This window comes from Bombina bombina, chromosome 6 (assembly GCF_027579735.1).
Source record: "Bombina bombina isolate aBomBom1 chromosome 6, aBomBom1.pri, whole genome shotgun sequence".
In the NCBI taxonomy this organism is placed as follows: Eukaryota; Metazoa; Chordata; class Amphibia; order Anura; family Bombinatoridae; genus Bombina; species Bombina bombina.
Window position 1 is genome coordinate 260,264,576 of NC_069504.1, and position 72,089 is coordinate 260,336,664.

The 72,089-nt window shown below is 38.9% G+C and overlaps 1 protein-coding gene across 1 annotated transcript; it reads right to left on the minus strand.

Moving 5' to 3' along the window:
• Nucleotides 1-2,106: 2,106 nt before the first annotated feature.
• Nucleotides 2,107-52,473, minus strand: CCT2 (chaperonin containing TCP1 subunit 2). The gene is made up of 16 exons (XM_053716807.1): nt 52,333-52,473; nt 50,829-50,903; nt 50,357-50,422; nt 49,300-49,411; nt 49,112-49,188; nt 39,909-40,021; nt 36,548-36,750; nt 35,952-36,052; nt 35,696-35,823; nt 33,938-34,041; nt 30,804-30,923; nt 29,748-29,876; nt 29,554-29,657; nt 28,704-28,803; nt 10,624-10,765; nt 2,107-2,398 (listed from the first exon to the last, which is right to left on the minus strand). The coding sequence occupies exons 1-16, from the start codon at nt 52,333-52,335 to the stop codon at nt 2,368-2,370; spliced, it is 1,608 nt and encodes a 535-aa protein (XP_053572782.1). The 5' UTR covers nt 52,336-52,473; the 3' UTR covers nt 2,107-2,367.
• Between the last annotated feature and the right edge of the window lie 19,616 nt (nt 52,474-72,089).

The window sequence follows — 72,089 nt, forward strand, 5'->3', positions numbered from 1 at the left end:
AAATGGTGGCATGAAATATACCAAAATGGGCCTAGATCAATACTTGGGATTGTCTACTACACTAAAGCTAAAATTACCCCAAAAAGCTCCCTAATTAACCCCTTCACTGCTGGGCATAATACACGTGTGGTGCACAGTGGCATTTAGCGGCCTTCTAATTACCAAAAAGCAACGCCAAAGCCATATATGTCTGCCATTTCTGAACAAAGGGGATCCCAGAGAAAAATTTACAACCATTTATGCCATAATTGCACAAGGTGTTTGTAAATAATTTCAGTGAGAGACCGAAAGTTTGTGAAAAAAATTGTGAAAAAGTGAACTATTTTTTGTATTTGATCGCATTTGGCGATGAAATGGTGGCATGAAATATACCAAAATTGGCCTAGATCAATACTTTGGGATGTCTACTAAAAAAAAAAAATATATTCATGTCAATGGATATTCAGGGATTCCTGAAAGATATTAGTGTTCTAATGTAACTAGCGCTAATTTTGAAAAAAAAAAAAAATGGTTTGGAAATAGCAAAGTGCTACTTGTATTTATGGCCCTATAACTTGCAAAAAAAGCAAAGAACATGTAAACATTGGGTATTTCTAAACTCAGGACAAAATTTAGATACTATTTAGCATGGGTGTTTTTTGGTTGTTGTAGATGTGTAACAGATTTTGGGGGTCAAAGTTAGAAAAAGTGTGTTTTTTTCCCATTTTTTTCTCATATTTTATATATTTTTTTTATAGTAAATTATAAGATATGATGAAAATAATGGTATCTTTAGAAAGTCAATTTAATGGCGAGAAAAACGGTATATAATATATGTGGGTACAGTAAATGAGTAAAAGGAAAATTACAGCTAAACCCAAACATTGCAAAAATGTAAAAATAGCCTTGGTCCCAAACGGACAGAAAATGGAAAAGTGCTGTGGTCATTAAGGGGTTAAGCAACTTTCTAATTTACTCATATTATCAATTTCTTTGTTCTCTTGCTATCTTTATTTGAAAAAGGCATCTAAGTTTTTTTGGTTTAGTACACTGGACAGCACTTTTTTATTGATAGATGAATTTATCCACCAATCAGCAAGAACAACCCAGGTTGTTCACCAAAAATGGTCTGGCATCTAAACTTACATTCTTGCATTTCAAATAAAGATACCAAGAGAATAAAGAAAATTTGATAAAATAAGGCATTTCCTTATTTTTCGTTTCTCCTATATATATTTTCACACATGGGCATTTAAATCAAATGACAAATCTTGATTCATAGGTATATAAAAAAAATAAAAATCTTATCTTCATTTTTTGACCATTCCATGGGTGCAAAAAATAATGACCTTTTATAACTGAACTGCAATTTGTACATCCTAAACAAGGGAAACTACCACAATTCTTCTCAGTAATATATCTAGTACTATCCTTGTAATTGGACCCCACATCTGTCCTGACTAGCATGTTCTTTAAAAGGGACATAAAACCCAATTTTTTCTTTCATGATTTAGAAAGAGCATGCAATTTTAAACAACTTTCTAATTTGCTTCATTCTCTTGATATACTTTGCTGAAAAGCATATCTAGATAGGCTCAGTAGCTGCCGATTGGTTGCTGCACAAGACTCCTAGTGGGATTGGCTCAACCATGTGCTATTTCTTCAACAAAGGATATCTAAAGATTGAAGCAAATTAGAATGTTTAAAATTGTATTCTCTACTTGATTCACAAAAAAAAAATAAAAAAAAAAATAAAAAAAAAAAAATATTGGTTTAGTGTCCCTTACTATATTTTTTCATGTGTGTAATTTGAAATATGTCCACTACGTGGTGGTATATTATGCAACATGAATGTATGTCTAGTAATGAACTATTAGTGGATTTGTTCCAAAAAGGTTACACAGGAGTATCTATGAAATATGCATGATTAAGGGGGTGTGTGCCTGAAACATCGCACATTTACCCATCTGTATGTTACAATAAATATTTGCATATATTATAGTGCTGTGAACTTTGCACTTTTTTTTTATTAACAATTTATTCACTATTTGCATCATGGATATTTAATTTTGACTTGAGTGCCCCTTTAAGTGCCAGCATTTCCACCAATGCAAACACCAGACAATGTCAAACCTAGGACAAAACTTTATTTCAGTGCTCAATTTAAGTATACAAATACAGATTCAAACAAACAAGAACATCTGCAAAATAATAAGTTAAACCCAAATATAGTATGGGTGTAATTTGCAAGTGCATTGTTGGTAACATTATAGCTTTCCTTTTTTTTTTTTTTCAAATACTCTTCTCTAAAGGAATCCCTCGGGGTCAGGTCATCATCAGCACACAGCTGTAGTCTGGTCCACAAACATTTGGGCTCAAGAATGATGATTAACATGGATGATGATCTGGAACACGTTTCCTACAGAGGAAAACAAAAGGAAGAAAATAACTGGCTTGTTTTATCTTACACCAATAAAAAATGCCATGTGAAAGGATCTGCAATTACACCTGAAATCCAAAATATACACATTTTTGAGCACAATACCACAGAACTGTCATTCCTATGATTTTTTTTGTGTTTAGATTTGTGTAACACTAGAACAAAGCACATTAAAAGGGACATGAAACCCACCAAATGTTCCTTTCATGATTTGGATAGAACATACAATTTTAAACAACTTTCCAGTTTACTTCTGTTATCAAATATGCTTCATTCTCTTGTTATCCTTTGCTGAAGGAACAGCATTGCACTACAGGCAGTTAGATAAACATATCTAGGTAGCCAATCAGAAGAGACAAATGTGTGCAGGCACCGATCAGCAGCTAGCTCCCACTAGTGTAGAATATGTGCGTATTCTTTTTCAATAACTGATACCAAAAGAACAAAGCACATTTGAAAATAGATGTTAATTTTAAAGTGTCTTAAAATGACATGCTCTGATTCTTGCAAGATTAATTTTGACTTTCCTATGCCTTTGAAGTTTAAATTTTAAAGTAAAACATTTAATAAGGATTTTGATTATGAAAATAGTGGTTGGGCTAAATGAAACAATAGTAAAATTGCCATCTAACAGAAAAAATTATGCTTACCTGATAAATGTATTTCTTTTTTGACACGATGAGTCCACGGATCATCTTAATTACTAATGGAATATTCACCTCCTGGTCAGCAGGAGGCGGCAAAGAGAACCATAGCAGATCTGTTAAATAGCTCCTCCCATCCCTCCCACTCCAGTCATTCGACCGAAGTTAGGAAGAGAAAGGAAAAAGCCAAGGTGCAGAGGTGTCTGAAGTTTACAGAACCCACAACCCGTCTACAAAAACAGGGCGGGCCGTGGACTCATCCTGTCAAAAAAGAAATACATTTATCAGGTAAGCATACATTTTTATTTTCTTTATGACATGATGAGTCCATGGATCATCTTAATTACTAATGGGATTCAATACCCAAGCTAGAGAACACAGATGATACGGGAGGGACAAGACAGGGAACCTAAACGAAAGGCACCACTGCTTGAAGAACCTTTCTCCCAAAAAAAAAAAAAAAAACTACCTCAGCCGAAGCAAAAAAAAGTGACAAATTCATAGAACCGTGAAAAAGTGTGAAGAGAGGACCAAGTTGCAGAAAACCACAAACAAAGAAGAAGACTGACTACCTTAGTCGCCTGCAGGTAAAACTAAAGCACAGACCACGTCCAAATTGTGCAGAAGTCTTTCCTTCTGAGAAGAAGGATTAGTACACAAGGAAGGAACAACAATCTCCTGAATAATGTTCCGATCCGAACATCCTTAGGAAAAATCCAAATTTAGTATGTAAAAACTACCTTATCTGAATGGAAAGAAGATAAGGAGACTCAAACGATAATTTTGAGAGCTCTCCGAGCAGAAGAAAAAGCAACAAGAAATAAAACTTTCCAAGATAACGACTTAATATCTAAGGAAAGCATAGGCTCAAACGGAGCCCCTTGAGAACTAAATTGAGACTCCATGGAGGAGTAACTGGTATGAACACAGGCCTGATCCTGCCCAAGGCCTGACAACATGATTGTACATCTGGCACATCTGCCAGATGTTAGTGTAACAAAATAGACCGACAAATTTGACCCTTTAGGGAACTGGACGATAAACCTTTCTCCAAACCCTCTTGGAGAAAAAACAAAATTCTAGGAATCCCAACTCTACTCCACGAGTAGTCCATTGATTCACGTGTGATAAAGTAATGAACGTGACAAGTGATAAAGTATACTTAAAATAAACTAAATGCTTATAAAAGTTCATATAAGGATATGTATGTTCTTCCACAATCTTCACGCTTCTATTTTCTTTTGATCCTCATATGAAAAGAAAGAAAGAAATGCCACATAGCGTAATTCTGTAACCTTTTCAAATGTAGAATGCGTGTGTACAAGTGCTTACTCACATGGGATGGAGCTATAGCCAAGCTCAGGTTTATGCGCACACCCAATGTTATACTGTTGGGTAAACAGTTGCTTGAACCGGATATTTGAATAAAATGGATTTATTAAAATATAAGTATAAAAAGCGCCACAAGAGCTGCAGAGACCACCAAATACAATCGGATTGGCAATACAATCAAGTAATTGCTCAAATTGAGCTTATACACAATGCTAGAGACCGTGGTAAGGAGTGCAGAAACTTAACCACACAACCTCCCCCTTAAGAGTCCAGCATATGTTGCTCTCCTCACTGGTGTGCAGATTCTTGGAAGGACGCCAAAGAACAAGAAACAATGTATCCCATAGGATACATTGTTTCTTGTTCTTTGGCGTCCTTCCAAGAATCTGCACACCAGTGAGGAGAGCAACATATGCTGGACTCTTAAGGGGGAGGTTGTGTGGTTAAGTTTCTGCACTCCTTACCACGGTCTCTAGCATTGTGTATAAGCTCAATTTGAGCAATTACTTGATTGTATTGCCAATCCGATTGTATTTGGTGGTCTCTGCAGCTCTTGTGGCGCTTTTTATACTTATATTTTAATAAATCCATTTTATTCAAATATCCGGTTCAAGCAACTGTTTACCCAACAGTATAACATTGGGTGTGCGCATAAACCTGAGCTTGGCTATAGCTCCATCCCATGTGAGTAAGCACTTGTACACACGCATTCTACATTTGAAAAGGTTACAGAATTACGCTATGTGGCATTTCTTTCTTTCTTTTCATATGAGGATCAAAAGAAAATAGAAGCGTGAAGATTGTGGAAGAACATACATATCCTTATATGAACTTTTATAAGCATTTAGTTTATTTTAAGTATACTTTATCACTTGTCACGTTCATTACTTTATCACATTTATGTCACATTTCTTTGGTTTTTGTGATATCCTGGTATTTGCTATCACAGTCCATTGATTCACACCAATAGAGATATTTATGATAAATTTTTCTAGTGAAAGGCTTACGTGCCTTAATCATGGTTTCAATGACTGAGTAAGAAAAAAACCCTGCTTGGATAATATTAAGCGTTCAATCTCCAAGCAGACAGTTTCAAAGAAACCAGATCTGGGAGGAGGGGCCCTTGGTTAGAAGGTCCTTCCTCAACAGAAGTCTTCAAGATAGCAGAAATGACATGTCCACCTGATTTGTATACCAAATCCTGCGAGGCTAAGCCGGTGCTATGAGGATCACCGATGCCCTCTCCTGCTTGATTCGTGCAATGACCCAAGGAAAAAAAGCCAACTGAGGAAAAAAAAAAAACTGGATAACACTTCCGGATGGAGTTCCCACTCCCCCGGATGAAAAGTCTGCCTACTCAAAAAAATATGTCTCCCAGTTTTCCACCCCTGGGATGTGGATCGCCGACAGACAGCAAGAATGGGACACCACCCACTAAAATATTTTTGACCCCTCTATTATCACTAAGGAACTCCTCATTCCTCCCTGACGATTGATGAAAGTCACTAACTTTATTTTGTTCAACTAGAACCTGAGAAACTGGACCAAGGCTGAGGCCAGAAGAACATTGTAGATCGCTCTCAGTTCCAGAATGTTTATAAGAAGAACAGACTCTGGCTGAGTCCAAACCTCCTGAGCCCTTAGAGAGCCCCAGACTGCTCCCCACCCTAGAAGGTTGGCGTCGGTAGTCACAATCACCCAAGATGGTCTGCGAAAGCAGGTTCCCTGGAATAGATGATCCAGAGACACCATTGAAGAGAATCCCTTGTCTCCTGCTCCAGTAGTATTCAAGGAGACAAATCTGTATAATCTCTGATCCATTGCCAGAGCATGCTTAAATGCAGAGGTCTGAAATGAAACCGAGCAAACAGGATGATGTCCATTGCCGCCACCATCAGCCAGAATACCTCCCATGCACTGAGCCACTGAAAGCCGAGGAATGGATGAATGACTAGACAAGTATCGATACTCTGATTTTCTGACATTGTCAGAAAAATCTTCATTGATATGGAATCTATTATGGTTCCTTAGAAAGGTACCCTTGTGAATGGGACTGAGGAACTCTTTTCCTAATTTACCTTCCACCCGTGAGAGAGGGAAGGAGAACACCATGTCTATGTGACATCTGACTTGCTGTAAGGATGGCGCCTGGACCAGGATGTCGTCGGGACCAGGATGTCGTCCAGATAGAGCGCCACTGCAATGCCCCAAAACTGAAGCACTGCCAACAGTGATCCCAGAGCCCTTGTGAAAATTCTAAGAGCTGTGGCAAGACCGAAAGGAAGAGCCACGAACTGGAAGCATTTGTCCAGAAAGGCAAACCTTAGAATCTTGAGAATGGCACATAAAAAAGGTACGCGTCCTCTGTCATAAATTGACCCTCTTGGATCAAGGGAAGAATGGAACTAATAGTTTCCATCTTGAAGGACAGTACACTAAGAAATTTGTTTAGACTCTTGAGATCTAAAAGTGGTCTGAAGGTTCCCTCTTCTTTGGGAACCACAAACCGATTGGGACAAAAAAACCAGACCCTGTACCCGTAGTGGAACCGGAACAATCACTCCCAGGTCTGAGAGGTCTCCTACGCAATGTAAGAACGCATCTCCTTTTATCTGATCTGCAGATAATCTTGAAAACAGAAACCTGCCTCTGGGAAGAAAAAAAACTCTGAACTCCGATTTGTGTCCCTGGGACACTATTTTCTATTGCACAGGGATCCTGAACATCTCGAACCAAAGCCTGAGTGAAGACGGAAATTCTGCCCTCTACAAGATCCGGTCCCGGATCAGGCGCATGTCCTTCACGCTGTGTTTGATTCAACAGCAGGCTATTTGACTTTTTTTTGATGAAATTCTTTAAACTCCAAAAGATATTACTTTCGTCAAGCCAGATCCCAACAAGGTCTTCCCCTTGTAATGAATCGCTGTAAGTTAGAGCATTCCGCCGTAGAACAAGGTTCTAACCATAAGACCCTGTGAGCTGGAACAGAGAACTCCAATTTTTATAACTTGAAGGGAAGAATTTGAAATAAAGGAATTAGCCAACTCGAAAGCTTTTATCCTATCCTGGATCTTTATAGCATCAGACAACGCATCAGACCAACATGCCGTCACACAGCTAGTTGCCATCGTAAGCCCTGGTGTACATCCCTTTTCTAATTCTTGTCCATAGGACCTTTGAACCCAACTATCCTCTAAGGGTATCGTAGTTCTCATAGCTTAAGCTGGAAACTACTCCTTCCACCCTAGTGAATGTTTGCCCAGCCTCCTTAGCTAAGCCGGCTATGGAAAACATCTAATTAAATATAGGGAATGCGGTTCCTTCCATTCCTAATAACTTACTGGACGCACTAGGATACATAACACTGGTAGTGTCGGGGTCGCCCAGGGTAGCTAAAACCTCCTAAAGTAACAAATGGAGGTGATCAAGCTAAACAACTGAGAGAAAAACAACCTCAGGATCAAATAAACACATTATTCATCTGAGTCTGAGAATTCTCTCAGATAATCCCGAAGTAACTTCCTCTTTCAGGTAACAGGGAAGAACCATTCGTAATAGCAACTACTGAATCAATCACCCTAAATGATTGAAAATAATTCCTCTAGTAATGTTGTCTACCATGTGGTTAAAACATATAATGCATGAGATGCAGAGCAACTCCAGGTGGAGTGTGAGAGGAAGCGCAGGGTACTGCATGTGAGCTAGAAAATCTTGTGGGACACTATAGGAGAAAATAGTGGCATAGCTGGACCATTGTCCACAGACTCCTAAAACAGCAAACGTCTTAGGAGTAAGTTCAGAAAAAAAGTGACATTTTTTATTAAAAATTGACACACAAAAAACGTTACTGTCTCTTTAAATTTTAAAAGTAACCTTTTTATTTCTGTGTGCAGAAGCAAGCTAAATTAGCATGCCAATATAGCTGTTCATAGACAATGCCATGACATTAAAGCAGCAATTCCAGATAGAAATTGCAAGGAACCGCAGGGCACTGCATGTGAGATAGGAAAATTAATGTACACTTCTTTAATTAACCTGCCTCACATATAGTAGACCCAACTACTGTAAGCAGTTCTTGCTACCATGTGAAAAACCTCTCTGCTGCATAACATAGCACAGAAGAGAAGGCGTCCAGAACTTTTCAAAGGTTTATTTAAAACTTTAAATGATAAAAGTAATGTGTAACTCTGCTATCCCATTTATTACATAGAAATTGGATATGTGAATTAACACCTCATACAGCCACTTGAACCATGCGTATCACCATATGATTAACTGACAAACATATACTGATACTGCGACTTTAAATGCAAAAGTGAACAGTTTTATTTTGTTTTACAAAAAATCTGTCTAACATCGTCACACCTCAGCCAAGTCTTGCCGAGACATCTATCTACCACCGGATGGGAGCTAAATATTAGGCATCCGGTCCTTAGCACAGAACGGGAAGCCTCTCTGCCGTGTGTACACAATGCACTTTTACCGGAATAGTACACATGCGCGCAACAATGGCGCGTAGGAAAGCTCCGCCCATCGTGGGTGTATACAATAAACCTCCCGGGCAGCAAAGATATCCAATAAACATAAAAGTCAACAGGGGCAGAAAAATGATGCGCTACAAAGAGAAACCCTTCTCAGTTAAATAGCACTGTTAAAATAAAGCCGTTGAAATAAAAGGCTGTATGTTCCAGTAGAAGCATAATAAACCTCCCGGTCGGCTGTTAAAATTAAAGCTGTTAGGAACTGAAGTATAGTACTAAACCTCCCGATCAGCTGAAGTTGTAAAATAAAGCCATTGGGAGCTGAAACATAGCGCTGAACCTGCCTATCGGCTGATGCTGAAAGATAAAACCGTTGGGAGCTGAAACATGGCGCTAAAGAGCTGTAACATCTGATGGAAGCTGTAAAGCGGCGTTAAACCTCCCAGTCGGCCGATACACTAAAAGTAAGACCGTTGGGGGCTGTAATATGGCGTTTGAAAACACCTAACATATGAGTCACTTCTTCCCCAGCGCCTGTTGTAACTGCCAGTAAAAGTAACCCCACTCTAAAGGATAATGTTACCTAGTGTAGTATAAAGTGCCAATATTTCTGTGTATATATTCCCAGAAATCAAACTTAGCACTTACCTTAGAATCTGCCTGGCAGTAAGGCAGCTCACCTGGCTTGCGAGGTCCTCTTCCTCACATTGGCCTGTGGAACAAAAAAAAAAAGTACTGAGTATATTCTCTTCCCTCAGATTTTGACAAACTGGGCAGCATAAGAATATGGGAGGCACAGTCAGAATTATGTCCTACAAGTTCCCATTGCTCTAAAGCCACCAAAAGCTCTACTGTAGAGACTGATATGACTACGGCTACACCCTAGGACAAAGCAGCACACTCTGGCACTACTTTAAAAATAATAAACTCTTGATTGAAGAATCTAACACCTCACTTTACCTCTTCCTATCACTAAACGTAGGCAAAGAGAATGACTGGAGTGGGAGGGATGGGAGGAGCTATTTAACAGCTCTGTTGTGCTCTTTGCCTCCTCCTGCTGACCAGGAGGTGAATATCCCATTAGTAATTAAGATGATCCGTGGACTCATCGTGTCTTATGATTGAGTGTTCAGGTGGTTAGTATCTCATATAGGACTGCGGTGTTATGGCAAATCCTACAATTCCATGCAAGTGTCAGATGGTGAAATTCCACATGTTCATACTAGAGACCTGATAATCAAATCCTTGCAACTCAGGCAAAGTCAGTAGGGTGAACGCCATAAGATAAAATTTGTGTTTCTAAATTATTATTTTTGAGACACGTTGCTACGTATTGTTCTTTTTGTGAAAGAGAGACTCCTACATTAAAATAAAAGGTCTACAAAATAATCCTAAATATTTTGTGTGATTTCTCTCCATGCCAGCGAGGTTTTAATATCAGGCCCTAGGTACCAACATTTTGGCATTGTTTTTTTTTTACAGCTTTATCATGTGCAAAAGGTTAGCATACATAAGTGTGGAAGCTTTACATTGTTTTTTTAGGTTTTTAACCCTTTAAAAGTTACATATTTTAAAAGTCCTCGGGAATAATACGGAGCAATGCAGCTACTGCAAACATGTCAATGCCTCACACTGTACTGTGCACACTAACCTGAATACCACCATACAAAATGTGCAAAAGCCGTCAATGTCAGAGTGAGTTCGTCCATTTCCTTTTTGTTCCACACACAAAAGAGAATAGCATTACCTTGGTGCTGCTTTGATGATATTATCCACACGCAGAATCATTTCAGCAGCTTCAGATGCACTCAGTAACACTTGTCTTTTCACTTGGAAACATTCTGTAATTCCAAGCTCTGCCATGTCTCCAATAATGCCATTTCTCATGTCTGAAAAACAAAACATATCAGAACATTCATTGCAAGTCTATAGTTTAACAGCACTCCACAAAACCCAGAAGCCAAATAGTCATTAGCTAGAAAAAATTTTATAGGATGCAACAGCCTCAATTGCAGAAATAAGCCTTTTTATAGAGATGAAAATCTCAGAAAGGTTCTTAAAGGACCAAAAGATTTAATTAATGAAAGTAGAACATTATTGCAATATACATTCATAATTGTGCTGCTGTGAAGAAAAAAAAAAATGTAAAAAAAATTGTACTCATTCTACTTTCTCCCAGGAAGACTTGGGTTAATATTTTTATCTTCCATCTCATTGTTTCTCTAGTCATTTGCTCTCTTAAAGAGACATTAAATAACTTCTAGTCAAAAGGTATTTTCTGCTGTCTTGATACAGAACATAAAAAATAAAATCATTTATTTGTTCAGTATAAAAAACATAATATACAAGGAATTCTTCATGTTACAAAAAGGTATCAGATGACAATGAACAAATCTCATCAGCAGTGTAAAAATCGAATCAAATATATTCACAAAGAGTGAGTGAGTGACTAAATTGCAATTTATTGTACCAAAAGTGAAATAAGAGAAGTATTCCTTATTGCTATATGAGACAAATCTAAACATTTCCTTATTTGGAGGAACCAATCTGGGCTTGAGTCTGCATATAACAAGGCTAGCTACAGTCATGTTTGTACAAAGTGCCTTGTTTGCAGTCTGTTATCTGCTTAAAGGAACATTAAACATTTTGAGATGGTAGTTTAAAATGATAAATTGTATATAAAAAATGTCTGCAATATATTATTTAATTTTGTCCCCTTTTCCTGTAATTCCATTCTGAAATTGTGAGCTTTTCACTTCCTGTTAGGAATGGAAGTGCAGAACACTGTTATATTCAACACAGCCATTGGTTGCTCACTCTAGTGACCTATCTATAACTGTCTCTAATTGGCCACAGCAGAGAAGGTAACCTAAGTTACAACATGGCAGCTCCCACTGTTTTATAGACACTAAAACTTTACACTTATTTTGTCAATACTTAAACTTTTTTTTTTTTTATAAAAATACATCATCATCATGTATTTGTAGAGCGCCAACAGGTTCCGCAGCGCTATGAACATGGGTGATATATAAAAACAATTACAGGGATCAAATCGGTGAAGGGCCCTGCCGAGAGTTGCACTGTTGTAGTCGACTCTTATGAAGGTGAACTACAAACAGCTGGGCTTATAGGCTTACATGCTAAGGGGTTTTAGGGGATAGCAGTGGAGATAAGAAGGTTAGTGTAGGTTGTAAGCGTCCCTGAATAGTAGAGTCTTCAGGGAGCACTTGAAGCTTTTAAAACAGGGGAGATCCTTGTGGAGCGATGCAGAGAGTTCCATAAGATGGCAGCCACTCTTGAGAAATCTTGTAGACGGTAATGTGAGGAGTTAACAAGAGGAGGAGGAGAGTAGGCGATCATGAGCGGAGTGAAGGGGACGGGAGGGAGAGTATCTGGAGACAAGGTCTGAGATGTAGGGGGGAGCAATGCAATTGAGGGCTTTGTGTGTCAGAGTGAGAATTTTGTGTTTAATCCCGGAGGCAAGAGGAAGCCAGTGAAGGGATTGGCAGAGAGGTGCGGCAGATGAAGAGCGACATGCAAGGAAGATGAGCCTGGCTGAGGCATTCATTATGGATTGTAAAGGAACTAGGTGGCAGCTAGGGAGACCAGAGGATAGAGTTGCAGTAGTCGAGGCGGGAAAGGATGAGAGAGTGAATTAAAATCTTTGTTGTGTCTTGTGTAAGGAGATGTCTAATTTTAGCAATGTTTTTAAAGGGACATTATACACTCAAAAAAATATGGGGTATTTAAATAAAGAATTCAAAGAAGATAAAGTTTGTAATTGACATGCATTAGCAATTTTTCTGCTAAAGCTTCTAAAATTGATTATAAAGTTTCACTACATAAGAATACGTTCGTAGGACACTAGCTACAAAGCAAGGAGTTTTTCCTCGCTCCCTAGCTAGTGTCCTTATAGCCAGCCCCCATGCTGGAGCTGCTAATACATGTCAATTACAATCCCCTCCCTGACTGTTCCACTGTGCAGGGGAATAGGGAATCTCAGTCACTGGACCCGTGCCCAGCACCCTGTTCCCCCTTCTAATTGGTTGCTTGCCTGCCAGCTGTCCCCCTTCGTTTCAAGACTGAGCCCCGCAAGAGTAAAGTTCTGCAGGAGTGAGAAGGACAGTGGGAGTGTTACATTGAATACCTTGGGGGACAAGTGGAGTGGAACATCAGGCATCGAGTGGGTGCAGCTGGGGTGTTTCTTCATGATCAGATCTTCACCAGTTCCCCCCTTACACCACATGCTTTTGTACACTGACACCTGTGTGTACAGAGACGTAATGTCACCAGTATACAGGAAGCGGAACATCTTATCAGGCATGGTCACTCATGGTCCGCACGGTGTTCAGTACCCACTGCCTGTGGCTCCTTGTGCACAACTCCTAGAGACAACAGGATCCGCTATGTCACACACCGGCAGCACTCACAAGGCTTTAAAGGCTGTTATGTGTTGCAGCATTGTGGGCTGGGCGTGAATATCAGTTACACAACCTGTAACAGCTGTGCCACCTTTTTGTTTTCTAGTTTGTGTGTTAATAAGATTATACAGGCTTATATATATTTACATAAGTATAGGCTACACTATTAGACAGTAGGACATTTAATCTGGGGTCTGTTCTCCAGGTCATGGATAATCAGTGATCGAATTGTGCACAGTTGTACGATAATTCATCAACAAGTTCATGTTTCAGTAGACAGATCTTAAAGGGATGTTAATGCAGATCTGGGAACAGTTAAACCTATTAATCATATATATTTATAATGTGTGTGGTGTAGATTCTCTGCGGTGGCATCTGAGGACTGTCCGTTATATATTGAATATGGGCATTCTTACACAATTCAGAAATGTCAACACACGGCTTCTATTTAGGGACCATAGGAGAACAGACAGTCCTCAGATGCCACCGCATAGAATCTACACCACACGCATTATAATAAATATGCATCAGGATGTGCTATTTCCAGAAGCGCTATCATTACAAGCCATTCCGTGTTATTACTTTGTAGCAATGTACAGGCTGTTATGTGTTGCAGCATTGTGGGCTGTGCATGAGTATGAGCATTGAATATGGGCATTACAGCTATGTTAGAAAGCATGATCATACTCACGCACAGCCCACAATGCTGCAACACATAACAGCCTGTACATTGCTACAAAGTAATAACACGGAATGGTTTGTAATGATAGCGCTTCTGGAATTCGACAATTTGATCACCGATTATCCATGACCTGGAGAACAGACCCCAGATTGCGTGTCATACTGTCTAATAGTGTAGCCTATACTTATGTAAATATATATAAGCCTGTATAATCTTATTAACACAGACACTAGAAAACAAAAAGATGGCACAACTGTTACAGGTTATTGTGTAACTGATAATCACACACAGCCCACAATGCTGCAATACATAACAGCCTGTAAAGCCTTGTGAGTGCTGCCGGTGTGTGACATAGCGGAGCCTGTTGTTGTCTCTGGGAGTTGTGAAAAAAGGAGCCACAGGCAGTGGGTACTGAACACCGTGCGGACCATGAGTGACCATGCCTGATAAGATGTTCCGCTTCCTGTATACTGGTGACATTACGTCTCTGTACACACAGGTGTCAGTGTACTTAATCTGCACATGTGGGACATCTGGACAAAAGCGTGTGGTGTAAGGGGGGAACTGGTGAAGATCTGATCATGAAGAAACACCTCAGCTGCACCCACTCGATGCCTGATGTCCCACTCTACTTGTACCCCAAGGTATTCAATGCAACACTCCCACTTGTCCTTCTCACTCCTGCGGGGCTCAGTCTGGAAACGGAGGGGGACAGCTGGCAGGCAAGCAACCAATTAGAAGGGGGAACAGGGTGCTGGGCACGGGGTCCAGTGAGTGAGATTCCCTATTCCCTTGCACAGTGGAACAGTCAGGGAGGGGATTGTAATTGACATGTATTAGCAGCTCCAGCATGGGGCTGGCTATAAGGACACTAGCTAGGGAGCGAGGAAAAACTCCTTGCTTTGTAGCTAGTATCCTACGAACGTATTCTTATGTAGTGAAACTTTATCATCAATTTTAGAAGCTTTAGCAGAAAAATTGCTAATGCATGTCAATTACAAACTTTATCTTCTTTGAATTCTTTATTTAAATACCCCATATTTGTTTGAGTGTATAATGTCCCTTTAAGGTGGAAGGGGCAGGATTTAGCCAAGGACTGAATGTGAGGAGTGAAAGATCTGAGTCAAGTGTGACCCCAAGACATCGGGCATGTGAGGTTGGGGTAATGATGGAGTTGTCAACAGTTAGAGACATGGGGGGTGGAGATTTTTTAAGAAGGGGGGAAAAACATAATTTATGCTTACCTGATAAATTCCTTTCTTCTGTAGTGTGATCAGTCCACGGGTCATCATTACTTCTGGGATATTACTCCTCCCCAACAGGAAGTGCAAGAGGATTCACCCAGCAGAGCTGCATATAGCTCCTCCCCTCTACGTCACTCCCAGTCATTCGACCAAGGACCAACGAGAAAGGAAAAGCCAAGGGTGAAGTGGTGACTGGAGTATAAATTAAAAAATATTTACCTGCCTTAAAAACAGGGCGGGCCGTGGACTGATCACACTACAGAAGAAAGGAATTTATCAGGTAAGCATAAATTATGTTTTCTTCTGTTAAGTGTGATCAGTCCACGGGTCATCATTACTTCTGGGATACCAATACCAAAGCAAAAGTACACGGATGACGGGAGGGATAGGCAGGCTCTTTATACAGAAGGAACCACTGCCTGAAGAACCTTTCTCCCAAAAATAGCCTCCGATGAAGCAAAAGTGTCAAATTTGTAAAATTTGGAAAAAGTATGAAGCGAAGACCAAGTTGCAGCCTTGCAAATCTGTTCAACAGAGGCCTCATTCTTGAAGGCCCAAGTGGAAGCCACAGCTCTAGTAGAATGAGCTGTAATTCTTTCAGGAGGCTGCTGTCCAGCAGTCTCATAAGCTAAACGAATTATGCTACGAAGCCAAAAAGAAAGAGAGGTAGCGGAAGCTTTTTGACCTCTCCTCTGCCCAGAGTAAATGACAAACAGAGAAGACGTTTGTCGAAATTCCTTAGTTGCCTGTAAGTAAAATTTTAGAGCACGGACTACATCCAGGTTGTGCAGTAGACGTTCCTTCTTTGAAGAAGGATTTGGGCATAAAGAAGGAACAACAATCTCTTGATTGATATTCCTGTTAGTAACTACCTTAGGTAAGAACCCAGGTTTAGTACGCAGGACTACCTTATCCGAATGAAAAATCAAATAAGGAGAATCACAATGTAAGGCTGATAATTCAGAGACTCTTCGAGCCGAGGAAATAGCCATTAAAAATAGAACTTTCCAAGATAACAACTTTATATCAATGGAATGAAGGGGTTCAAACGGAACGCCCTGTAAAACATTAAGAACAAGGTTTAAACTCCATGGTGGAGCAACAGTTTTAAACACAGGCTTAATCCTGGCCAAAGCCTGACAAAAAGCCTGGACGTCAGGAACTTCTGACAGACGTTTGTGTAACAGAATGGACAGAGCTGAGATCTGTCCCTTTAATGAACTAGCAGATAAACCCTTTTCTAAACCTTCTTGTAGAAAAGACAATATCCTAGGAATCCTAACCTTACTCCAAGAGTAACCTTTGGATTCACACCAATATAGGTATTTACGCCATATCTTATGGTAAATCTTTCTGGTAACAGGTTTCCTAGCCTGTATTAAGGTATCAATAACTGACTCAGAAAATCCACGTCTTGATAAAATCAAGCGTTCAATTTCCAAGCAGTCAGCTTCAGAGAAGTTAGATTTTGATGTTTGAAGGGACCCTGTATCAGAAGGTCCTGTTTCAGAGGTAGAGACCAAGGTGGACAGGATGACATGTCCACCAGGTCTGCATACCAAGTCCTGCGTGGCCACGCAGGTGCTATTTAGAATCACTGATGCTCTCTCTTGTTTGATTCTGGCAATCAATCGAGGAAGCAACGGGAAGGGTGGAAACACGTAAGCCATCCTGAAGTCCCAAGGTGCTGTCAGAGCATCTATCAGGACTGCTCCTGGATCCCTGGATCTGGACCCGTAACGAGGAAGCTTGGCGTTCTGTCGAGACGCCATGAGATCTATCTCTGGTTTGCCCCAACGTCGAAGTATTTGGGCAAAGACCTCCGGATGAAGTTTCCACTCCCCCGGATGAAAAGTCTGACGACTTAAGAAATCCGCCTCCCAGTTCTCCACTCCCGGGATGTGGATTGCTGACAGGTGGCAAGAGTGAGACTCTGCCCAGCAAATTATCTTTGATACTTCCATCATAGCTAGGGAGCTTCTTGTCCCTCCCTGATGGTTGATGTAAGCTACAGTCGTGATGTTGTCCGACTGAAACCTGATGAACCCCCGAGTTGTCAACTGGGGCCAAGCCAGGAGGGCATTGAGAACTGCTCTCAATTCCAGAATGTTTATTGGCAGGAGACTCTCCTCCTGACTCCATTGTCCCTGAGCCTTCAGAGAATTCCAGACGGCACCCCAACCTAGAAGGCTGGCGTCTGTTGTTACAATTGTCCAGTCTGGTCTGCTGAATGGCATCCCCCTGGACAGATGTGGCCGAGAAAGCCACCATAGAAGAGAATTTCTGGTCTCTTGATCCAGATTCAGAGAAGGGGATAAGTCTGAGTAATCCCCATTCCACTGACTTAGCATGCACAGTTGCAGTGGTCTGAGGTGTAAGCGTGCAAAGGGTACTATGTCCATTGCCGCTACCATTAAGCCGATTACCTCCATGCATTGAGCCACTGACGGGTGTTGAATGGAATGAAGGGTGCGGCAAGCACTTTGAAGTCTTGTTAGCCTGTCCTCTGTCAGGTAAATCTTCATTTCTACAGAATCTATAAGAGTCCCCAGGAAGGGAACTCTTGTGAGTGGAACGAGTGAACTTTTCTTTTACCTTCCATCCATGTGACCTTAGAAATGCCAGCACTAACTCTGTATGAGACTTGGCAGTTTGAAAGCTTGAAGCTTGTATCAGAATGTCGTCTAGGTATGGAGCTACCGAGATTCCCCGCGGTCTTAGTACCGCCAGAAGAGCACCCAGAACCTTTGTGAAGATTCTTGGAGCTGTAGCCAATCCGAATGGAAGAGCCACAAACTGGTAATGCCTGTCTAGGAAGGCAAACCTTAGGTACCGATAATGATCTTTGTGAATCGGTATGTGAAGGTAAGCATCTTTTAAATCTACAGTGGTCATGTATTGACCCTCTTGGATCATAGGTAAAATTGTCCGAATAGTCTCCATCTTGAACGATGGAACTCTTAGGAATTTGTTTAGGATCTTTAAGTCCAGGATTGGTCTGAAAGTTCCCTCTTTTTTGGGAACCACAAACAGATTTGAGTAAAACCCCTGTCCCTGTTCCGATCGTGGAACTGGATGGATTACTCCCATTAACAAGAGCTCTTGTACGCAGCGTAGAAACGCCTCTTTCTTTGTCTGGATTGTTGACAATCTTGACAGATGAAATCTCTCTCTTGGAGGAGAGTATTTGAAGTCCAGAAGGTATCCCTGAGATATTATCTCTAGCGCCCAGGGATCCTGAACATCTCTTGCCCAAGCCTGGGCGAAGAGAGAAAGTCTGCCCCCCACTAGATCCGATCCCGGATCGGGGGCCCTCAATTCATGCTGTTTTAGGGGCAGCAGCAGGTTTCCTAGTCTGCTTGCCCTTGTTCCAGGACTGGTTAGGTTTCCAGCCTTGTCTGTAGCGAGCAACAGCTCCTTCCTGTTTTGGTGCAGAGGAAGTTGATGCTGCTCCTGCTTTGAAATTACGAAAGGAACGAAAATTAGACTGTCTAGTCTTGTCTTTGGCTTTGTCCTGAGGCAGGGCATGGCCTTTACCTCCTGTAATGTCAGCGATAATCTCTTTCAACCCGGGCCCGAATAAGGTCTGCCCTTTGAAAGGTATATTAAGCAATTTAGACTTAGAAGTAACATCAGCTGACCAGGATTTTAGCCACAGCGCCCTGCGTGCCGGAATGGCGAATCCTGAATTCTTCGCCGTAAGTTTAGTAAGATGTACTACGGCCTCCGAAATGAATGAATTAGCTAGTTTAAGGACTCTAAGCCTGTCCGTAATGTCGTCCAGAGTAGCTGAACCAATGTTCTCTTCCAGAGACTCAATCCAGAATGCCGCTGCAGCCGTGATCGGCGCAATGCATGCAAGGGGTTGCAATATAAAACCTTGTTGAACAAACATTTTCTTAAGGTAACCCTCTAACTTTTTATCCATTGGATCTGAAAAAGCACAGCTATCCTCCACCGGGATAGTGGTACGCTTAGCTAAGGTAGAAACTGCTCCCTCCACCTTAGGGACCGTTTGCCATAAGTCCCTTGTGGTGGCGTCTATTGGAAACATTTTTCTAAATATCGGAGGGGGTGAGAACGGCACACCGGGTCTATCCCACTCCTTAGTAACAATTTCAGTAAGTCTCTTAGGTATAGGAAAAACCTCAGTACTCGTCGGTACCGCAAAATATTTATCCAACCTACACATTTTCTCTGGTATTGCAACTGTGTTACAATCATTCAGAGCCGCTAACACCTCCCCTAGTAATACACGGAGGTTTTCCAGTTTAAATTTAAAATTTGAAATATCTGAAACCAGTCTGTTTGGATCAGAACCGTCACCCACAGAATGAAGTTCTCCGTCCTCATGTTCTGCCACCTGTGACGCAGTGTCTGACATGGCCCTAATATTATCAGCGCACTCTGTTCTCACCCCAGAGTGATCACGCTTACCTCTTAGTTCTGGTAATTTAGCCAAAACCTCAGTCATAACAGTAGCCATATCCTGTAATGTGATTTGTAATGGCCGCCCAGATGTACTCGGCGCTACAATATCACGCACCTCCCTCTGAGCGGGAGATGTAGGTACTGACACGTGAGGCGAGTTAGTCGGCATAACTCTCCCCTCGTTGTTTGGTGAAATTTGTTCAATTTGAACAGATTGACTTTTATTTAAAGTAGCATCAATACAGTTAGTACATAAATTTCTATTGGGCTCCACTTTGGCATTGCAACAAATGACACAGGTATCATCCTCTGAATCAGACATGTTTAACACACTAGCAAATAAACTTGCAACTTGGAAATACAATTCAATTAGAATATTAAAATGTACTGTGCCTTTAAGAAGCACAGAAGATCTATGACAGTTGAAAATTAATAAATTGAAACAGTTATAGCCTCAATCCTTGTAAACAACACAACTTTAGCAAAGGTTTAATCCCATTAGCAAAGATAACAAATTCTGAAAGCAGGAAACAAATTACAGAATAAACGTTTTTTATCTCAGTCAAACTATAATTCTCACAGCTCTGCTGAGAGAAATTACCTCCCTCAAAATAAGTTTTGAAGACCCCTGAGCTCTGTAGAGATGAACCGGATCATGCAGGGAATACAATGAGTTGCTGACTGAAATATTTGATGCATAGAAAAAGCGCCAAAAAACGGCCCCTCCCCCTCACACACAGCAGTGAGGGAGAACAGAAACTGTCAGAAAAACAGATTAAGCAACTGCCAAGTGGAAAAATAGTGCCCAAACATTTATTCACACAGTACCTCAGCAAATGAAAACGATTTTACATTCCAGCAAAAACGTTAAACATAATCTCTAGTTATTAAACAGCTTTATGTATTTCTTACAGTGTAATTCTAGTGAAGTACCATTCCCCAGAATACTGAAGTGTAAAGTATACATACATGACATTATATCGGTATGGCAGGATTTTCTCATCAATTCCATTGTCAGAAAATAAAAACTGCTACATACCTCTATGCAGATTCATCTGCCCGCTGTCCCCTGATCTGAAGTTTACCTCTCTTCAGATGGCCGAGAAACAGCAATATGATCTTAACTACTCCGGCTAAAATCATAGCAAAACTCTGGTAGATTCTTCTTCAAACTCTGCCAGAGAGGTAATAACACACTCCGGTGCTATTTTAAAATAACAAACTTTTGATTGAAGATATAAAACTAAGTATAATCACCATAGTCCTCTTACACATCCTATCTAGTCGTTGGGTGCAAGAGAATGACTGGGAGTGACGTAGAGGGGAGGAGCTATATGCAGCTCTGCTGGGTGAATCCTCTTGCACTTCCTGTTGGGGAGGAGTAATATCCCAGAAGTAATGATGACCCGTGGACTGATCACACTTAACAGAAGAAATAAGGAGCTCAGTTTTGGAGAGATTTAGCTTGAGGTAGTGAGAGGACATCCAAGATAAGATATGAGAGCGACAGTAACACGGGTTAGCAAGGAAGGAGATAATTCTGGTGCAGAGAGGTAGATTTGGGCATCGTCGGCATACAAGTGATAATGAAACCCGTGGGACGTGTAGATTAAGAAGAGAAGGGGACAGAGCCTTGCGGTACCCCAGCAGAAAGAGGTAACGGGGCAGAGGATACCTCAGAGAAGGCTACACTAAAGGTACGGTTAGACAGATAGGAAGAGAACCAAGAGAGCTAAAGAGGGTGGTCAACAGTATCAAAGGCTGCAGACAGATCAAGGAGAATAAGTAGAGAGAAGTGGCTTTTTGATTTTGCTGTAAGTAGGTTGTTGGTAAACTTAACAATTGCAGTCTCTTTTGAGTGAAGGGGGCATATTATTCGCAGACTAATCATTGCTTTGAAGCATTTAGTGTTTAATGTCCCTTTAAGCCAATAAGGGAAATACAAATAGTAGGAATAGCCTTGAGAAGTCTGCAGCGTACATTTCCATCTCAGAGAATTAGAAAAACAGAATTTATGTTTACCTGATAAATTTCTTTCTCCTACGGTGTATCCGGTCCACGGCTTCATCCTTACTTGTGGGATATTCTCAATCCCTACAGGAAGTGGCAAAGAGAGCACACAGCAAAGCTGTCCATATAGCTCCCCTCAGGCTCCGCCCCCCCCAGTCATTCGACCGACGGTTAGGAGAAAAAGGAGAACCATAGGGTGCAGTGGTGACTGTAGTTTATAAAAATAAATTTAAACCCGACTAAAATGCCATTTCCTGGTTAATATTCTTATTGGAAACCACTTTTGGAAGAAAACCATGTTTGGTACGTAAAACGACCTTATCTGTATGAAACACCAGATAGGGTGAATTACACTGCAAAGCAGACAATTCAGAAACTCTTCTAGCGGAAGAGATAGCAACCAAAAACCAAACTTTCCAAGATAGTAACTTAATATCTATGGAATGTAGAGGTTCAAACGGAACCCCCTGAAGAACTGAAAGAACTAGATTTAGACTCCATGGAGGAGCCACAGGTCTGTAGACAGGCTTGATTCTGACTAAAGCCTGCACAAACTCCTGAACATCTGGCATTGCTGCCAGACGTTTGTGTAACAAAACAGACAGAGCCGATATCTGTCCTTTTAAGGAACTAGCTGACAAACCTTTCTCCAATCCTTCTTGGAGAAAAGCTAAAATCCTTGGAATCCTAATCTTACTCCATGAGTAACCCTTGGATTTGCACCAACAAAGATATTTCCGCCATATCTTATGGTAAATTTTCCTTGTGACAGGCTTTCTAGCCTGAATCAGGGTATCTATAACTGAATCCGAAAACCCACGCTTAGCTAGAATCAAGCGTTCAATCTCCAAGCAGTCAGTTGCAGAGAGACTAGGTTTGGATGTACGAATGGACCTTGAATTAGAAGGTCCTGCCTCAAAGGTAGCTTCCATGGTGGAACCGATGACATATTCACCAGGTCTGCATACCAGGTCCTGCGTGGCCACGCAGGAGCTATCAGAATTACCGAAGGCCTCTCCTGTTTGATCCTGGCTACTAGCCGTGGGAGAAGAGGAAACGGTGGAAAGACATAAGCTAGATTGAACGACCAAGGCGCTGCTAAGGCATCTACCAGTGTCGCCTTGGGATCCCTGGACCTGGACCCGTAACATGGAACTTTTGAGTTCTGACGTGACGCCATCAGATCCAGATCCGGAATGCCCCATAGTTGAGTAAACTGGGCAAAAACCTCCGGGTGAAGTTCCCACTCCCCCGGATGGAAAGTCTGACGACTCAGATAATCCGCTTCCCAGTTGTCCACTCCTGGGATGTGAATTGCTGATAGATGGCAGGAGCGATCCTCTGCCCATTTGATGATCTTGGATATCTCTCTCATCGCCAGGGAACTCTTCGTTCCCCCCTGATGATTGATGTACGCTACAGTCGTCATCTTGTCCGACTGAAATCTGATGAATCTGGCCTCCGCTAGTTGAGGCCATGCCTGGAGCGCATTGAATATCGCTATCAATTCCAATATGTTTATCGGGAGAAGAGATACTTCCCGAGACCATAGACCCTGAGCCTTCAGGGACTCCCAGACCGCGCCCCAGCCCAAAAGACTGGCGTCGGTCGTGACGATGATCCACTCCGGTCTGCGAAAACTCATTCCCTGAGACAGGTGATCTAGAGACAGCCACCAGAGGAGTGAGTCTCTGGTTTTCTGGTCCATTTGAATCTGGGGAGACAAGTCTGCATAATCCCCATTCCACTGTTTGAGCATGCACAGTTGCAATGGTCTTAAATGAATTCGAGCAAAAGGAACCATGTCCATTGCCGAAACCATTAGTCCTATTACCTCCATGCACTGAGCTATGGAGGGCTGAGGAATGGATTGAAGAACTTGACAAGCGTTCAAAAGCTTTAACTTCCTGACCTCTGTCAGAAAGATCTTCATTTCTACGGAGTCTATTAATGTTCCCAGAAAGGGAACCCTTGTGGACGGAGACAGGGAACTTTTTTCTAAGTTCACCTTCCACCCGTGAGATCTGAGAAAGGCTAAAACAATGTCTGTATGAGCCCTTGCTTTGGGAAGGGACGACACTTGTATTAGAATGTCGTCTAGGTAAGGTGCTACTGCAATGCCCCTCGGCCTTAGCACCGCTAGAAGGGACCCTAGCACCTTTGTGAAAATTCTGGGAGCAGTGGCTAAACAGAACGGAAGAGCCACAAACTGGTAATGTTTGTCCAGAAAGGCGAACCTCAGGAACTGATGGTGATCTTTGTGGATAGGAATATGCAGGTAGGCATCCTTTAAAGAGACAGTCTAGGCCAAAATAAACTTTTATGATTCAGATAGAGCATGTAATTTTAAACAATTTTCCAATTTACTTTTATCACCAATTTTGCTTTGTTCTCTTGGTATTCTTAGTTGAAAGCTTAACCTAGGAGGTTCATATGCTAATTTCTTAGACCTTGAAGCCCACCTCTTTCAGATTGCATTTTAACAGTTTTTCACCACTAGAGGGTGTTAGTTCACGTATTTCATATAGATAACACCGTGCTCGTGCACGAGAAGTTATCTGGGAGCAGGCACTGATTGGCTAGACTGCAAGTCTATCAAAAAACTGAAAAAAGGGGCAGTTTGCAGAGGCTTAGATACAAGATAATCACATAGGTAAAAAGTATAGTAATGTAACAGTATTGGTTATGCAAAACTGGGAAATGGGTAATAAAGGGATCATCTATCTTTTAAAACAATAAAAATTCTGGTGTAGACTGTCCCTTTAAGTCCACGGTAGTCATGTATTGACCCTCCTGGATCGTTGGTAAAATTGTCCGAATGGTTTCCATTTTGAATGATGGAACTCTGAGGAATTTGTTTAGAATTTTTAAGTCCAGAATTGGCCTGAAAGTTCCTTCTTTTTTGGGAACTACAAACAGGTTTGAGTAAAAACCCAGTCCTTGTTCTGCTGTTGGAACTGGGTGTATCACTCCCTTCTTTAATAGGTCTTCTACGCAACGTAAGAATGCCTGTCTCTTTATCTGGTCTAAAGATAAGCGAGATATGTGGAACCTTCCCCTTGGAGGAAGGTCCTTGAACTCTAGAAGATACCCCTGAGAAACAATTTCTAGTGCCCAGGGGTCCGGAACATCTCTTGCCCAAGCCTGAGCAAAGAGAGAAAGTCTGCCCCCTACTAGATCCAGTCCCGGATCGGGGGCTACCCCTTCATGCTGTCTTGGTAGCAGCAACAGGCTTCTTGGCCTGTTTGCCCTTGTTCCAGCCTTGCAATGGCTTCCATGCTGGTTTGGGCTGGGATGCGTTACCCTCTTGCCTAGTGGCTGTAGAGGTGGAAGTCGGTCCGTTCCTGAAATTGCGAAAGGAACGAAAATTAGACTTATTTTTAGCCTTGAAAGGTCTATCCTGTGGAAGGGCATTGCCCTTTCCCCCAGTGATATCTGAAATTTCCTTCAACTCTGGCCCAAATAGGGTCTTACCCTTGAAAGGAATTAGACTTTAACCAAAGCGCTCTGCGCGCCACCATTGCAAAACCAGAATTTTTCGCCGCTAATTTAGCTAACTGGAAAGCGGCGTCTGTAATGAAAGAATTAGCCAACTTCAGGGCGTGAATTATGTCCATGACTTCATCATAAGAAGTCTCCTTTTGGAGCGAGTTTTCTAGTTCCACAAACCAAAAAGCCGCTGCAGTGGTTACAGGAATAATGCAAGAAATTGGTTGAAGAAGAAAACCCTGTTGAACAAAGATTTTCTTAAGTAAACTTTTTAATTTTTTATCCATAGGATCTTTGAAAGCGCAACTGTCTTCTATTGGTATAGTCGTGCGCTTAGCTAGCGTTGAAACTGCCCCCTCTACCTTAGGGACCGTCTGCCATGCGTCCCTTCTAGGGTCAACAATTGGCAACATTTTATTAAATATAGGAGGGGGAACAAAGGGTACACCTGGTTTCTCCCACTCCTTAGTCACGATATCCGCCACCCTCTTAGGTATTGGAAATGCATCAGTGTGTACTGGGACCTCTAAGAATTTGTCCATTTTACACAATTTTTCAGGGATCACCAAAGGATCACAATCATCAAGTGTAGCTAGGACCTCCTTAAGTAGGGCGCGGAGGTGTTCTAGCTTAAATTTAAATGCTATGGCATCAGGCTCTGCCTGCTGAGAAACTTTCCCTGTGTCAGAAATTTCTCCCTCAGACAGGCCCTCCCTCACCGCCAAGTCAGATTGATGTGAGGGCACTACAGATAAATTATCCTCTGCGTCTGCTTGCTCATTTTCTGTGTTTAAAACAGAGCAATCACGCTTCCTAGGAAAAGATGGCAGTTTGGATAAAAATGCTGAGAGAGAATTATCCATTACTGCCACTAACTGTTGAATAGTAATCACAATTGGTGCGTTAGATGTACTGGGCATCGCTTGCGCGGGCATAGCTGGTGTTGACACAGAAGGGGAGGATAGCGAGCTATCTTCACACCCTTCAGCTAAAGAATCATCTTGGGCTATATCTTTAAGTGTAATTGTACGGTCCTTAAGCTGTTTGGACGCTATAGCACATTTCACACATAAATTTAATGGGGGAACCACCTTGGCCTTTGAACATAGACTATCTGAAGGTTCAGACATGTTTAACAGACTTAAAAGTAACCTCAATGCAATAAAATTTATTTTTGACAAAAACGTTACTGTCTCTTTAAATAATAAAAGTGCACACTTTATTACTGAAACATCAAAAAACCATCAAAAACACATCCGATTTTTATGAAATTTTCGCCACAGTGTTATAATGCTTTGAAAAGGTTGCACACAAATTTTCAGACCAATTAACCCCTTAATGCCCAAACCGGAGCTAATAACAGCAGTTAACCGGTTAACACACTACAGTACTCTGCCACAGCTTGCCCTGTGGCTTTTACCTTCCTTAGGATTACTTTGGTAAGAATATAAGCCTCCCTGGAGCCCTTACTGATGCCTCCGGACTCCCCACGTGAAGCTGCATGAACTGGCTAGTCAAAACAAGTGCGCAATTGAGGCGCGAAAATGAGGCTTCCTTCCTCTGCATACCAGAGTGGAGGGGCCTTTCTGACTAAATTAGGTGTCCAACTAAGTGCCAGGCGCAAATTAATCCCCAAAAGTGTTTTAAGTTGATAAAAAAAAAACACCTATTTAAGTTGAAAACTTGCTAAAAAGCAATCGATTAGCCCACGATAGTGTCAACCAGCATAAGCCCTTAAAATAAGCCATCCTTTTATTGCTGAATCTAATAACAATGGCTTACCAATCCCAGAGGGAATTTCTGACAGTCTTCTAGCATTACTGGGTCTTGTTAGAAAAATGACTGATCATACCCGAAGCAGTTAAGCCTGCAAACTGTTCCCCCCAACTGATGTTATCTGGTTTCAACAGTCCTGCGTGGGAACAGCAATGGATTTTAGTTACTGGTGCTAAAATCATAGTCCTCTTAGCAGAAATCTTCTTCACTTTCTGCGGCAACGTAAATAGTACAAGCCGGCACTATTTTAAAATAAACTCTTGATAGAAGAAATAAAAAACTACAACTAACACCACATACTCTTTTACCACCCCCGGGGAGATGCTACTAGTTAGAGCGGCAAAGAGAATGACTGGGGGGCGGAGCCTGGGGGGAGCTATATGGACAGCTTTGCTGTGTGCTCTTTGCCACTTCCTGTAGGGATTGAGTATATCCCACAAGTAAGGATGAAGCTGTGGACACCAATATAGGAGAAATCCAGAATTTTGAAAGCTAAAGTGCAAAGAAAAGGAGTCAAAATAATGAAAACATAACTAAACATTTTCTATTAAAATATCAAGGTGTGTCCTAGGGAAAGCATTCTTTACAATAGCAGTGGACATGCTAGGTATATTAGGTGTGAATACTGTGTATATACAGTATAAATATATTTTTATTTAGCTAATTAGATAGAGATTAGAAAGGAATAAAATATCTATTTGTTTAAATACTGGTTTGTAAACTTAACTAAGATGAGTTAGTGCTAAACCACCTTACTGGGAAGAGAAGCGAGCAGGGTTACTTGCTTAACAAGGGTAATTTTGTTATGGGGGGGATAGAAATAAAATAAATTTAAAAAAACACACACACACACACGTTTGGCAAAATAATTGAAATATATGAAAGCCCAGAAGCAGAACTTTTTCCATTTTCTGCAATGAGATTTTTTTTTTATAGTGAAAACTTTTCTGCAGTGTCTGAGGTGCCAGTGTTGCTGCGTTTTTGCCCTTACTCAATGTGCATGAAGACAGGTTCATGTACAGCTTTGCTGATGTCTGCTGTATGTTCCCACAGTGTCAGTCTGCCGTAGTAAATATTTACACTGAGATAGAATGAACAGTGACACCTGCAGGTAGAAATTAAAAGTGCAGTCTTTTTTTTTTTTTTTTTTTTAACTGTCACGGCCGGTCTTTCTGCAGACATACTACAGTTTCTGCGTTGAGCTTGCACAGTGTTCTGCTTTGGGGTATGAACGTACATTATTATGCAGCTTACAATTAACTAAGCAGTGACATACTTAACTGAAATAATTGAAATATTCAATTTCATTTTAAATAGATTTAACTTTTTATGTCTTTTTTTTTTTAAACTTAATTTAAGTGTCCATTGCTTCATATCACAGCCCAAGGAGGTTGTGTTCTCTACAGGAAGGTTTATCTAGCTAGATGTGATAAAACTTCTAGAGTAACATGAGCTGGTTTACTATTAAACAGACTAGATACAGAGTCAGATCTGCCCATGCTCAGAACAGGCAGACTGCAACCTAAGTTGTCAAGATGTCAGCTCTGTTGTTATCACCCTGAGGGCAGTGGCTACACTGATAATTTCTAAGTGCTCATTTTGCAAGAAAACTAGTTTTTGCTGGGTTTTTGTTCACAATCCGTTTCTTTTTTAATAACCTTTTAAAAATGTAATATCCACAGTGACCTGAGACCATATTCACACTCTAAAAAAATGCTTTACACTTTATTTTTTATTTAAATACACAAAACAATATCTCTAAAAAGTTTCTTACCCAGTCCATAAGTTGATTTTCCCTCACTATGAGCAGCTCGAAGTTGAGAAACCAGGAGGGCACTATCATATCCAGCATTGTCTGCTATAATAGTTGGTAGCTATGAAAAATAAATACAATTATAATTAAATTTTCTACTTAATACTTGGACATAAATATATTAGCAGGTAGTGAAACTCATATGTGACTATTTTAAAGCATCCAGTCGAGGGGCCAAACCAGCAGAGTTAATGAGTTTTGGACCCAATTAATGCCAACTGCTAGAACTCAGTAGATTGAAAGTGGAATTTAAAAAAGGGACATGAAACTCAAAATTTTTCTTTCATGATTCAGATAGATCATACATTTTTTAAACAACTTTCCAATTTACTTCTGTTATTTTTGCTTCATCTTAGTATATTTTATTGAAGAAGCAGCAATGCACTACTGGGAACCAGCTAAACATATTTGCAAGCCAATGAAAAGGAGCATACAAATTCAGCAACCAATCAGAAGCTAGCTCCAAGCTCCTATCTAGATATTCTTTGATACCAAGAGAATGAAGCAAATTAGATAACAGAAATTGGAAAGTTATTTATAAAAATGGTATGAACAAATAGTATGTTCTGAATCATGAATAAAAAAAATGTGGGTTTCATGTCCCTTTAACTTGAGTTTTAGGATTTTCAAGATTACATTTCCCTCAAAGCTTATACATTGTTTTCTTTCTACAGAAGAAAAACTTAAAATGACAAAAAACGTAGGCTTACCACATCATGTTTAGGGTGTGCGTCACTTAAGGAAATACGGGTAAATTCATAACGGCTGAAAATTAGACATCAAAACACTTCATGGGCGATATCCTACTTACCATTTGCAGAGCCTTGGCAAAGGATTCCATTGCAACAGATTCCTTTCCAGGTGTTCTATTAGCAAGCTCTGCCACAGCATTAGCCATCAGCATCTCTGAGCATCCTAGAAAAAGAATAGTACAAAATGGTAAAAAATATAATCAGCCATAATATCTTTCACAACTGCCTACTATGGAATGAAAAATATATATACCTCCTCCATAGACTGTCCTTGTATCTTTTACAGTCTGAGCGAGCACGCACAAAGCATCATGTAAGGATCGTTCCGCTTCATCCAAAATTTGCTGTGTTGCACCACGCAGTACTATAGTGCAGGCCTCTCCTGTTAGTGATAAAAAAATAAATTCTACTTTATTTCAAATTCTGAAAATTTTAAAACTAAGGCTAGTACAACCCCCCCCTTCATGTTTTCAAAAATTATTTCAAGCAATGCATTCTACTTTTTTAATAAGATGCAAATGTAGGGAAAGTAAAATAAGTATTATGATTCAGATTAAATCCTATCTGGTACACAAAAAAAAATCCTAATTTAATGACTAGATCAAATTATTCAACCTTAAAAGTCAAAGAAAGTTTCAGCGTGGAAAAAAAAAAAAAAAAGGTAATTCTTACACTCTTGTTGATATGAATGGGAATTTCAAATCTCCCTATTTGTCCACAAATACCCAATAACGGTAGACACTTAAAGGGACACTGTAGCCAAAAAAATTCTTTCGTGATTCAGATTGAGCATGAAATTTTAAGCAACTTTCTAATTTACTCCTATTATCACATTTTATTCATTCTCTTGGTATCTTTATTTGAAATGCAAGAATGTAAGTTTAGATGCCGGCCCATTTTTGGTGAACAACCTGGGTTGTCCTTCCTGATTGGTGGATAAATTCATCCACCAATAAAAAAGTGCTGTCCAGAGTACTGAAACCAAAAAAAAGCTTAGATGCCTTCTTTTTCAAATAATGATAGCAAGAGAACGAAGAAAAATTGATAATAGGAGTAAATTAGAAAGTTGCTTAAAATTGCATGCTCTTTCTGAATTACAAAAGAAAAAATTTGGGTACAGTGTCCCTTTAAGGGCATTTCTGCTGATCTTATGCATTTGACAAAAACTTATAATAGATTAAAAGCTTTTATAAAATTAAAAGGTTAATACATGTAAATATAGTACTGTATTCGACAAATTAGAACGGAATAGAGAGGGGGAAAAAAAAAAACACAACTAAAACAAAGAAAACAAAAGCTGTTATCTTACCTAGTGCAACACCTGAAAAGTGGATGAGCTTATCCTCTCCAATCATAACTTCTTCAATCAGTTTACAGCTTCCAAGCTTCACCAATTCTGGGTGGTCAAAGGTTGAAGCGATTTCACCACCTATTAAAATAAACGTTTCCTTTTGATACTTTAGCCAAGTTTTTTTTCAATCATATTAGGTTTTTAACTGAACAGAAAAATGATACAAACAACCATATCTTCAATACTATTTTTTCTGTAGTTTTTATTCTGAAGAAGAGGGGAACCACTTTTTTGACAACTGTATCGGAATTAAGGAGCTGAGAAAGAAATGTATATACACATGTATACTCATCAACTTGAGACTTAAAAGTAAGTCTAGGAATTAAGGCATTCTGACTCCCAAGATGGAATGATTCGTCTCCCACAAAGTATAAAGTTCCTGGTTAACATTGTCACATGGTCTACAACATACAATTAACAATTTTACCTGAAGGAATATGTTGCTTAACCCCTTAAGGACCACAGCACTTTTCCATTTTCTGACTGTTTGGGACAAGCTATTTTTACATTTTTGCAGTGTTTGTGTTTAGCTGTAATTTTCCTCTTACTCATTAACTGTACCCACACATATTATATACCGTTTTTCTAACCATTAAATGGACTTTCTAAAGATACCATTATTTTCATATCTTATAATTTACTATAAAAACAAAATATAAAATATAAGGAAAAAAAATCCCCCACACTTATTCTAACTTTAACCCCCAAATCTGTTACACATCTACAACCACAAAAAAAAAAAAAAAAAAAAAAAAAAGGCCCATTTTGGTATATTTCATGCCACCATTTCACCGCCAAATGCGATCAAATAATAAGAAAAAAACGTTCACTTTTTCACAAACTTTAGGTTTCTCACTGGAATTTACAAACAGCTTGTGCAATTATGGCATAAATGGTTGTAAATTCTTCTCTGGGATCCCCTTTGTTCAGAAATAGACATGGCTTTGGCGTTACTTTTTGGCAATTAGAAGGCCACTAAATGCCGCTGCGCACCACACGTGTATTATGCCCAGCAGTGAAGGGGTTAATTAGGGAGCTTGTAGGGTTAATTTTAGCTTTAGTGTAGAGATCAGCCTCCGACCTGACACATCCCCACCCCCTGATCCCTCTCAAACAGCTCTCTTCCCTCTCCCACCCCACAATTGTCCCTGCCATATTAAGTACCGGCAGAAAGTCTGCCAGTACTAAAATAAAAAGGTATCTATTTTTTTTTCAAAACCAACATATTCTGCTGTCTAGGATCCCATCTTAGCCCCCAACCTCCCCAAACAGCTCTCTAACCCTCCCCCCTCTACCTTGTGTGCCATCTTGGGTACTGGCAGCTGTCTGCCAGTACCCTGTTTGCCATAAATAATGCTTTATTTTTATTTTATTTTTCCTGTAGTGTAGCTGCCCCCCCTCAATAGCCAACCCCCTCCCAGATCACTTGGATAACCCCCCTCCATCCCACTTTACCCTCTGCTACATATACATTGTCCCATAGGGTAGCTCCCCACCCGCTCCCGCCCCCCGTGCGCTCGCCCGCCCCCGGCACGTGATCCCGCCCCCCCTACGATTAACTCTCATTGATGGCCGCCCACCCACGATTGTAGCCATAGATGTCCGATCGAGGCATCACTGCAATAACATGAAAGCATCTGGAAGCGATCAGGATTGCTTCCACCACTTGACAGGGTACGTCCTTGGTCGTTAAGGACATTTTTTGTAGGACGTACCCTGTACGTTGATCGTTAAGGGGTTAAAGAGTTATGAAACCCAAATTTTTTTCTTTCACGATTCAGATACGACATGCAATTTTAATCAACTTTACAATTTACTCCTATTATCAATTTATCTTCGTTCTCTTGGTATCTGTTTGAAAAAGCAGGAATGTTAGCGTAGGACATGGCACATTTTTGGTTCAGCACCTGGGTAGTGCTTGCCGATTGGTGAAAACAACCAGGTGCTGAACAAATATGGGCCAGCTCATAAGCTAAAATTCCTGCTTTTTAAAGAAAATTTTTTTAGAAAGTTGCATGCTTAATCTGAATCAGGAAAGAAAAACAATTTGGGTTTCATATCCCTTTAAGATCACTACCTCAATCAGTTTCATGTCATTTTAATAAATGTATTTTAAAGTAACCTGGTGGAGTTCCTGTGGCTTCAATCAAACTGATTTAAACAAAAAAACAAGTTTGCTCAACTTGTTTCTTATTGTTCAAACTATGGTTACACAGTTACTGCCTGAGCTCTGGGGTACTTCACTCTACATAAATTAAAGTGAATGTAAATTTTGATGCTAAAGTGCCCATTTTTAAAAAATTTGATTAAAAACAGGGGCACTTTAATTCATCAAAATTTACATTTCACTAGTGTTGTGAAAAAATACTTACCTTTAAATCTTGACAGCCGTTCTAGTTTCTCTGCCCGTCGCAAAGCCTCTTCCTGGGTCTAAAATGAAAAATTCGGCTTCCTCCAATAACGGCGTTGAATCAGACACTGATCCCCCGGGGGAAGCCGTGATTGGAGAATGACCGATTCATCATTTCGGACGTCAGAAATGGCTTGCGACGACCGGGGGAAGCTGGAGCGGCTGTCAAGATTAAAAGTTAAGTTTTTCCCCCCCCAACACGAGTGAAATGTAAATTTTGATGAATTAAGTGCCCCTGTTTTTAATCGAATTTTTAAAAAACGGGCACTTTAGCATCAAAATTTACATTCACTTTAAGAGTTGCAATAGAATAACAAACTCAAGGATTTAGATAAAATTCCAAAGTACATCAGAAACTGTAGGAGGCAGGCGCAACATCTCGAGATCTGTGGCGCCAAGGCCAGGTGTATATGAAACCTTGAAGAAAGTACTGATCAATATATTTACATTCTAAATAGCAACACAAGCAAAAATGACAAGTTACATCCCACAGATCTTTAAGGCAAATTTAATCCTAACTGTGCTCATCTTACAGAAAGATCAGTTTAAAGATTTACCAATAAATGGTGTCATACGCTTGGATATAATTCTATATTTAAAAAAATAAAATAAAAAAGTTCTATTTTATATCATGTTTTTTAATTTCGACTTATTTCTGCTAATAAGAAATATAGCTGCACACCTGTGACAAGTGCTAACCGTTCAACTCCAGCAAAATCTGCATGTTCGATTGCCATTACTCCAGCAGCTGCAAACAAGTGCTCCGGGTAATTATAAATCAGCTGCCTAAGAACAAAACAAACAAACAAAAAAAAAAAAATGTAATATATTTATTGCGCTCTTCTTTACATATAGGAAGTTTTTTTTTTATTGGACAACTATTACATTTTAAATATATATGTGGTTTGCTTAGCAAACACAGGACAGAAAAGAGCACATTTTGTAGCAGGAGTACTGCATTCTTCTGCATTTTATTGTACCAGATGTTCTTAATATTGTGTGGATATTTCCATAAATATGGTCAGAACTCTTGAAATTGTATATTAATCCTGAACTGGAAAACAGTACCCATAATCTCGCTTTTTTAGACATGAAACCATGGACTTGTTTTAACAACCTTAGGACCCTGATGTAAAAAAATAACGGATCCTTTTAAGAGTAAGAGGCTGGAACCCTGATCTTTTCTGCAACTCTTGCACATGCTCAGTAGTAGTTGGTGCCTCAGAAAGCATGCATATAACATATTTCTGCACATTTTGATAATGGAAGTAAATTGTAAAGTTGTTTAAAATTGTGTGCTTTATCGAAATCATGAAAGTTCCCTAAACCCAATTATTTCTTTCATGATTCAGATAGAGCATGCAATTTAAAGCAACTTTCTAATTTACTCCTATTATCACTTTTTTCTGTTCTCTTGCTATCTTTATTTGAAAAGCAGGAATCTAAGCTTAGGAACCGGGCCATTTTTGGTTCAGAACTCTGGGTAGCACTTGCTGATACCCAGGGTGCTAAACCAAAAATGGTCCAGCTCCAAAAATGTGGCTTCACTATTATTGTTCCTTTTATTTTCCCCATATTTAAATCAGATTGTTTAGATAAAAGCAGGCTTTTTTGTGTGTCCCCCCTATTTGGTCAAAGCAAGGGGAGTTCAGGAACAAGTATCCTTGAACATCTTGATTTGTAAAACCCTTACAAGATGAGTGTTAAATAATTGCAATACACTTCTTCAGTGTATAGACCTACTGCAGTGCAAGATTTAAAGAGACATTGTAGTACACACATTTTTGCACTATTTGCCATGGGACATGATGTGTTTAACCCCTGTAATGGTGTTAAACAAATAGTTAAAGTCCAGCTCTACACAAAGACTGCAGTTCCCTTGCTGAATAAAGCTAAAGTCCAATAATCCCACAGCACTATTGAAGGCAGTAAATTATTTGTTTATTGGAACATCAGAATCCAAAATATCACAGAAAGCAAAGTTTTGGGTTATTCCCCCTTAATCATGCATGACTAGGGGTGAATAACCCGAAACGTTGCCGTCTGTGATATTTTGGATTCTGATGTTCAAATAAACAAATAATTTACTGCCTTCAATAGTGCTGTGGGATTATTGGACTTGAGTTTTATTAAGTAAGGGTTAATGCAGCAACCTTATCCCTAACGTGCACATATGAAGAAGAAGTCCTAGTAAAGTGCTGTATATACTGTATGCGTTTTGTTCCCTTGATGAATACAGCTGGTGGTGATTGGTGGGCCATGTGAATGCTGCTGCTTATTGTCTCGACAGCTGCTTCCTGCGGCTCCTGAGTGGGACTTTGTATTGGCAGTAGCCCCAATGGGGTTAAACACCAACATTAGCAAGTAATGTTTACACTACAATGTCACCAATTATGTATATTCTTAGATATGCATAAAATACCAAGATCATTGTATTTACCTGTTAATAAAGCAATTAATTCCATGCTTCAAAATACGTTCCACTTTCTCCTTCATTTTGTCTTTTTCAGCTAGTTCAATCTCTGCTACTTTTGCTGTTGAATCTACTCGTACACGTGAGCCAAAGATCTAATAAGTAAAAGGAAGGTAGTGTTTAGGTGGGTTTTATATTTATAGGACTTAAATAGGATTTTTTTTTTAAAAAAACATCTTTATTGTATGAATGAATGTATGTATGTATGACACATTCAGCCTACCTTTATTTTATCCGTATCCATTCCTGTGTTTGCAATCAGTATTTTTGCATTCTCAATACGTTTTGGCTGGTTGACACCAATCTTCTTATCCAACAAAAACCCTACAAAATAGAAAAACCAAAAACTGAATTACAGATTGCAAGATGCTTACATGTCTTGAATGACAAATTTAATCACATTAAAAAGGGGATACCTTAAAATTTAAATAAATTAAAAAAAACTGATTGGTAAGCACCCAAATCATATGTAAGAACATCAGGTAGTATTCGTTTTACACAGATCTTAGTGTGTGATTCACTTGCACAAGAAGATTTTCGTCTCAGAAAAGAGAATACTGAAAATAAACCTACTTCCGTCTCAGAAAAGACAATACAGAAAATAAACCTACTTCCACATAAGACAGTGAAAGAAACTGCAGAATGCACACATCTATCAAGTAGTTATCTATCTGTACCCAGCTATGACTGACAAAACTACAAAAAGAACTAGCAAAGTTAAATATACTATATGATTTACACCTTTGCTGAAAAGTATCATCTCTACAAATATTATATTTCTATGTAACAAAGTTCAAGGCAAAAGAAGGGCAGATATACCTTCATCCAAGTAAGAGTCTGTCAAGCTTCCTCCCAACTTTTTGATGATATGAATAGCTTCTAGATTACCAGATCCTTTTAGCCGAATAACAGCTTCCACAGCGAGCTTAGCAAAGTGATCTTTATGGTGGGTGAGAAGTTTAGAGGATAACGTAGTCCGGGAAATATTCAAAAGGTCAGAGCGAAATTTTTCTTCGTCATTTCTAATTAATACAGAAGAAAATTATAAGAGATAATATAGAAAATCTGTAGAAATTACTCAGCATTAAATATTAACTAAAACCAAAAATTATATTTTGTGCAGTTCTCATGGATTGTTCAGAAACATTTGTCTTTTCTAAACTAAAAAAAAATAATAATAGAGTATCCGTTAAACCTATCAAACTAATGATGTAAACTGCATTTCTAATATGCCCATTCGTGTCAAATTTTCTTATTAAATATTACATTGTTAATATTGTATTTGGTCACAAACTTAAAGAAAACCTCAATGCAGTTCAGTTAAAAATAATAATAAAATACATACACATACATAACTTTTAAAAATCCTAGAAAGATGACAAAAAAATCGTTTTTTCTGTTTCAAAGTAAACTTCCAATAAAAGCTAAGAAAAATAAAATAAAAAATGTGCTCTGAATGTGGTCCCCATGAAATGATACAGGTGTATCAGCCAATAAGCAGCTGATCAAAAGGCAAAAAATATATTCCAATATATTTTCTCTGTATACAGGACTGGATATTACCCCTGGTGCCAGACTACTAATAATCAGAAAAAAAAAATTAGGACTTTACCTCTAACATCAAGTGGACTTAGAACTTTACAAAAATGTATTCAAAATTTAAGCGCAGAAACCCTCAGCTTGGTGTCACGTCTCCGCAGATGTCAGAAAAAGAGCAGCGTGACAAAGCATAAAATGGCTAATTGCACCTTTCTTTAAGCAGATATCCGTTCTTAAAATAGGGGGTGCGATATGATTGGCAACATCGTAATTCATCATTTTACACAGAAAAGACTGTATTGCGGGCAGAGAAACGGCAGAATATATAAGAAAATGAAAAGGTATTTATATATTTCAGCGTCTACAATGATTTTGCTGAATGAAAGCGCCCTTAACCCCTTAACGACCGAGGACGTGCAGGGTACGTCCTCAAAAAAAAGGCAGTTAATGCCTGAGGACGTACCCTGCACGTCCTCGGTGTGGAAAGCAGCTGGAAGCGATCCTGTTTGCTTCCAGCTGCTTTCCGGTTATTGCAGTGATGCCTCGATATGGAGGCATCCTGCAATAACCTTTTGAAGCCATCCGGTGCAGAGAGAGCCACTCTGTGGCCCTCTCTGCACCGGAGATCGGTGGCTTCCTTCGTTGGTGGGTGGGAGCATTACCGGGAGGCGGGTGGCGGCCATCGATGGCCCTGGAGATGTGGAGGGGGGCGGGATCGTGGGCGGGGATGCCCGGGGGCGCGCACGGACGCGCGCGCGTGCACGGGAGGGCGGGGGCGGGCGCGTGCACGGGGAGGGAGCGGGTGGGAACCGCTACACTACAGAAAAAGGTGCAATCAGTTTAAAAAAACTGTAGAAAAAAAACAATCAATGAGGTGGTTGGGGTTTGTGGTGGTGGTGGGGGGGGGTTTGGGGAAGCTACACTACAGAAAAAAAAAAACTTAAGAAAAAAAAGCACTTTTTTGTATAAGCTGGGTACTGGCAGACAGCTGCCAGTACCCAAGATGGCCCCAATAAGGCAGATAGGGAAGGTTACAAAGCTGTTTTGGGGGGGGATCAGGGAGGTTGGAGGCTAAGGGGGGTCCTATACAGCAGAATAATTATTATTTTAAAAAAAAAAAAAAACCTATACCCCCCAAAAAGCTTTTATTTTAGTACTGGCAGACTTTCTGCCAGTACTTAAGATGGCGGGGACAATTGTGGGGTGGGGGAGGGAAGGGAGCTGTTTGGGAGGGATCAGGGGGTCTGATGTGTCAGGTGGGAGGCTGATCTCTACACTAAAGCTAAAATTAACCCTGCAAGCTCCCTACAAACTTCCTAATTAACCCCTTCACTGCTAGCCATAATACACGTGTGATGCGCAGCAGCATTTTGCGGCCTTCTAATTACCAGAAAGCAACACCAAAGTCATATATATCTGCTATTTCTGAACAAAGGGGATCCCAGAGAAGCATTTACAACCATTTGTGCCATAATTGCACAAGCTGTTTGTAAATGATTTCAGTGAGAATCCTAAAATTGTGAAAAATTTAACGTTTTTTTTTTTATTTGATCGCATTTGGCGGTGAAATGGTGGCATGAAATATACCAAAATGGGCCTAGATCATTACTTTGGGTTGTCTACTACACTACAGCTAAAATTAACCATACAAGCTCCCTACAAGCTCCCTAATTAACCCCTGCACTGCTGGGCATAATACACGTGTGGTGCGCAGCGGCATTTAGCGGCCTTCTAATTACCAAAAAGCAATGCCAAAGCCATATATGTCTGCTATTTCTGAACAAAGGGGATCCCAGAGAAGCATTTACAACCATTTGTGCCATAATTGCACAATCTGTTTGTAAATAATTTCAGTGAGAAACCGAAAGTTTGTGAAAAAATTTGTGAAAAAGTGAACGATATTTTGTATTTGATCGCATTTGGCGGTGAAATGGTGGCATGAAATATACCAAAATTGGCCTAGATTAATACTTTGGGATGTCTTCTAAAAAAAAATATATACATGTCAATAGATATTCAGGGATTCCTGAAAGATATTAGTGTTCCAATGTAACTAGCGCTAATTTTGAAAAAAAGTAGTTTGGAAATAGCAAAATGCTACTTGTATTTATGGCCCTATAGCTTTCAAAAAAAGCAAAGAACATGTAAATATTAGGTATTTCTAAACTCAGGACAAAATTTAGAAACTATTTAGCATGTTTTTTTTTTGGTGGTTGTAGATGTGTAACAGATTTTGGGGGTCAAAGTTAAAAAAAGTGTGTTTTTTTCCATTTTTTCCTCATATTTTATAATTTTTTTTATAGTAAATTATAAGATATGATGAAAATAATGGTATTTTTAGAAAGTTAATTTAATGGCGAGAAAAACGGTATATAATATGTGTGGGTACAGTAAATGAGTAAGAGGGAAATTACAGCTAAACACAAACACCGCAAAAATGTAAAAATAGCCTTGGTCCCAAACGGACAGAAAATGGAAAAGTGCTGTGGTCATTAAGGGGTTAATTAACTTTTTTATTACAAATAGTGTTGACAGAATATCTTAACTTTACAATCACTTTAAGTTAATTCTCAATTGTATTTTCAAACAACGCTTATAACAGAACTGACTAAATCAATTACATTTAAAATTAAAAACTAACCCATGGTCCACTGCAGCTTTAAAAAGTGCTTCTCTGGCAACCTGTGTTGCTTGCCTCCAACCAGAAATAATTGTCTGAGGGTGAATCTTCTTTGCCACCAGATTTTCAGCTTCCTGAAAAAATACAAATCAAAGAATAATTCACTAATACATGTCTCTTCATTCTGTGGTTGCAGTAAATACTGCCTGATGGGGACGTTTTTTTTCTTATTTTATGATGTCACACGTTTGCTACATCAGTTTTGAACTCAGCCAAGATGATGCTATATGACACTTTGTGTTGTAGGGATATTTGCTTGGTAGCAAGCATTCAGCCCCTCCATCTGTAGTGCACTACCCAGGCTGGAGGTGGCAATCAATGTCATGGGGACAAAGACAATCCAAAACCCACTGATGAATGACTAAATTACGGTAAATAGCAACAATGCCAAATAAGAGACACTGAAGTAGTTTTTGAACACATGTGAATGGGGGTATAACTAGGTGCATTCTGCTCTCTGCACCAAATGGCACTGTAAAAAATCCCTTTACAAATTCCAAGAATATCAGATCAACTTATTCCCCGTAGAATCTAATTAGTTTGACATGATCTATTTATCATAAAACCATGCTGATTTGAACTCATAATCTTGATTACACAAATATACTCATCAATATAATCCTTTATAATCTCTCCACTATAGATGTCAGACTAACTGGTTTATAGAGCCCTGGTCAAGCCCTGCTTCCATTTTTTAAAAATGGCACCACAACAGCTTCACACCAGTCCTGGGGTACTATTCACATTATTAAAATAAAATGTGTGACTGTATGTTGCAAAAAAAAAATGCCTGGCATCACTTGCATAAACTAGCTGGCGCAGGGAAGAAGACAGACACACACTACATATACAAATTTATTAACCCTTTAAGGGCCAAAAATGTCACTTAAGGACCAAGCAATGGTGATCGCTTCCAGCTGCTTTCATGTTATTTCAGTGATGCCTCTATATTGAGGCATCCTGCAATAACATTTTTTAAGCATCTGATGCAGAGAAAGCCACTCTGTGGCCCTCTCTGCATCGGAGATGGGTGGGCGGCCCATCGCTGGGGCTAGATCCGGATCCTGTGTCAGGGAGAAGGGAGAAAAATGTGTTTGTAAAGGGATCGGGGAGGGGCAGCTACACTACAGAAAATTGGATGTTTAGTATATTTACTAAAAAGGCACATATTTTAGTAAACTGGGTACCTAAGATGGCGGCCATTAGGTCGAGGGGGGAAGCTGAGAGAGCTATTTGGGGGGGGGGGGGGGGGAGATCAGAGAGGTTGGGGCCGGGATAATCCTACAAATACACATATATATATATATATATATATATATATATATATATATATATATATATATATATATATATATATATATATATATATATATATATATATATATATATATATATATATATAACATAATTTATGTAAGAACTTACCTGATAAATTCATTTCTTTCATATTAACAAGAGTCCATGAGCTAGTGACGTATGGGATATACATTCCTACCAGGAGGGGCAAAGTTTCCCAAACCTTAAAATGCCTATAAATACACCCCTCACCACACCCACAAATCAGTTTAACGAATAGCCAAGAAGTGGGGTGATAAGAAAAAAAGTGCGAAGCATATAAAATAAGGAATTGGAATAATTGTGCTTTATACAAAAAAATCATAACCACCACAAAAAAGGGTGGGCCTCATGGACTCTTGTTAATATGAAAGAAATGAATTTATCAGGTAAGTTCTTACATAAATTATGTTTTCTTTCATGTAATTAACAAGAGTCCATGAGCTAGTGACGTATGGGATAATGACTACCCAAGATGTGGATCTTTCCACACAAGAGTCACTAGAGAGGGAGGGATAAAATAAAGACAGCCAATTCCTGCTGAAAATAATCCACACCCAAAATAAAGTTTAACAAAAAACATAAGCAGAAGATTCAAACTGAAACCGCTGCCTGAAGAACTTTTCTACCAAAAACTGCTTCAGAAGAAGAAAATACATCAAAATGGTAGAATTGAGTAAAAGTATGCAAAGAGGACCAAGTTGCTGCTTTGCAGATCTGGTCAACCGAAGCTTCATTCCTAAACGCCCAGGAAGTAGATACTGACCTAGTAGAATGAGCTGTAATTCTCTGAGGCGGAATTTTACCCGACTCAACATAGGCAAGATGAATTAAAGATTTCAACCAAGATGCCAAAGAAATGGCAGAAGCTTTCTGGCCTTTCCTAGAACCGGAAAAGATAACAAATAGACTAGAAGTCTTACGGAAAGATTTCGTAGCTTCAACATAATATTTCAAAGCTCTAACAACATCCAAAGAATGCAATGATTTCTCCTTAGAATTCTTAGGATTAGGACATAATGAAGGAACCACAATTTCTCTACTAATGTTGTTGGAATTCACAACTTTAGGTAAAAATTCAAAAGAAGTTCGCAACACCGCCTTATCCTGATGAAAAATCAGAAAAGGAGACTCACACGAAAGAGCAGATAATTCAGAAACTCTTCTAGCAGAAGAGATGGCCAAAAGGAACAAAACTTTCCAAGAAAGTAATTTAATGTCCAATGAATGCATAGGTTCAAACGGAGGAGCTTGAAGAGCTCCCAGAACCAAATTCAAACTCCAAGGAGGAGAAATTGACTTAATGACAGGTTTTATACGAACCAAAGCTTGTACAAAACAATGAATATCAGGAAGAATAGCAATCTTTCTGTGAAAAAGAACAGAAAGAGCGGAGATTTGTCCTTTCAAAGAACTTGCGGACAAACCCTTATCTAAACCATCCTGAAGAAACTGTAAAATTCTCGGTATTCTAAAAGAATGCCAAGAAAAATGATGAGAAAGACACCAAGAAATATAAGTCTTCCAGACTCTATAATATATCTCTCGAGATACAGATTTACGAGCCTGTAACATAGTATTAATCACGGAGTCAGAGAAACCTCTATGACCAAGAATCAAGCGTTCAATCTCCATACCTTTAAATTTAAGGATTTCAGATCCGGATGGAAAAAAAGGACCTTGTGACAGAAGGTCTGGTCTTAACGGAAGAGTCCATGGTTGGCAAGATGCCATCCGGACAAGATCCGCATACCAAAACCTGTGAGGCCATGCCGGAGCTATTAGCAGAACAAACGAGCATTCCCTCAGAATCTTGGAGATTACTCTTGGAAGAAGAACTAGAGGCGGAAAGATATAGGCAGGATGATACTTCCAAGGAAGTGATAATGCATCCACTGCCTCCGCCTGAGGATCCCGGGATCTGGACAGATACCTGGGAAGTTTCTTGTTTAGATGAGAGGCCATCAGATCTATCTCTGGGAGCCCCCACATTTGAACAATCTGAAGAAATACCTCTGGGTGAAGAGACCATTCGCCCGGATGCAACGTTTGGCGACTGAGATAATCCGCTTCCCAATTGTCTACACCTGGGATATGAACCGCAGAGATTAGACAGGAGCTGGATTCCGCCCAAACCAAAATTCGAGATACTTCTTTCATAGCCAGAGGACTGTGAGTCCCTCCTTGATGATTGATGTATGCCACAGTGGTGACATTGTCTGTCTGAAAACAAATGAACGATTCTCTCTTCAGAAGAGGCCAAAACTGAAGAGCTCTGAAAACTGCACGGAGTTCCAAGATATTGATCGGTAATCTCACCTCCTGAGATTCCCAAACTCCTTGTGCCGTCAGAGATCCCCACACAGCTCCCCAACCTGTGAGACTTGCATCTGTTGAAATTACAGTCCAGGTCGGAAGAACAAAAGAAGCCCCCTGAATTAAACGAAGGTGATCTGTCCACCACGTTAGAGAGTGCCGAACAATCGGTTTTAAAGATATTAATTGATATATCTTCGTGTAATCCCTGCACCATTGGTTCAGCATACAGAGCTGAAGAGGTCGCATGTGAAAACGAGCAAAGGGGATCGCGTCCGATGCAGCAGTCATAAGACCTAGAATTTCCATGCATAAGGCTACCGAAGGGAATGATTGAGACTGAAGGTTTCGACAGGCTGAAATCAATTTTAGACGTCTCTTGTCTGTTAAAGACAGAGTCATGGACACTGAATCTATCTGGAAACCCAGAAAGGTTACCCTTGTTTGAGGAATCAAAGAACTTTTTGGTAAATTGATCCTCCAACCATGATCTTGAAGAAACAACACAAGTCGATTCGTATGAGACTCTGCTAAATGTAAAGACTGAGCAAGTACCAAGATATCGTCCAAATAAGGAAATACCACAATACCCTGTTCTCTGATTACAGACAGAAGGGCACCGAGAATCTTTGTGAAAATTCTTGGAGCTGTAGCAAGGCCAAAAGGTAGAGCCACAAATTGGTAATGCTTGTCTAGAAAAGAGAATCTCAGGAACTGATAATGATCTGGATGAATCGGAATATGCAGATATGCATCCTGTAAATCTATTGTGGACATATAATTCCCTTGCTGAACAAAAGGCAATATAGTCCTTACAGTTACCATCTTGAACGTTGGTATCCTTACATAACGATTCAATAATTTTAGATCCAGAACTGGTCTGAAGGAATTCTCCTTCTTTGGTACAATGAAGAGATTTGAATAAAACCCCATCCCCTGTTCCGGAACTGGAACTGGCATAATTACTCCAGCCAACTCTAGATCTGAAACACAATTCAGAAATGCTTGAGCTTTCACTGGATTTACTGGGACATGGGAAAGAAAAAATCTCTTTGCAGGAGGTCTCATCTTGAAACCAATTCTGTACCCTTCTGAAACAATGTTCTGAATCCAAAGATTGTGAACAGAATTGATCCAAATTTCTTTGAAAAAACGTAACCTGCCCCCTACCAGCTGAACTGGAATGAGGGCCGTACCTTCATGTGAACTTAGAAGCAGGCTTTGCCTTTCTAGCAGGCTTGGATTTATTCCAGACTGGAGATGGTTTCCAAACTGAAACTGCTCCTGAGGACGAAGGATCAGGCTTTTGTTCTTTGTTGAAACGAAAGGAACGAAAACGATTGTTAGCCCTGTTTTTACCTTTAGACTTTTTATCCTGTGGTAAAAAAGTTCCTTTCCCACCAGTAACAGTTGAAATAATAGAATCCAACTGAGAACCAAATAATTTGTTTCCCTGGAAAGAAATGGAAAGTAGAGTTGATTTAGAAGCCATATCAGCATTCCAGGTCTTAAGCCATAAAGCTCTTCTGGCTAAGATAGCCAGAGACATAAATCTAACATCAACTCTAATAATATCAAAAATGGCATCACAGATGAAATTATTAGCATGCTGGAGAAGAATAATAATATCATGAGAATCACGATTTGTTACTTGTTGCGCTAGAGTTTCCAACCAAAAAGTTGAAGCTGCAGCAACATCAGCCAATGATATAGCAGGTCTAAGAAGATTACCTGAACATAGATAAGCTTTTCTTAGAAAAGATTCAATTTTTCTATCTAAAGGATCCTTAAACGAGGTACCATCTGACGTAGGAATGGTAGTACGTTTAGCAAGGGTAGAAATAGCCCCATCAACTTTAGGGATTTTGTCCCAAAATTCTAACCTGTCAAGCGGAACAGGATATAATTGCTTAAAACGTTTAGAAGGAGTAAATGAATTACCCAATTTATCCCATTCCTTAGCAATTACTGCAGAAATAGCATTAGGAACAGGAAAGACTTCTGGAATAACCGCAGGAGCTTTAAAAACCTTATCCAAACGTATAGAATTAGTATCAAGAGGACTAGAATCCTCTATTTCTAAAGCAATTAGTACTTCTTTAAGTAAAGAGCGAATAAATTCCATCTTAAATAAATATGAAGATTTATCAGCATCAATCTCTGAGATAGAATCCTCTGAACCAGAAGAGTCCAAAGAATCAGAATGATGGTGTTCATTTAAAAATTCATCTGTAGAGAGAGAAGATTTAAAAGACTTTTTACGTTTACTAGAAGGAGAAATAACAGACAAAGCCTTCTTTATGGATTCAGAAACAAAATCTCTTATGTTATCAGGAACATTCTGCACCTTAGATGTTGAGGGAACTGCAACAGGCAATGGTACATCACTAAAGGAAATATTATCTGCTTTAACAAGTTTGTCATGACAATTATTACAAACAACAGCTGGAGGAATAGCTACCAAAAGTTTACAGCAGATACACTTAGCTTTGGTAGATCCAGCAGGCAGTGGTTTTCCTGTAGTATCTTCTGGCTCAGATGCAACGTGAGACATCTTGCAATATGTAAGAGAAAAAACAACATATAAAGCAAAATAGATCAAATTCCTTATAAGACAGTTTCAGGAATGGGAAAAAAATGCCAAACATCAAGCTTCTAGCAACCAGAAGCAAATGAAAAATGAGACTGAAATAATGTGGAGACAAAAGCGACGCCCATATTTTTTGGCGCCAAATAAGACGCCCACATTATTTGGCGCCTAAATGCTTTTGGCGCCAAAAATGACGCCACATCCGGAACGCCGACATTTTTGGCGCAAAATAACGTCAAAAATGACGCAACTTCCGGCGACACGTATGACGCCGGAAACGGAAAAGAATTTTTGCGCCAAAAAAGTCCGCGCCAAGAATGACGCAATAAAATTAAGCATTTTCAGCCCCCGCGAGCCTAACAGCCCACAGGGAAAAAAGTCAAATTTTTGAGGTAAGAAAAAATATGATAATTGAAAGCATAATCCCAAATATGAAACTGACTGTCTGGAAATAAGGAAAGTTGAACATTCTGAGTCAAGGCAAATAAATGTTTGAATACATATATTTAGAACTTTATAAATAAAGTGCCCAACCATAGCTTAGAGTGTCACAGAAAATAAGACTTACTTACCCCAGGACACTCATCTACATGTTTGTAGAAAGCCAAACCAGTACTGAAACGAGAATCAGTAGAGGAAATGGTAAATATAAGAGTATATCGTCGATCTGAAAAGGGAGGTAAGAGATGAATCTCTACGACCGATAACAGAGAACCTTATGAAATAGACCCCGTAGAAGGAGATCACTGCATTCAATAGGCAATACTCTCTTCACATCCCTCTGACATTCACTGCACGCTGAGAGGAAAACCGGGCTCCAACTTGCTGCGGAGCGCATATCAACGTAGAATCTAGCACAAACTTACTTCACCACCTCCCTTGGAGGCAAAGTTTGTAAAACTGATTTGTGGGTGTGGTGAGGGGTGTATTTATAGGCATTTTAAGGTTTGGGAAACTTTGCCCCTCCTGGTAGGAATGTATATCCCATACGTCACTAGCTCATGGACTCTTGTTAATTACATGAAAGATAGAGATATATATATATATATATATATATATATATATAGAGATATATATATATATATATATATATATATATATATATATATATATATATATATATATATATATATATATATATATATATATATATATATATATATATATTTTATTTTTATAAATATTTACAACTGGGAGAAAAACATTCAGAAACCTTTGAAAACCAAGGTATAATGTCTGATATATATAAATAAACCTAGATCGCTAAGGCTAATCCTAGGCCTGGTGCAGACCCCTTATTATGATATAAATTCAAATATTTTTTAAGAGAGGAAAAAATATGTAGACACAGTAGAGCTATATGAGATACTGTGAATAAAGTAGGGGATTGCAGCACTCAAAATGAACTTATTCTTGATCTGTATCAAACAATGAAACACAAACACACACTGGTCCAATCAACATGCAATGAATTTATTGCTTTAACAACATATTATACGAATAAGGTAGTGCATACTAATGCTCCACCATTATATGCCACTGCAGTGGATAGCCAAAATCAAATATAACCGGTTCTGGCAGTAGGTGAAAAACCACAGATAAAATACTGGTGCTATTAAACACATACATTGGATATTTCAACACTTAGCAAAAAACTTTAAATCAATAAGGCAAAGAAAGTTCTCAGAGCAAAGTCCTAGATAGACAGGCTTCTTTTCTTTGTAAATATCTCCTCTGAGAAAAGTGAAGCCGTAACGATCACTACTGCTAGATTGTACCGTGACCTTAAAGAAAGCTGACAAGACTGAGGTAAAAGCGTCCTCCAAAATCAGCTTTTCCAAATATAAGGATTCATTAGTTAAAGGCTTGTTAATCAAGAGCGGCAAATACAGTGCAACAAGACATACAACCTTATTCTAGTCTAGTTGTTATAACTTCAAGCAGCAAAGTCCGGGTATTAAAAGCATTTCCTTGAGGCATAACCGATAACGGGCCCACGCCTCCGACATCCAGTCTCACCCAAATCGTTCCGTCTCGTTCCTTTGCTCCGTGAGACACATTAGATCAAGAATAAGTTAATTTTGAGTGCTGCAATCATACATACGACTTTCTGCCAGTACTTAAGATTGCGGTGACAACTGTGGGGGAGGGAAGGGAGCTGTTTGAGGGGGGTCAGGGGGTGGGATGTGTCAGGTGGGAGGCTGATCTCTACACTAAAGCTAAAATTAACCCTACAAGTTACCTAATTAACCCCTTAACTGCTGGGCATAATACACGTGTGGTGCGCAGCAGCATTTTGCAGCCTTCTAATTACCAAAAAGCAATGCCAACGCCATATATATCTGCTATTTCTGAACAAAGTGGTTCCTAGAAAATAATTTACAACCACTTGTGCCATGATTGCACTGTTTGTAAATAATTTCAGTGAGAAACCTAAAATTGTGAAAAAGTGAACATTTTTTTTTTTTTATTTGATCACATTTGGCGGTGAAATGGTGGCATGAAATATACCAAAATGAACCTAGATCAATACTTTGGGTTTCTACTAAAAATAAATATAAATTATAAATATATATATATAGCTAATTTTGGAGAAAAAAAAATGGGTTGAAAAAAGCAAAGTGCTCACACCTCACAGCAAAATCGCATTTTGTAAAATTGCATTCTCCTGTGAGCTGTCTGAGCAGCTCAGTGCGGCAAATTCTTTAAAACAAATAAAAAAAAAAAAACTTTAACATGAAGTATTTTATACCTCATGACTTAAAGTCCCCTTTATTTGTTCCAATGGTAAATCCTAGCGTTTCACAAACGCTAGGATTTATCATCACTTTTATGTGCTTGAGTAGAAGTTCCCCGAATTGCATTTACAGTATTTATGTTCCATAGAAACAGACAAAACAATCAGAGATCTGAGTTTTCTTACTCTAAGCAACTCCGCTGCCAAGACTGTCACCGATGTTGTGCCATCACCTACTTCATCATCCTGAACTTTCGACATGTCTAATAATATAAAACAAATATATATAAATAATGGAGAGGAAAAAAAAACTAAAAAAAACACAGAACAAACTAACTTTATTTCTGTAGCTCAAGAAATTCCAAAAACCTTACCAACTAAAACCTGGGCAGCAGGGTTGTCAATACCAATAGATTTCAGAATAGTTGCGCCATCGTTTGTCACAGTAACACTGCTATCTCTTCCGCCACTCAGAAGGATCTTGTCCTAAACAGTGAATACATATAATCAAATGCAAATATGTTTATCATATCTCCTTTACTGGGGCCAGTTAGGCACCAATATAAAAGGATTTCCAGCACTAATAAAGCAATCCTTGTGTGGCATGTTACAAGAGAGGGTTCTCAAGCCTGCAGAATGCACTCCAGCCTCTCTGGCAGCAGTGCAAACTGTGTGATTTGTAGAGGTTAATCACAGGAAAAGCAGATGTTTTAGTTTAATTCACATTATTTACCCAATTATATTGTTTGTCAAACACATAATTCTAAAGGGGTACAAATAAAATACATTGGAGGTATTCACTATTTGCAACAAGTGTTTTATAAACAGACCAATCAGTTACTACTTAGGAGTGAGACTAATGTAGAATAAACCTAAGTGCATCCTACCACTGTTAGGAAATCACAGACAGTTTATATATATTGTGGCTATAAATATGCCAGGGACAAGGTTTTTTTTGGTAAAAATGAAAGTACTCGGGTTCACATAAAATCAGTTAAAATTTGACATAATTAATGAGATAGTAACCCCCAAGATTTTCTTTTATGATTCAGATAGAACATACAATTTTAAACAAATTTCCAATTTAATTGTATTCTCAAATTTTCTTAATTCTCTTGTTATCCATTGCTGAAGGGACAGCATTGCACTACTGACAGGAAGTTGAAAATATCTATTTAGCCAATCACAAGAGACAAATGTGAGCAGGCACCAATTAGCAGCAGCTCCCACTAGTGTATGATATGTGCGTATTCATTTTTTTAACAAGGGATACTAAAAGAACGAAGCACATTTGAAAATAGAAGCAAATTTAAAAGTGTCCTAAAAAGACATGCTCTATCTGAATCATGCAGGTTTAATTTTGACTTTCCTATCCCTTTAATGTTTGCAAAATATCTAGATATCCAGCACTACAATTAGTTAAATGCTTACCATGCCCTTAGGTCCTAAAGTGCTTTTAACCAAGTCTCCAATTGCAATGGCACCAACGAAGGATGACTAAAACAAAAACAACATTTTACACTAATAAGTGCCAAAAATTAAAAACACAAGTCAAGTATCTTGGACCAAACAGGTTGTTAGACAACAATAAAAAAAACTTTCTATAGTTATATATGGATATCAATAGAGAGATCTATGTATAACACACACAAACCAAGTTAAAAAGCGGTTATTTGCAGTTATAAGTGAAAGGCATTTTGGATTTCCCACAAAACAAAGATTATAAAGTAAGCTCTTGAACATAGCATTCCTCATTTTTATACCCAAGTTATAATATCTTTACAATTACAAAAAAATATGTTAACTACGTGTTTTAGCAATGTCCCATTCTACACAATGTATGGAAGTCATGAACTAAATTACTATAAATAAAAAGACAATATCTAAACAGACACCAACTTACCAGGCGAGCTGTCTCTGCCCTTTCTTCATCAGCTCCAGCTCTGAAAATATTCATGGGTGCTAAAGAGAGAGAAGCCTGCAAATATATATAAAAAAATGGCATTCAATAAAATGGGTGCTGTGAATTAAATTGTGACTGCTCCTGCTAAAAAAAGAATTTTAATCAGCTGTTTCATGCCCTATTCAGTCATAAAAATGCAAGGTTCACAAATAAATCTCAAACTGAAAGATTACATTGGTAAAGTAGAAATCCTATTTATCTTCGTGAAATGTTGTATTCACTTCAGCAGTAGTATTATGGTTTCATATAATTAAAGCCCATATTGTAGATGTATTTATGAGAACCTTTTTTTGACAGGTAAATTTAAAAAAAAAAAAAAAAAAAAAGACTTTATTTCTGTTTGAATGGAGGGATAGGAAAAATGCTAAAAATGATCCGGTATTTTGGGCAAGTTCTTCTCTGAAAGTCCCAGTAGTGAAAGGGTAAAACAACTTTCCAATTTACTTCTATTATCTAAATAGCTTAGTTCTATTGGTGTTTTTGTTTGAAGAAGAAACACTGCACTACTGGGAGCTAGCTAAATGCATTAGATAAGCCAATAACATGAGGCATATATGTGCAGCCACCAATCAGGAGCTTGTGAGTATACCTAGGTAACCTTTTTTAACAAAGGGTATCAAGAGAATAAAACAATTTAAATACAAGTAAAATGGTAAGTTGTTTTAAATCAGATTCTCTGTCCCTTTAAGTCCCATTACTCTGTGCATTCTGACTCCAGTAAAGCCTTTGCAAGACAGGCTGCCTGCCCCTTTTGTCCAGAAAGGCACTGTCATGTGTCAAGTTGCAGGGACAATGGCCAGGTAGCTAAAACAAAACAATACATATTACAGGGACAGTAAACACCTTGTAATTAGTAGAATATTATTTTGCAGTCCCTTATCTGATCCACGATAGGGCAAAATTGTAGCACGGATTGGCTTGTGATGCCTGTCCTCATGTCCTGTGCACAGTTACAGTGATGGAAAAGGGGCAGAATAAATAGAAGCATAGTGCAAAGTTGTATTTCACATTATTAAACGTTATAGTGCAATCTTAGTGCTTGTGTCCCGAGGCTGCCACAAATCTCTACGCAATGTGCTGCAGCATTTTCTAATAACCATCTTGTAAAAATGCCGTAATTATAATTCAATAGCGAAGACTACCACCATACATGATTGATTGGCACGCTGCTAAGGCAGGAGCTCACACTTCAGAGTGAATGGTAGACATTCTGGTGAGGCATTTAACGTTATCACTAGATAATCTATCACCGCTGGCGTTCTCTTTTACAAGCTAAAAACTATTACTAGCACTGCCATGGTAGGCTGCATGCGACTTGCGGCCCAGCGCCTCATGCCTCACGTGCAGGCAGCTAATGCGGCACTGCCGCCTCTTATGTAGGTAGAAAATCACAAGGAGCCCCGCATTCTACAGACGTCCATACAAACAACAGACAACCTCTCACCATGATTATGTTGCGGGTACAATGAGGACCGAACACGCTACCTCACAACCACCGGCACAGGAAGTGACGAACAAACGGTTAAGGGGCTGGGGTAGAAAGCACTAGAGAATGGGCTGACGCCCATCTCTTTAATCCATAAAATTAATATAAAAACGTGGCTTCGACTTCATAAAGGCATATTATATGTAATTGACAGCATATTATGCACTTTATAAGCAGCGGAATTCTATATTAAGCATCGCCTCATAACATTTGCCCATAAGCAACATGGCGAATTTTGAAATGTGTGGCATAGTGAGACGCTTCCTTGTATGGTGTGAGCTAGTCCTTCTGTTAGTGAAGCGGTAGTCAGTGTGCTGTGCTGTTGTCTGAGGATCGCAAGCGTGGAAAAGCGGCATAGTAATGGCAACATGGAGCAATATAATTTTAATGGGAAGTAAAATTGAAAAGTGCGTAAAGAAAAAACTGCTAGAGATATATAAATGTTTGATGCAGGTGCTCCCTAAGTACAGTAACATACTCTTCTGGGATTATAGCTGCACTCTTTGGAAAGGCGAGGATGCGATGAATGTGATACAAATATTAGGGACGTTGGATGGATATTGATAAAGTACGTTTATACCAACTTGCTACAACCTTAGTGTTGATAGTTGTAGCAGCTTGGTCCCTAATGATATTGAAATGTGCTAGTGAAAAGGGGATACAGGTATACAGCGGGTTAGGGACCGGAGCCCGCTGTAAAGTGAAAACCGCCTTAAAGTGAAACAAGACAGTTTTAGCTCATTTATCTAAAATTAAAGGCACAGTCTACTCCAGAGTTATTATTGTTTAAATAGATAGATAATCTCTTATTACCCAGTTTTGCATACCCAACACGGTTATATATTAATGCAGTGTTTTTCAACCAGTGTGCCGTGGCAGATCCTCAGGTGTGCTGTGGCAGACTGACAACAGTGCAGGGGTGTCCCTCTTTCAAATTTTGAAATATTGGGAGGTATGTGACAGGCTCATCAGGCATCATTTACAACCATGACATTGACATTCATTCACTGACAATCATTATGATTGTTTGTGAATGATTGTCAATATGTCATGTATAGTTTGTAGAAGGCATGGCATGACAGCACAGTACAGTGTGCGTGTGTATATATATATATATATACTGTATTAGGCTACAATGTGTGATTTTGTAAAATTTTGGGATGGTGGTGTGCCACAGGATTTTTTAATGTAAAAAAGTGCCACGGTAAAAACATAATTTATGTAAGAACTTACCTGATAAATTCCTTTCTTTCATATTAGCAAGAGTCCATGAGCTAGTGATGTATGGGATATACATTCCTACCAGGAGCGGCAAAGTTTCCCAAACCTTAAAATGCCTATAAATACACCCCTCACCACACCCACAATTCAGTTTAACGAATAGCCAAGAAGTGCGGTGATAAAAAAGGAGCGAAAGCATTAAAAAAATTTAAGGAATTGGAATAATTGTGCTTTATACAAAAAAATAATAACCACCACAAAAAAAGGGTGGGTCTCATGGACTCTTGCTAATATGAAAGAAAGGAATTTATCAGGTAAGTTCTTACATAAATTATGTTTTTTTTCATGTAATTAGCAAGAGTCCATGAGCTAGTGACGTATGGGATAGTAGATACCCAAGATGTGGAACATCCACGCAAGAGTCACTAGAGAGGGAGGGATAAAATAAAGACAGCCAATTCTGCTGAAAAAAATAATCCACAACCCAAATCAAAAAGTTTTAATCTTATAATGAAAAAAACTGAAATTATAAGCAGACGAATCAAACAGAAACAGCTGCCTGAAGTACTTTTCTACCAAAAACTGCTTCAGAAGAAGAAAACACATCAAAATGGTAGAATTTAGTAAAAGTATGCAAAGAAGACCAAGTTGCTGCTTTGCACATCTGATCAACAGAAGCTTCATTCCTAAAAGCCCAGGAAGTAGAGACTGACCTAGTAGAATGAGCCGTAATTCTTTGAGGTGGGGACTTACCCGACTCCACATAAGCATGATGAATCAAAGACTTTAACCAAGATGCCAAAGAAATGGCAGAAGCCTTCTGACCTTTCCTGGAACCAGAAAAGATAACAAATAGACTAGAAGTCTTTCTAAAATCTTTAGTAGCTTCAACATAATATTTTAAAGCTCTAACTACATCCAACGAATGTAATGATCTTTCCTTAGAATTCTTAGGATTAGGACATAATGAAGGGACAACAATTTCTCTACTAATGTTGTTAGAATTAACAACCTTAGGCAAAAATTGAAATGAAGTCCGCAACACCGCCTTATCCTGATGAAAAATCAGAAAAGGAGATTCACAAGAAAGAGCAGATTACTCAGAGACTCTTCTGGCAGAAGAGATAGCTAAAAGGAACAATACTTTCCAGGAAAGTAATTTAATGTCCAGAGAATGCATAGGCTCAAACGGAGGAGCCTGTAAAGCTGACAAAACCAAATTAAGACTCCAAGGAGGAGAGATTGGCTTAATGACAGGTTTGATACGTACCAAAGCCTGTACAAAACAACGAATATCAGGAAGATGAGCAATCTTTCTGTGAAAAAGAACAGAAAGAGCAGAGATTTGTCCTTTCAAGGAATTTGCAGACAAACCTTTATCCAAACCATCCTGAAGAAATTGTAAAATTCTAGGAATTCTGAAAGAATGCCAGGAGAATTTATGAGAAGAACACCAAGAGATGTAAGTCTTCCAAACCCGATAATAAATCTTCCTAGAGACAGATTTTCGAGCCTGTAACATAGTATTAATCACTGAGTCAGAGAAACCTCTATGACTAAGAATTAAGCGTTCAATTTCCATACCTTCAAATTTAATGATTTGAGATCCTGATGGAAAAAAGGACCTTGAGATAGAAGGTCTGGTCTTAACGGAAGTGTCCATGGTTGGCAACTGGCCATCCGAACGAGATCCGCAAACCAAAACCTGTGTGGCCATGCTGGAGCCACCAGCAGTACACATGAGCGCTCCATTAGAATTTTGGAGATTACTTTCGGAAGAAGAACTAGAGGCGGAAAGATATAAGCAGGATGATAATTCCAAGGAATTGATAACGCATCCACTGCTTCCGCCTGAGGATCCCGAGATCTGGATAGATACCTGGGAAGTTTCTTGTTCAGATGAGAGGCCATCAGATCTATTTCTGGGAGACCCCAGATATGCACAATTTGTTGAAAAACCTCTGGATGAAGGGACCATTCGCCCGGATGTAACGTCTGGCGACTGAGATAATCCGCTTCCCAATTGTCTACACCTGGGTTGTGAACCGCAGAAATTAGACAGGAGCTGGATTCCGCCCATACCAGTATCCGAGATACTTCTCTCATAGCTTGAGGACTGTGAGTCCCCCCTTGATGATTGACATATGCCACGGTCGTGACATTGTCTGTTTGAAAACAAATAAACGATTCTCTCTTTAGAAGAGGCCAGAACTGAAGAGCTCTGAAAATCGCACAGAGTTCCAAAATGTTGATTGGTAATCTCGCCTCCTGAGATTCCCAAACCCCCTGCGCTGTCAGAGATCCCCATACAGCTCCCCAACCTGAAAGACTCGCATCTGTTGAGATCACAGTCCAGGTTGGACGAACAAAAGAGGCCCCTTGAATTAAACGATGGTGATCCATCCACCAAGTTAGAGATGATCGAACATTGGGATTTAAGGATATTTTTTGTGATATCCTTGTATAATCCCTGCACCACTGGTTCAGCATACAAAGCTGAAGTGGTCTCGTATGAAAACGAGCAAAAGGGATCGCGTCCGAAACAGCAGTCATGAGACCTAAAATCTCCATGCATAATGCTACCGAAGGGAACAATTGAGACTGAAGGTTTCGACAGGCTGAGACCAATTTCAAACGTCTCTTTTCTGTCAGAGACAAAGTCATGGACACTGAATCTATTTGGAAACCTAAAAAGGTTACTCTTGTCTGAGGAATCAAAGAACTTTTTGGTAAATTGATCCTCCAACCATGTCTTTGAAGAAACAACACAAGTTGATTTGTGTGAGATTCTGCAGAATGTAAAGACTGAGCAAGTACCAAGATATCGTCCAAATAAGGAAATACTGCAATACCCTGTTCTCTGATTACAGAGAGAAGGGCACCTAGAACCTTCGAAAAGATCCTTGGCGCAGTTGCTAGACCGAATGGAAGGGCAATAAACTGGTAATGCTTGTCTAGAAAAGAGAATCTCAGAAACTGGTGGTGATCTGAGTGAATAGGAATATGCAGGTATGCATCCTGTAAGTCTATTGTTGACATATAATGCCCTTGCTGAACAAAAGGCAGAATAGTTCTTATAGTCACCATTTTGAATGTTGGTATCCTTACATATCGATTCAATATTTTTAAATCCAGAACTGGTCTGAAAGAATTCTCTTTCTTTGGCACAATGAATAGATTTGAATAAAACCCGAGACCCTGTTCCTGAACTGGAACTGGCATAATTACCCCAGCTAACTCTAGCTCTGAAACACATTTCAGAAACGCCTGAGATTTCACTGGGTTTACCGGAATGCGTGAGAGAAAAAATCTTCTCACAGGTGGTCTTACCTTGAAACCTATTCTGTACCCTAGAGAAACAATGTTCTGAATCCAAAGATTGTGAATCAAATTGCTCCAAACATCTTTGAAAAAACGTAACCTGCCCCCTACCAGCTGCGCTGGAATGAGGGCCGCACCTTCATGCGGATTTTGGAGCAGGTTTTGACTTTCTGAAAGGCTTGGATTTATTCCAGACTGGATTAGGTTTCCAACCAGAAACCGTTCCTTTAGGAAAAGGGTCGGGCTTTTGCTCTCTATTTTGACAAAAGGAACGAAAACGATTAGCAGCCCTAAAATTACTTTTGGATTTTTTTGCCCTGGGGCAAAAAGGCACCCTTCCCTACAGTAACAGTTGAAATTATCGAATCCAACTGAGAACCAAACAACTTATTACCTTGGAAGGAGAGAGAAAGCAAAGTTGACTTAGAAGTCATTCCAAGATTTAAGCCATAAGGCTCTTCTGGCTAAAATAGCTAAAGACATATACCTGACATCAATTCTAATGATATCAAATATGGCATCACAGACAAAGTTATTAGCATGTTGAAGAAGTTTAACAATGCTATATGCATTATGATCTGTTACTTGTTGCGCTAAAGTCTCCAACCAAAAAGTTGAAGCTGCAGCAACATCAGCCAAAGATATAGCAGGTCTGAGTAAATTGCCTGAACATAAATAAGCTTTTCTTAAAAAAGATTCAATCTTTCTATCTAAAGGATCTTTAAACGAAGTGCTATCTGCCGTAGGAATAGCAGTACGTTTAGCAAGGGTAGAGATAGCTCCATCGACTTTAGGGATTTTATCCCAAAACTCCAATCTATCAGATGGCACAGGGTACAATTTCTTAAACCTTGGAGAAGAAGTAAATGAAGTACCCAAACTATCCCATTCCCTAGCAATCACCTCTGAGATAGCATCAGGAACTGGAAAAACTTCCGGAATTAACACATGAGGCTTATAAACCGAATTTAAACGTTTAGCAGTTTTAGTATCAGGAGGACTGGATTCCTCCATATCTAATGCAATCAAAACTTCTTTTAGTAATGAACGAATAAACTCCATTTTAAATAAATATGAGAATTTATCAGAATCAATATCTGTAGTAGAATCTTCTGATCCAGAAAAAACCTCATCAGAATCAGATAAGTCAGAATGATGACGGTCACCTACAAACTCATCTGAAATGTGAGAAGTCTTGAAAGACCTTTTACGTTTATTGGAAGGAGGAATAACAGACAGAGCCTTCCTAATAGATTTAGAAACAAATTATTTTACATTAACAGGAGCATCCTGAACATTAGATGTTGAAGGAACAACAACAGGTAAAGGATTTTTACTAATGGAGACACAATCAGCATTGGAAAATTTATCATGACAACTTTCACAAACTACAGCTGGAGGAATAGATACCACAAGTTTACAACATATGCACTTAACTTTGGTAGGACCAGCGTCAGGCAACGTCTGTTCATTAGTAGATTTTGATCCAGGGTCGGGATGAGACATCTTGCAATATGTAATAGAAAAAACAACATATAAAGCAAAATTATCAAATTCCTTAAATGACAGTTTCAGGAATGGGAAAGAATGCAAAAAAATAAGCTTCTAGCAACCAGAAGCAATGAAGAGAAATGTTTAAATAATGTGAGTAAAAGAGACGCCCCATTTTTTTGGCGCAAAAAAATGTCTAAATACGCATGCGTGATAAAATACAACTTCCGGTAAAAAATTACTTCGCCGGAAGTGCCGAGAATTTTTAGCGCCAAAAAATATCAAAATAAAAAGGAACATTTCCCGCCCCCGCAAGCTTAACAGCACGCAGGAAAAAATGGCCAAATGAAAAATTTTTCAAGGTAAGAAAAAATAATTAAATGCATTATCCCAATAATGAAACTGACAGTCTGAAAATAAGGAATACCGTTTATCCTGAATCAAGGCAAATATAAGTTTATAGACATATATTTAGAACTTTACATATAAAGTGCCCAACCATAGCGCAGAGTGTCACAAAGAATAAGACATACTTACCCCAGGACACTCCTCCACATAAAGCGGATAGCCAAACCAGTACTGAAACGAGAATCAGTAGAGGTAATGGTATATAAGAGTATATCGTCGATCTGAAAAGGGAGGTAGGAGAAGAAATCTCTACGACCGATAACAGAGAGCCTATGAAAAAGATCCCCTAGAGGTAGACCATTGTTCTCGAATAGGAAATACTCTCTTCACATCCCTCTGACATTCGCTGCACTCTGAGAGGAAAACCGGGCTTCAACCTGTTGCGAAGCGCATATCAACGTAGAATCTAAGCACAAATTTACTTCACCACCTCCACGGGAGGCAAAGTTTGTAAAAACTGAATTGTGGGTGTGGTGAGGGGTGTATTTATAGGCATTTTAAGGTTTGGGAAACTTTGCCCCTCCTGGTAGGAATGTATATCCCATACGTCACTAGCTCATGGACTCTTGCTAATTACATGAAAGAAAAAAAGGTTGCAAATCACTGTATTAATGTACTTTTTGCCTATATGATTACCTTGTATCTAAGCCTCTGCAGACAGCCCCCTCTTTTAGTTCTTTTGACAGACATTCATTTTAGCCAATCAGTGCAGACTCCTAGGTAACTCCATGTGCTTAAGCACAATGTAATCTATATGGCACACATTAACTAACGCCCTCTAGCTGTGAACAACTGTCAAAATGCCCTGAGATAAGAGGCCACCTTCAAGGGCTTAGAAATTAGCATATTAGCCTACCTAGATTTAGCTTTACCAAGAGAACAAAGCGAATTTGATGATAAAAGTAAATTGGAAGTTGTTTAAAATTGCATGCCCTATTTGAATGATGAAAGTTGAATTTTGACTAGACTGTCAAGTTAACGTGGTGCGCTACAAGTGCTGGTAATTAAAGTGATGGTAAAGTTCTGGTTATCTAGATCAACTATTGCATAAATAGGTAAAAATCAATATAACTTTCATTCATTGTTTATTTTTTTATTTTATAAATTTGCGTATAAAGCAAGTTATAACCTTTATATCGTCAATATCTAAACCGCATATATTCAACTCGTTTTTTTTTTGTTTACCTTTCGATCACGTTTTTTGAGAATCCAATTGAAATTTAGGCCATTAGGCGACCGTCGCTTCACGTCATTCGTCCCTTTAAAGTGAAGGTAAAGTTTATTAAATTCGAATATATCAATGAATTATGTCACCATAGAATAAGCTAATCGCTAACTTTATAACTTTATTTTACAAATATATTTTTATTGTTCTTGTATTTCAATCTACCTACCGTTTCAAAGATATCTCCTCCCAACCTCTATTTCCGTATAATAGTTGCTGTGACGTATAGAGCGGTCCCACCCGCTCTATACGTAATATCAGAAGCGTGAACATTCTAAATGCGCATGCGCAAATTGACATAGCAATCACAAATGCGCATGCGATAGTAGTCGAAACACAGGAAACAAACGGGAATGTGTTTCTACTTAGAGATGAAGACATTTTAGCGCACGAGCACAGCATCAAGTAGGCGGATGACGTGGGGTCACGGCCGCCTATCGGCCAGATTTTCAACTGGCTGATAGAAAAACGTGACCAAGAGATAAAAAAAAATACAAAAAACGGGTTGATTTTGCGGCACAGAAAAAGGGGAATTAAAACCAAATTTACTGGATGTATAATAAATATTATAAAAAATCATCAATGAAACTGCTATTTATTTCTATCAAAGAATTGGATTGTGGACAAGCGTCAAGGTAACTTTACCTTCACTTTAAGCAACAGTGCATGCTCTATTTATTTTCTGATTGCATTGAAAACCGTGCGGGCTCCAGTGTCACGCATGCGTGGTAATTACAGGTAGGAGTCCCTTACTACGTCATCGTCATCTTACAAACAATACTGTCAAGCACATCAGTTTACTTTTCATAGACAAAAGTAAACAATTCAAAAGCCCAGTAAATGGTTATGGGAAATGTATGGCCCTTAGTAATAATGCATGTATTAGCTGTAAATATAAAGCCACACAGAAGACGGAAATAATTACATCTGGTTCTTCTGTAACGTATAAGGAAGATAACAGCTCGTTCAGTTTAGGGGATCAAGAGCGCAAGATAGGTCAGTTTTTCAATCACAATAGTAAACTCTGAGCCTTGTGATTCATTTTTTACATTGTGACGTTTAGAGGATTTCCATGCATGCAAAACAAATTTTCATCAGGAGCGAGCGTATAGCTGTGATGTAGGAGCGGGTGGGACCACTCTGTAGTGTAAGGAGATATATCGGAGCAGGAAGTGTCAGATGAAAGGAGCTTGGAGCGGTAAAAGGAAAAAGTTTTAAAGATTACAATCTCATGTTGTCAATAATTTTCAAGGTTTTCAAAAGTTAGCGACTAAGCAGACAAAGTGACAGGAAAACTAGTTTGTGGAACAAAAGTGATATACTTTACCATCACTTTAAGTTTGGTGTGTAAGTAAATGGATAAAGGTGGCACCACTGTAATTTTAGGTAAAAAAAAATACATTGATAAGATCAGTTGCTTGGTTCAAATGTATATTTCCTCTTAAATAATAATACAAATAGAAAAAACACAATTTATGTAAGAACTTACCTGATAAATTTAATTTCTTTCATAATGACGAGTCCATGAGCTAGTGACGTATGGCATATACATTCCTACCAAGAGGGGGCAAAGTTTCCCAAACCTCAAATTGCCTATAAATAAACCTCCCACCACACACATACGTCAGTTTAACGTATAGCCAAGTACTGAGATGTAAAAAGGAGTAAAAAAGCATACAAAAAAGAAAAGAGGAACTGGAAAATAATATTGTTCTTTTATACAAAAAAATATAACCACCAAAATCAGGGTGGACCTCATGAACTCTTGCTATTATGAAAGAAATTAATTTGTCAGGTAAGTTCTTACATAAATTATGTTTTCTTTCATGTAAATGGCAAGAGTCCATGAGCTAGTGACGTATGGGATAAAATACCCAAGATGTGGAAGTCCACAGAAGAGTCACTAGAGAGGGAGGGATAAAATAAAAACAGCTATTTCCGCTGAGAAATTAAATCCAAAAAATAAGTTCTTCTTAAAAACAGAAGAATCAAACTGAGACAGCTGCCTGAAGAACTTTTCTACCTAAGACTGCTTCAGAAGAAGCAAATACATAAAAATGGTAAAATGTAGTAAATGTATGCAAAGAAGAACAAGTTGCTGCTTTGCAAATCTGATCAATCAAAGCTTCATTCTTAAAAGCCAAAGAAGTGGCAACCAATCTAGTAGAATGAGCTGTAATTCTCTGAGGCGGAGACTGTTCCGCCTCCAAATAAGCCTTGTGAATCAAAAGCTTTAACCAAGATGCCAAAGAAATGGCAGAGACCTTTCCTAGAACCGGAAAAAACAACAAACAGACTAGAAGTCTTCCTGAAATCCTTAGTAATCTCAACATAGTATTTCAAAGCCCTTTCCACATCCAAACAGTTTAACGATTTTTCAAGCAAATTCTTAGAATTCGGACACAAGGAAGAAACAACAATTTCCCTACTAATGTTGTTAAAATTCACAACCTTAGGATGAAATTTAAACGAAGTCCGCAAAACAGCTTTATCCTGATGGAAAATCAAAAAAGGAGACTCACAAGAGACAGCAGACAATTCAGAAACTTCTAGCAGAAGAGATAGCCAAAAGGAACAACACTTTCCAAGAAAGTAGCTTAATATCCAAATAATGCATAGGCTCAAAAGGAGGAGCCTGCAAAACCTTCAAAACCAAATTAAGACTCCATGGAGGAGAAATAGACTTAATAACAGGCTTGATACGGACCAAAGCCTGAACAAAACACCATGAAATATAAAGGAAAGGTATCTGGGAAGTTTCCTGTTTAGATGGGAAGCAAATAGATCTATTTCTGGAAGACCCCACATCTGTACAATCTGAAAAAACACATCTGGATAGAGAGACCATTCCCTCGGATGCAAAGTCTGATGGCTGAGATAATCCGCTTCCCATCTGTCTACACCTGGGATATGAATCGCAGAAATTAGACAAGAGTTGGATTCCGCCCAAGAAAGTATCTGTGATACTTCTTTCATTGCTAAAGGAATGTGACTCCCTCCCTGATGATTGACATATGCCACAGTTGTGATATTGTCTGTCTGAAAGCAAATGAAAAGTTCTCTCTTTAATAGAGGCCAAGCCTGAACAGCCCTGAAAATAGCACGGAGTTCGAAGATACTGATTGATAACCTCGCCTCTAGAGGATTCCAAACCCCTTGTGCTGTCAGAGACCCCCAGACAGCTCCCCAACCTAAAACACTTTCATCTGTTGAGACTAAAGTCCAGGAAGGACAAACAAGAGGCCCCTTGAATAATACGATGATGGTCTAACCACCAAGTCAGAGTAGAATGTTGGGATTTAAGAATATCAATTGTGATATCCGAGTATAATCCCTGCACCATTCATTCAACATGAAAAGCTGCAGAGGTCTCATATGAAAACGAGCAAAGGGGATCGCGTCCGATGCTGCAGTAATGAGACCTAACACTTCCATGCACATAGCCACTGAAGGGAATGATCGAGACTGAAGGTTTCGACAGGCTGAAACCAATTTCATTTGTCTCTTGTCTGTTAAAGACAGAGTCATGGACACTGAATCTATCTGGAAACCTAAAAAGGTGACCCTTGTCTGAGGAATCAAGAAACTCTTTGGTAAATTGATCCTCCAACCATGTCTTTGAAGAAACAACACTAGTTGATTCGTGTGAGATTCTGCTAAATGAAAAGATTGAGCCAGTACCAAGATATCGTCCAAATAAGGAAACACCGCAATACCCTGCTCTCTGATTACAGATAGAAGGGCACCGAGAACGTTCGAAAAGATTCTTGGAGCTGTCGCTAGGCCAAATGGAAGAGCGACAAATTGGTAATGCTTGTCTAGAAATGAGAATCTCAGAAACCGATAGTGATATGGATTAATTGGAATGTGAAGTTAAGTGTCCTGTAAGTCTATTGTGGACATGTAATGACCTTGCTGAACAAAAGGCAGAATAGTCCTTATAGTCACCATCTTGAAAGTTGGGACTCTTACAAAACTATTAAAAAACCAGATCCAGAACTGGTCTGAATGAATTTTCTTTCTTTGGGACAATGAATAGATTTGAATAAAACCCAGACCCTTTTCCTGAAGCGGAACTGGTGTAATAACCCCTGAAAGCTCCAGATCTGAAACACACTTCAGAAAAGCCTGAGCTTTCACAGGATTTGTTGGAACATGAGAGAGAAAGAATCTTCTCACAGTAGGTCTTATTCTGAAACCTATTTGATACCCTTGAGAAACAATGCTCTGAATTCATTGATTCTGAACAGAATCTGGCCAAATGTTTTGAAATAATTTCAATCTGTCCCCCACCAGTTGAACTGGATTTAGGGACGCACCTTCATGCAGTCTTGGGGGATGGCTTTGGCTTCTTATAAGGCTTGGATTTATTCCAATTTGAAGATGGCTTCCGACTTCCGGATGGGTGGAGTCAGCAAGCACACGCACGCTGACTGTGGGCTCTGAAGAAGGGCCAGAAAATCTCCCTAAGACGCCTGGATCCCTTGGCTGTAATTTCTGACTACAGTGTAGGTAGCGGGCCGACGCGGTCTGCCTACAGGTAAGGAAGTCACACGCTGCTGCTGGGCTCACAGGCAGAGCCAAATCATTTACGGCACCAGGAAACAACCGACCTCAGCGGGAGTAAGGCAGACCGGAAGTGGGTCGTGTCGCCGGCTAAGGACGAGGTGCGGGTACAAGAGAATGCTGAGAGGTGCTGGGATACATATCTCCCTAGTGAGTGCAGGGTGAAACGAGGCTGCTTGAGGTATCCGGAGTCTGTGACCTCCCTTTCCGGGACTAGGGAGTCGGCGCACCTAGCTATCTGGCCTGGTTCCAGTCTCCTGTATGACACCCGGGACCAGGAAGTGTTTACTACGGATGCAGAGGATCATGCCTGCAACAATAAGGTGACTTTGGCAAATATTGATAAGCGTGTATATGCTACTGTGAGGAATCAGCTGGTAGTTTAACCACATTTAAAATTGGCAGTAAGATTGTGTCGATTGTGGCTATAATGCTAGCGGTATGTTTTACTGATAAAAAGTAGTCTATATAATGCAACTCTGAAATGGTCTAAAGGCCCTGCTGTAAAACTATGAACCATGTCTGAGGGTGATTCATGTAGACAAATAACTCCCTAGACAAAGACTGAATAGCTCGTACAGCATTAGGGGCTACCCCTGATCTTGTGCAGTATACTCTTTCCCTGGGAGACGTAGCAGACGAAGAGATCCACTTTTTGGGACATGCTTGAACTTGAGTGAGGAGAACTGACGGCTTATATGCTCTAGACTGTATAGTCTGAATGTGCTCTAAAAAACAGGCTGTATAAACTGAGTAAAAATTTCTGGTTTGGGTAGCAGACTGAAGCTGTTCTTACATGCCTGGAGTCTCCAGAAGAGGCCAGCTGTATTGCTCTCATGAGCAGAAGATAATTTGGGACTGTGCATTGGCTCTAAATATAGCTTGGGAAATATGTTAAATATGTTTCAAGTTGTTATCACTTACTGCAACATCCCCTGATGACCATTAGCTGGCGTCCTCTATATGAACAAAATAAGGAATATGTTATTTTTTCAGTTAGGTGGTGCCCAATAACTTGATATTATTCTGATAGTAGTAAGGGTATTGCTATATTATCTTTGCCACTTGGTAAAACCAGAATAAACTATATTATATAACGAGTGGGCTAAAAGGAATGTTAGACATCTGATAAATCTGACTTATTAGATAAGTGGCATGTGTTAAGACAATTTTTTGTAAGTGCAACCCAGAAATTAAGGTTAGACATTAGTGCAGGTGAACGTACTCTGTTTAGCCACTCTCATCACTGTCTCTACCCTATAAAAATAAGAGTAAAGGTTATGGTGACTGATATAGTCTAAGTAATGCCATTTATTTTGTGATTTCTGTAGAGTGGCAACTGTTGTTAACATAGCCACTTATAGCTTTTTTGGACATAACATAGACAGTAAGCCGTATTTTGGTCACTTGTGAAAGTACTGAATTAAGATATTTTAGCACATACTTTTGTGAGTAGCCTTGCAGATATTTAAGAACACAGGTCTTGTGCTTTAATACAAAAAGTTAGAACATTTCGTGGAATTTCTGTTGTTTTTATCTTTTCTTCCCTTGTTTTGTCTTTTCACTTTGTTTTATTATTTTCACTTATGCTTTTGTTGGTTTGTATGACCATTTGCACTTTAATTTTTTCTACTCTGAGTATGCTTTACATACAGTAGTTTCTTTATCTGTATGGTATAAGGTATGCAAGTTTGGTATCACATGTTTCTTTTTCTCACAATTTTTGAGATATTTAATTTCTAATTTTCTTTTGTGGCACTGTTTTTTCTCAACGCTATTGTCACTAATAACCAATATTCCATTGGTGATATTCACAACTATTCACTTAACGTGATTATTCTTGCTCCATATGGAAAAATTTGTTTTACACTCTAAAAACAATTAGCCAATAATGGCGCCTAAACACAAGGAGAAAAAAGCTAAACAGGTTGATACTAGTATAGAAAGCACTAATAACCCTTCAGCGGGCACTCCAGACAATACCAAATTACTACAACAGATGGCTGAACTTTTTATGCCCCAGTTTGAATTACTTAAACAGGATATTGCGAGTCTCTCAGGTGAGGTAAGGCAATTCGCAACAAGAATGGCAGAGGTAGAATTGAGGGTTTCAGACATAGAAGATCGAACCAATATACAAGAGCACTCTATTTTAACACATAGCAGTCAGATTACTTCACTACAATCAAGATTGGAAGATTTGGAGGACAGGGCCCGCTGTAATAACCTGAGAGTTGTGGGCCTCCCAGAAACAACAGAATTTCAGGACTTGCCTCTTCCAAGCTGCCCCAACTATTGGGGTTAACTGTAGAGGGTCCGCCAGTACAGATAGAAAAAGCTCATAGAGTTGGTCCAATCAGAAATAACCCCGATGGTACCCATAGAGCAAGATCGGTACTCATAAAAATTTTAAATTTCAAGGACAAGATTAATATTCTTAGACATTACCGTAAAAGTAACACTACTGATTGGCCAGCATAAAATCTTAATTTCCCAAGACTTCTCCTCAGAAACTCTATCTAAAAGGAGGGAGATGTCTCCATTCTGCTCTAGATTGATTAAGGCAAATCTTAATGCAAGACTGGTATACCCAGCTAAAATTATCCTTGAAAAAGATGGCAATTCAGTAACATTAAATAACTAGGTGGAGGCTCAAGAATTTTGTGCTAAACATTTGCGAGATTAGCAACTCCAGAGTTGAATTTGTAATATATAATACTACACTGAATTTGTAATATATAATACATGCTGTTTTTTTCCCCTGTACATATTATTTTTATTTTGTTTTATGTTTTTTGTTGTTGTTAGAGTGATACTGGTACTTATTTGTGGGCCTACTTTTCCCTTTTTTTTAAATGGCAGACAAGTTAAAATTAATTTCCTGGAATGTTGGGGGCATATCTTCCCCAATTAAGAGGAAACTTATTATAAAGGAATTGGGGAAACATAAGCCCGATATTGTATTTATTTAAGAGACTCATTTGAAACCCTATGAATTACCTAAATTAAAATCCAAATTGGTTGGAGATATATTTGCAACAGTATATGATAAAAGGAAAAGAGGAGTTGCCATATTGATTAATAAACAACTTTCTTATCAGATTGTATAGCAGGAACTGGACACAGAAGGAAGATTCCAGATTTTAGAAATTATGATCAATAAATGTCAATTCATTCTGTGTAATGTATATGGTCCAAACTCCTTGGATAGAGGATTCTGGGAGAAGTTGAGTCTGAAGTTACTCCCATTTATTCGGAAGAATATTGTCTTGGCCGGAGACTTGAATATGGCGTTTGTCCCTACTTTAGACAGGTCCAACTCCGCACAAAGATCTAGGTATAACAGGGAAGCCAAGGTATTACAGAATTTTGGCTATAAACTAGCATTAAAAGATATATGGAGATTACAACACCCAGATAACAAAGAGTATACATGTGAATCTAAGACATTCAAGTCCTTTTCACGAATTGACTACTTTCTAATAGCTAATAATATGTTGGGCTTGGAAATTAAATCAGATATAGGCGAGATTGTCATCTCTGATCATGCAATCGTTATTCTGGAGATTAACGTGATTGGTTCGCAAGATCAAAACAAACCGCAATTCTTCTTTCCCCAATATTTAGTTAATAATCTTAAATTTAAAAACTGGCTACAAGATAGATGGAAAGAATTCTATCAGTTTAATGCCTCATATGAAGTTAAACCAGAAATCCTTTGGGAAACGGCAAAGTCTGTTTTGAGGGGCGATATTAAAGCTTACTTATGCAAAAGGAAGACAAAAAAATAAAAGCAGAGAGGAACAATTAGCTAACCAGGTTAAAAATGCCTATAGGAAATACCTAAATATTCCAACTCAGACTACTTGGGGTAACTATACTACCGCGCAAGTAGAGAGAAACCTTTTTCTGAAACAAGGCGTAATTTTGGAAGATCAACAGCATAAAGCTAGGTTTAGAGGGCATTATGGAAAATCTGCAAAATTCCTAGCCAAATTATCTAAAGGCTGGTCCCAGAAGAATTTTATAGCCACAATCAATAGTGGCGATAGAAGAATTACCAATATTTCGGAGATATGGCGTGAATTTGTTAAATATTTCCAGGAAGTCTATTCAGCAGGAGAAGTTAATGCTGAGAACAAAAAGGAATTTTGGCAAAGTATAATATTACCCTAAATTGATACACAAGACTTGCTTGACCTAAATGAACCTATTTCGATATACGAGATCTCAGAAGCCACTAAACCGGCTAAATTAAATAAGACGCCAGGTCCGGATGCTCTTCCAACTGAGTTTTATAAACTCCTGCATGATCAAATCCTCCCGACATTAGCGGCTCTCTTTAACGAATATTATATTAAAAATCAAATGCAATCAAAAATTTTTACAACGTGGCACTGATTCTTAAAAAGGACAAAGACCCAGAAGCATTATTCTCTTATAGACCTATATCCCTATTAAATCAAGATTACAACCTTTTAACTGCTATTATCTCACACAGACTCAAGCAATATCTGAAACTATTAATACACCCGGATCAAGCAGGCTTTATGTTGGGAAGGAATCCGGTGAAGAATTTACAGAAAGCTATGTTGGTCATCGACCATTTTTGGAATAGATCAATAGGGAAAAAGTCTCATAATAGAACAAACTTAGCTCTACTTACAGTCGACGCAGAGAAAGCGTTCAACTGTATAGTATGGGACCATCTGTTTAGTGCGCTTGAAGGATTTGGTCTTTCAGGAATTTTTTACCAATTTATATGTGTAATGTACCAGGCTCCATCTTCTACCATTATTGTTAATGGTGATGCAACTGATAGATTTATTCTGCAACGAGGTACATGCCAAGGTTGCCCCCTTACTCTCTAACTTATCACTAGAACCACTTGCGATTTTGCTGAGAAAAGAGCTAAAAGTGATTAAGTTAGGGGACAAGAATCTTGTGACATCACTATTTGCAGATGATATTTTACTTTTTATAAGTAAAAACAAACAGTCTATACCCCAATTGTTACAGATTATTGACACTTTTAGTTGCATCTCAGGATACAAAATTAACTGGGGGAAATCGGAGCTGCTTTGGATTTATAAACCAAAGAATACCATCCTTCATCCCTTCAAAGAAGTACAGGAAATTAAGTACCTAGGTATTCTTTTAAGTAAGAACCCCTCACAATGGTACAATTTAAATTTTCTGAAATGTTTTGCCATGTTTGAGAAGAAGTTAACAGCATGGGATAACCTACCTATTTCACTGTCGGCTCGCGTAATGTTAATGAAAGCAATTCTATTCCCAAAGCTATTATAGTTACTTCAGAATTTGCCTTTATTACTTCTGAAGAAAGATATAAAATTCTTTCAAAAGATATTTTCTAGATTTATATGGCATAGGAAAAAATCTAGGATTTCACTTGTTAAATTATCCCTTTTTTAAGATTCACGGTGGCTTGGCGTTTCTCAATATCCAATTTTATAATTATGCCACACTTGCTAAATTTGTGCTGGATTGGCTATCAGAAAAGGATTATGTCTCCTTTTTTTGACCTAGAATCACAGTTGATAGCTCCATTTTCACTTAAAGCATTGATTCATATTCCGTTTGCAAGATTGCCAGTAAAGGTGTCACATTTGTACACATTTAAGTATTTAATATAATTTTGGCATGACAGAAAGTCTGTTCTGAGATAAAATTAACTTCCGCAGATCAGAGTTTTTACCTTTAGTAGCGAATCCGTTTTTTTCTACATGGGTCAGGAATGGTCTTAGAAATTTAAAGGATATCTGTGAAAATGAGTCCTTAACGATAAGGACATTCACGGAGTTAAGATCTATGCCTATCTTCAGACTCAGCACTGGATTGGAACACTACGTGCGGAGACTGGGACCAACCTTTCACTTGGGGGGTTGGATGATATTATTAGACTATATCATTGTGGGAAAGTTACTATTGCACCTCTTTATAATATGCTTATTAAATATCATGGGTTAATCCATATTGATAATTTAGTGAGGAAGTGGAATAAAATTCTCCCAAATCTTACTAGGGAACATATTCTCCAAAGCTTTAAGCTAACCGATCAAACCTTGGTCTCTACAGACTGGAGGGAATCGCATTTTAAATTAATAAATTTACTATATATTACTCCAAGTAAAATGACAAAATGGTACAAAAAAGCAGATAACTGCCCTAAATGTAATGCCATGGATGCAGGCGAAATGCATTGTTTTTGGACCTGCCCTAAAATTTCACAGTTTCGGAGCAAAGTCTGTTTTTGTGTAAATAAGGTGTATGCCAGTAGTCTTGTTCTCCGGCAAAGACATATTTTCTTTCTTTTAAGCCACGATGAACCATATACTAACATCAGGCTTATAAATACAGTAATCCTAGTTGGACGTAATGTCATTCTTAGGAACTGGAAAACTACACAGAAACCTATATTTAAGGAGTTTGTAAATAAAATTCATAATCAGGTAATACTGGAACAATTTAGTCTGAGAAGCCTCAATGATAATCAAGTACAAAGATTTTTCCTTAAATGGGAGAACATAATACTAACTTTACCTCTAGAGGCTCAATTGCAGTTAATTGCCCCACTAAGGAAATCTTGGCTTATACAACAATTGGAACTCGGTTTATTTCCATCTAATTGGCAAGTATAATTTAACAGATGGGGTTTTTTGTTTTGTTTTTTTCTTCCTCCCTCCCCCCCCCCTACCCCAGGAGCTGGTTGGTCGCCTTAGGGTGTCACACGGAGTTAGTCGCAACTTCTATAAATGTATATTATACTACTTTATTGTTGAGACAAGGACGATAAGTTCGTTTCCCTTTGTTTTGTTTTTTTCTTACAATATTATATACCTAATAAGTTTTAATAGGTGTTTAATTTTCTGTGTTTGTTTCTCTTTCTTTTTCTTTTTTTTTCCTCTACTCCCCCTCTTCGGGGGGGGGGGGGGTCTGGTATATAACTAGATATGTAATTCTCACTTAATATGTAAACAATGTGATAACAACAATTCAACTCCTTTTTTTCTGTACCCCGAAATGATATTTCAATAAAACTGAAAAAAAAAAAAGAAAAAAGAAGATGGCTTTCAATTGGAGCCAGAGTCCTTAGGGGAAGGAGTGGTTTTCTGTTCTCTATTCTGACGATAGGAACAAAACTGATTAGAAGCTTTAGATACCTTAGACTTTATCTTGGGGCAAAAAACTCCCTTCCCCACAGAGATAGTGGAAAGAATAGAGTCCAACTGAGAACCAAATACATTATTACCCTGGAAAGATAGATAGTAATCTAGATTTAGATACCATGTCAGCATTCCATGATTTAAGCCATAAAGCTCGTCTAGCCAGAATAGCTAAAGACATAGATTTAGCATTAATCTTGATGATATCAAAAATAGCATCACAGATAAAATGATTAGCATGTTTAAACAAACGAACAATGCTAGACAATTCAGGATCTGTTTCCTAATGTGCTAAG

What these genes read in the sequence shown, in the direction of transcription:
- CCT2 (XM_053716807.1), bottom strand. An exon ending in TGCTGCCCAGGTTTTAGTTG is followed by an intron (nt 49,189 to 49,299) that starts GTAAGGTTTTTG and finishes TTATATTATTAG; the next exon opens with ACATGTCGAAAGTTCAGGAT. An exon ending in AAAGCTGCAGTGGACCATGG is followed by an intron (nt 36,751 to 39,908) that starts GTTAGTTTTTAA and finishes TGTATTAATTAG; the next exon opens with AAATGACGAAGAAAAATTTC.